General features: G+C 43.8%; 3 protein-coding genes across 3 annotated transcripts; 2 read left to right on the forward strand and 1 right to left on the reverse strand.

Annotated features, from left to right (window-relative positions):
* Positions 1-26563: 26563 nt before the first annotated feature.
* LOC133885341 (BEL1-like homeodomain protein 9) lies at positions 26564-31719 on the forward strand. The gene is made up of 4 exons (XM_062325038.1): positions 26564-27674; positions 28456-28826; positions 30613-30673; positions 30857-31719. Exons 1-4 carry the CDS (start codon positions 27012-27014, stop codon positions 31448-31450), a joined length of 1689 nt encoding a protein of 562 aa, XP_062181022.1. The 5' UTR covers positions 26564-27011; the 3' UTR covers positions 31451-31719.
* Positions 31720-42490: 10771 nt separating this feature from the next.
* Positions 42491-44476, forward strand: LOC133884440 (transcription factor ILR3-like). Its single transcript, XM_062323858.1, has 5 exons — positions 42491-42892; positions 42989-43057; positions 43487-43564; positions 43689-43851; positions 43944-44476. Exons 1-5 carry the CDS (start codon positions 42783-42785, stop codon positions 44226-44228), a joined length of 705 nt encoding a protein of 234 aa, XP_062179842.1. The 5' UTR covers positions 42491-42782; the 3' UTR covers positions 44229-44476.
* A 638-nt stretch (positions 44477-45114) lies between these two features.
* Positions 45115-53048, reverse strand: LOC133884439 (delta-1-pyrroline-5-carboxylate synthase 1). Its single transcript, XM_062323857.1, has 20 exons — positions 52796-53048; positions 52046-52117; positions 51749-51955; positions 51499-51660; positions 51008-51285; positions 50303-50453; positions 50030-50194; positions 49792-49869; positions 49591-49680; positions 49393-49479; positions 49221-49307; positions 49056-49152; positions 48854-48957; positions 48325-48400; positions 47642-47792; positions 47473-47541; positions 47245-47311; positions 47021-47091; positions 45654-45733; positions 45115-45407 (listed from the first exon to the last, which is right to left on the reverse strand). The coding sequence occupies exons 1-19, from the start codon at positions 52853-52855 to the stop codon at positions 45655-45657; spliced, it is 2151 nt and encodes a 716-aa protein (XP_062179841.1). The 5' UTR covers positions 52856-53048; the 3' UTR covers positions 45115-45407; position 45654.
* Between the last annotated feature and the right edge of the window lie 18846 nt (positions 53049-71894).

Here is a 71894-nt window from a genome sequence, read left to right on the forward strand (position 1 = left end):
TGAAAATAGAGATATGCCCGGTAATTTCGAGAAACCCTAGGGTAACCAGATATCATAACTATTCATCATCAATCTTCCCGTCATTGCATGAAATGAGGCTTCAACGAGTTAAATATATGGCTAGCAAAGATAAGTTTTTTGTCCAACCACGTCATCGAGTAGGACTCGAGTCCCCGGTAAGGATGAAGCATCTAACCGGGTTTTCTGATCTTCTACTCGGGATCCTGAACTCCTCCCCCAAGAGAATCTTTCGAGAAGATGTTCCATCAAAGTAGGATTTCTATTCGCTTTTCCTTTTGGACTGAAGGAAGTTTATCACTGGTTGATTTCAAAAATTGAAATTTCACAGCGAAGATTTTGGGTAGTGGTGAGAATCATTTTCCCGTTAGAGTACCATGATTACAGTAGTAGCGCGAGGAGCCAAACTCCACAGGGTACGGCGCTAACTGCCCCACATGTGTCAGTCATTAAATGTGACGTGACGATACAGTGGGAGATCACGGCCTCAAGTCATGTCACATTGTTAGCTGAAGCACAGTTTCTGAGTGCCTTTGTTCTGCATCAAGGCAAAGGGAGAGCCCACCTCAGTATCCATTCTTCCATCATCGATTGCTTTCCGTCACATTCATCGTCCTCCTTGCGTCCTTGCTCCCATAAACCCCCCTAAAACCCCTCTTCCCTCAACCCTCCATGGGTAGGAAGAAGATCAAAAAAGAGAGCTCTTCTGCCAACGAGATGGTGAGCGCAATCCCGGAATGGCAAGAATCAGATATCAAAGAGGAGTTTCTAGAGAAGGGTTCTGATCCCTTGCACACCAGCGGTGGGGCAGATGATCCTGAGCCTGAACAACCACAACACAGTGGTCTTCCTTGATTTCTTTCGTTGCGGCTTTGGTATCCCTCCTTCCAATTTTTGCTCAAGGTGCTTGCTTTCTATGGTCTGAAACTCATTCACCTCAATCCCAACTCCATCATCATGCTAAGCGTATTTGTACATTTATACGAGGCCTTTCTTGGTTTCTGTTCATCCCTCGATCTCTTATGGTACTTCTATCTCCTAAAGAGACTTCAAAATAAGGTCGCTGGTGGCGCTAAATTTTGGCTCCGGGAAGGCAAGTCGGTAGAGTACATTTACTTCACCGCCAAGTCCTCTTGGTCGGGTTGGCACAAGAAGTGGTTCTACTACCAACCAGGCCTGCAAGGGCTTATTTACCATGGTTTACGACCGTTGTCGAGGCTCCCCTGGATGGAAGAGCTAGTGATGACCTCCCTTTGTCAGAACCTTATCAGAGAGATCCAACACCTAAAGGAGAGGAATCTGAAGGCTTACAACATTGCTAGAGACTTCATCAAGCATCGCCTAATTCCTTTAAAGTCAAGGATTACTGGCGCTTGGCCATTTCCAGCTGGATTGGATCCGACCCGAGAAGGTGAGATAGGTACTTTTCGATCCCAAGTACTCATACTTAAGGGATCTGCAAGATCAATTATCACGTTATGTTTCTTCTTCTCACAGTGTTTGCATCGGAGGTTGCCAATAAGAGGGTCAAGGTTCTTTTTGAGGTTATGCCCTCTCCTGGTCTCAAAAATGTCCCAGCTCCCATCTTGGAGATGAACTCCAAAGCTCGAGCGAGAATCATGTCGGTAAGTGCCTCTTACCTTCTTGGTTCTTGTTTTCTTTTGGATTAGGTGTACCTGTGGTGACGACTATCACGGGTTTGGATAGCTTTTTGAACGAGGAGGGCCCAATCTGGAGGTCAAAAACACAGGAGCCCCTGCCGAAGACCCGACTGAAGTCGCCATCACAGGGAGCATGGGTCCGAGAAGGAGCGACGATGGCGTGCTGCAAATCGCATCCTTTGTCAATGGCATGGTGCTGGAGGGTGGCGACCTTGCGAGAGTTGATTCACTGTCAGGAGGTGTTAGGCCGCCTATGCCAATTGCTCCAGCTTCCTCCGCTTCTGTCGACCCTATGGTGACTTCAACGGCAACCTCGTCTCTAGTAAGTTGAATTTTTAGTCAGATCTTTTGTGGTTGTGCTTGTTCTTAACTTTTTGTGCATGCTCTAGTCTTCTGCCCAGGACCACGGGAAAATGATTATTCATGTGAGTTCTTCGGGAAGCAAAGGAGACGTCGCTAGGAAGACACTCAAGAGAATAACGCCCCTCCTAATCCCGGTGAAACCTTCATCAGCCAAGAAATGGCTCAGGTATACCGAGAATTAGTTCATGCGATGATTGGAATGTGTGGTTTGAATTCATCTTTCCCGCAAGTTAACCGGAATTCCACCGACAACCCCCAAGCCCCAATCTCCCCAACCTCCAACCCCTACCACCTCTAAAGGAGATGGAAGCAAGCTTGACAAGTCCCTGACATCAGTGGCCACTGGTCAAGGATTGGACATAGCTAGCCCAGAGGTCGCCACAACCCTTCCACAGAAGAGGTACGAGATCTCGCTAGATGCAACTTAGGAGGACATGATCGAAGGGAGGGTAGGCGTTCAACTCCTTCTTTGCGATAAGCGTCTACCTACAGGTTAATAGTCTAATATGTGAATAACTAGTACTGACCTTGATGTTCTTTGTAGTTCATCATGCATCACTTTAACAATACCCGCTACAATGCCAAGAAGGCCAGTGTCTGAGTAGCCAAGGTCGAGATGGAGGCTATCGAGCTACGCCACCAGCTCTCTCAAGTGGTGGCCGAAAAGGAGAAGGTTGACGCTACGCTAGACCACCGGGTGAAGGGTAAGCTCCTAGGATCCCGACAATTTACTCATTCATTTTGCCTTCTTAACATGTCGTCCTGCAGAACTCTCCATGATCCGAGAGGCTATTGTCCAAGAAGGGGCCCAGATGTCAGTCACCCGCCAACAACTCATCATCGTGCTCAATGACTTCCAGTAGGTGCTTGCCGAGGTTAGGATCCAATCAATGGCTTTCGTGGTGAGGATGCTCTTAGGCTTGCTACCTGGGCCACCAAGTTTGTCGAGGCGTTCGGTGGGTTCCAAGGGAAGGTCACTGAACATGTCTTGAGTTAGTCATGGCGAACTCGCCTTTGTGTTGGCCATCCTGAAGATCCACCAAGCGAAATTCAACAAAGCATCCTCCTGGAAGGCTTTGGGAATGAGCCGGAAGAGTCATCAACAGAGGAGGTTGAGGAGGCGATTGGGATAGCTAAGGCCTTCATGGACGAGATGGACCTCTTGCACTCATTGTAGTTTTTATTTTTCCTTTACTTGCAGTATGTGATAAAACACTTGGTAGATTTTGTCATTTTAATTGAGAACTTAAACGCTTTTCACACTCGATGAAAGTACTTCATGTTGTGTTTTCCTACGCTTAATATAAACGATCATTCCTGTAGTTTTTTTTGTGTTTTTCCATTCAAGAGGATTAAAGATGTTTGTGCATTCCAATCCTACATTTTTCCTTTTCATTTGTTTTGAGAATCATGTGTTCAAAAGAAGCCCTAAAATTGGCTTCACAGATTTACAACTCAAAGGTTAACGCTGTCGACGATTTGTGAATCGTTGATCTAACGAACTGTCGGTGTATTAGGAACCAGGGGTCCCTGAATCCCGAGACCGGGCCGGCCATCCGCCACATGTCACCATCCCGCGAGGTCCACCCAGCAGGATAAGAGAAAACTAAGTCCCGGGGGAAGGTGCTCGGGGCCGTAGCCTCTAGGTTCCCGAGCACCCCAGTTCCCCGATGATCCGCAGAGTCCAAGTACCGGGAAGGAAGTGCTCGGGAGGTTTCTCACTTATCCCCGAGTACTGTAGTCCCCCGATGATCCAAACACCGAAGTGCTCGGGAGAGAGTGCTCGGGGCTGCACGTGGCAGCCCCCGAGGACTCGGTTCCCCGAAGGTCTCACCTAAGTGCTCGGGAGAGAGTGCTCGGGGCTGCACGTGGCAGCCCCCGAGGACTCGGTTCCCCGAAGGTTCACGCAAGATCGTCCGACGACCCGAAGGGTCCCATCGTCGGGGTGTCAGCCAGTCAAAGGCCCAATGCCGCATTTAATAGGCACGCGCGGTCTGACATCCTGACATTCTCAGCTGCCCACGCCCCAGTGTCAGACCCTGCCATGCACTGGCAGGGGGGCGTGGGTCCATTAAATGCACGGGTCCCGTCCCGTTTCATCCGGGTGCCTCGGGATAACGTTGCCAGAATCGAAGCGCTCCGCCTGCCACCCTGCCCTGGCAGAAGAACAAGACAGGGTGGGCGCACCGGGCACCTCTGAGGCTGCCCGGTGGGCCCCCTGAATGGCGCCCGATGGCATCCACAGTGGCGGGTGGTCGGATGCGCGCCGCATTTTTCCACCGCCCCTGTCACTTCGCCAAGACGGAATGATGACGCCTTTCTCCGTGGCACCTTGGCACTGGCACCCCCTCTTTCCCATTCAGGATATGTCGAGTTCGGCGCGCCTATAAAAGGAAAGGATGGAGAACACGTAAAAGGGGAGACCATAAGAAGAAAAAGAAAGAGGATGCAGACGCTCGAACCAGCTCAAACCAAGCTAGAACACGAGAGCCTCAAGCTCTCAGTAAGTGGCTCTCTCTTGTAACCAGATACATCCTTGAAGAATTCCCTTCAAGGATAGATATAGCACTCACACAGGAGTAGGGTGTTACGCCCCCGTGCGGCCCGAACCTGTCTAAACTCCGATGCACCCATCTTTCTCGCACTAGGACGATCATCTCCCACCAGCCACTGCATTTATTTCCGTTTCCCGCTTATTTCCCAAAACAAGCTCGTTTAGGATCATCCCCCCGGCCGAATCTCTGAAAGGGGGTCTCTCAGGATCCCTGCGATAGGAGTTCACCCTCCGACAGCTGGTGCGCCAGTTAGGGGAGACTCCGTTCTTCCTCGTCTATGGCGCCGAAGCAGTCCTCCCCTCTGAGCTCACTCTGGGCTCCCCTCGAGTGCATGCATACTCTGAAGGTGAGCAGGAGCGGAGAAGACGCGACGACGTGGACTACCTGGAAGAGCGCCGGCGGCGTGCCGCTGTCCGGGCGGCTCGGTATCAGCAGAGTCTACGGCGGTATCATCTGCGCCATGTCCGGGCCCGGTCTCTCGAGGTGGGGGACCTAGTTCTCCGACGCGTCCAGTCGCGCGAAGGAATGAATAAGCTATCCCCTGTGTGGGAAGGTCCTTTCACCGTGATCGCGGTCCCGCGGGCAGGTTCTTTCAGGTTGGCGATGGAGGAAGGACAGCCACTCCCAAATCCGTGGAACATCGAGCATCTCCGACGCTTCTACCCGTAGATGGTCGTGCTCGCGGCTCAGGTCAGCAAGGCCGGGGGCTTCTCCCCGCCCAAGCAGTCCGAGGGCTTCGCCCCTTGGGTAAGTCGCTGTCGCCCAACCTTGTAAATATTGCACATTCAGTATTTCGATAAGCAATCACTATGTCAACATATTTTTTCTGGATTCCGTATGTTTAATCTGTCTGGTGAGGTGCTCGGTTGTGCGAGAAAAAGTTCGCTCTCTCATTTTCCCCGCTGATAAAAGAATCCCAATCGGTATGCATGCGAGCAGTCGCCGCTGACTTACGTCCGGCATGGTAGGCTGTGGTGTTCGGTGTCGTGGCAGGCTCCCAGGCACTACCAAGTTTCGGGGCGCTCTGGGTAATCCCATCGCTCGAGCCGCTCGAGTAGTCCGGAGCTCGGGCCCCCGGAGCGGGCTGTTGGTGTTCGGTCTGGTCTGTCATGCCCGGGCGCCATCAAACCATAGGACCTCTGGGTTATGCCTCTGCCCGCTCTTGTCCGTTGGTTTGGGTGTTCGAGAGGTCTCGGGTCGAAAACGAGAGCAGTCTATAGCAAGTACCGCACTAACAGAGCGCACCAGACAAAGAAATTCTATATTCTCTCTTAAGTCACAGGCTGGCAATCGCGAGCAGTTCGGCCGCGAGGGCTTCGATGCCTCGGTCTCTGGTCGGCCCCAAGGGTCCTCGGGTGATCCTACCACTTATGCATGGGTGGTCGAGATCACCCGACCCCAGGAGCCTCGTATGCCTCTGGGCACTCGGGCGCTCCGTTGAAAGAATCAAGTCCCCGGGCACCCGAGCTCGGAAGCACACCCCTCCTGGATCGGTTGGCCGGAAGACCGACAGCTGTCCGGTGAGTGGTTATATTCAGACAAGTCTGCTTTAAGTAAATTTATGTCCTCGAGTCACTCTCGGGGGCTCTCGCGCTTTAATCTGTTCGGCGAGGTGGTCTCCTCGCACGCAAAAACCCTACCACGTGTCTACTTTTTTTTCAGAACGACAGAGCGGTTTGTAGAAAGGAGTAGCGCGCGTGCGGTAATGTCTAACCGAAGCCCTTCGTGGTGGTCGTGGTGTTCGGTCCGCTTTTAAGGACCCCGAGCACTACCGAGTCCTCGGGTACCCTGGGTAATCCTATCACTTGAGCTGCTCGAGTAGTCCGGAGCTCAGGCCTCGGGGGCGGGCTGTCAGTGCTCGGTCCGGCCCGTTTTAAAGCCCGGGCACCACCGGACCACGAGGACTCTTGGTCACATTCTCGCCCGCACGCGTCTCCCTTCTACTAACTGAGTGGTCGCAAAGTGAAAAAGTGTTCACTAGGTATGGCGTGTTCCGAGCGGGATCGATCTATCTCCCGGGCAAGGAAGTCTGTGTCTTTGTTTCTTAACTTAGGCAAATGCGGACTCGCGAGAGCTCGAAGACCGCCAACACCACCACAGAGTTGGGGCTTAGGTGCACCAGCTGAATGCCGTACGTCTCCAGCACTTGCAGGAAGAAGGTGGAGAACGGCGGCACCAACCCCGCCGCCACAAAGGAGGTGAAGAGGACGATCCGCCCCGGGACGGTCGTCGCCGGCGTCAGGCTTGCCGGCGTCACCACCACAGCACCTTCTTGCCCCTCCGGCACCAGCAGTTTCCTGATTTTGTCCGCCGCCTCCTCGTTCCTCAGACGAGACTCCGGCAAGATGCTGTCCGAAGCCTTGTCCCGGCATCCTCCTCCAACCCTCGTCATCTCGACAAGATGAAAGGTGTTTTGGTGGTGGAGAGAGAGAGAAGGAAGAATGCTCCGATCGCCTGAGAATTTCCTAAGGGCTTCGGAGCACAAAGAAGGCAGGAGCACAAGTGCGAGAGAGCGTAAAGAGGGGAACGGACCGATCCATTCCCCCTTTTATATCTCAAAGTTCAAAAACTGCCGCCCAAACGGTTCGCTCGGCGAAGCGTCGCCTCGATCGACGCAACTGCCAGGCGAATCTCCCGCCGATCGCGCGATGTCAGCGGCTGCCAGGCGTATTTTCCTCGATCTGCGCGGCGACCGCGCATGCCGCCCGTATGGTCATCATACCCTTCGGAAGTTGTGTGGACACGCGTCCACTCATTTTCCCGTTGGGGCATACTTGAGGTCTGGGTCCGCAAGGGCCACCTCTCGAAAGCTTGCCACATGGCGTCTGCGCCAGCCTCTGCCTCGGCCGCGACGAAGGGCCCATTCGCAGTCTCCGTCCCGTCGCCTACCAATGGACCCGGGGGCTACTGTCGGTGTATTAGGAACCAGGGGTCCCTGAATCCCGAGACCGGGCCGGCCATCCGCCACATGTCACCATCCCGCGAGGTCCACCCTGCAGGATAAGAGAAAACTAAGTCTCGGGGGAAGGTGCTCGGGGCCGTAGCCTCTAGGTTCCCGAGCACCCCAGTTCCCCGATGATCCGCAGAGTCCAAGTACCGGGAAGGAAGTGCTCGGGAGGTTTCTCACTTATCCCCGAGTAGTGTAGTCCCCCGATGATCCAAACACCGAAGTGCTCAGGAGAGAGTGCTCGGAGCTGCACGTGGCAGCCCCCGAGGACTCGGTTCCCCGAAGGTCCCACCGAAGTGCTCGGAAGAGAGTGCTCGGGGCTGCACGTGGCAGCCCCCGAGGACTCGGTTCCCCGAAGGTCTCACCCAAGTGCTCGGGAGAGAGTGCTCGGGGCTGCACGTGGCAGCCCCCGAGGACTCGGTTCCCCGAAGGTCCCACCGAAGTGCTCGGGAGAGAGTGCTCGGGGCTGCACGTGGCAGCCCCCGAGGACTCGGTTACCCGAAGGTCTCACCGAAGTGCTCGGGAGAGAGTGCTCGGGGCTGCACGTGGCAGCCCCCGAGGACTCGGTTCCCCGAAGGTCTCACTGAAGTGCTCGGGAGAGAGGGCTCGGGGCTGCACGTGGCAGCCCCCGAGGACTCGGTTCCCCGAAGGTTCACGCAAGATCGTCCGACGACCCGAAGGGTCCCATCGTCGGGGTGTCAGCCAGTCAAAGGCCCAATGCCGCATTTAATAGGCACGCGCGGTCTGACATCCTGACATTCTCAGCTGCCCACGCCCCAGTGTCAGACCCTGCCATGCACTGGCAGGGGGGCGTGGGTCCATTAAATGCACGGGTCCCGTCCCGTTTCATCCGGGTGCCTCTGGATAACGTTGCCAGAATCGAAGCGCTCCGCCTGCCACCCTGCCCTGGCAGAAGAACAAGACAGGGTGGGAGCACCGGGCACCTCTGAGGCTGCCCGGTGGGCCCCCTTAATGGCGCCCGAGGGCATCCACAGTGGCCGGTGGTCGGATGCGCGCCGCATTTTTTCACCGCCCCTATCACTTCGCCAAGACGGAATGATGACGCCTTTCTCCGTGGCACCTTGGCACTGGCACCCCCACTTTCCCATTCAGGATATGTCGAGGTCGGCGCGCCTATAAAAGGAAAGGATGGAGAACACGTAAAAGGGGAGACCATAAGAAGAAAAAGAAAGAGGACGCAGACGCTCGAACCAGCTCAAGCCAAGCTAGAACACGAGAGCCTCAAGCTCTCAGTAAGTGGCTCTCTCTTGTAACCAGATACATCCTTGAAGAATTCCCTTCAAGGATAGATATAGCACTCACACAGGAGTAGGGTGTTACGCCCCCGTGCGGCCCGAACCTGTCTAAACTCCGGTGCACCCATCTTTCTCGCACTAGGACGATCATCTCCCACCAGCCACTGCATTTATTTCCGTTTCCCGCTTATTTCCCAAAACAAGCTCGTTCAGGATCATCTCCCCGGCCGAATCTCTAAAAGGGGTCTCTCGGGATCCCTGCGATAGGAGTTCACCCTCCGACACGAACTTATTGAGAAAATAGAGAATGCTTTGAGTAAACAAATTGCAGGAGAACACACGGGGAGTTTTTATATATCTGAACATGTTATAAGGGATATATGTATAGTCTAGATGGATCTAAATCGAGTCGCCGAATTTCTTGTTTGGCTTCTATTGGCTTGTATTAGACTTGTTTGGGCTTTTGTCTCTTCGGTTTGGCATGTGCTCCACAGGGTCTCTTGGCTCCGTATATATATATATGGGGTTATCGTATATTCTCTGGTCTTCTCCTTCTTATTTCTTAAAGATAAATATCCCAGTTACGGGACGTCTTGGCTACCTACGAATAGTTTCCTTTCATACAGTGACGTCCTTCCTAAAACTAGAAATATACTTTAGAAATTATGATAAATAATGGGATACCAAATATATTAATTATCTATTATTATGTATCTGGTCTCATCCCAAGCCACGTGAGAAGATGGTTTTGCCCCCCTGCCCTTCGAGACAACCACTTGGCTGGGTCCAACCGACTGGACCGAAACAAAATTGACCGACACCTTCGTTCTCTTCTCTCGCTCCCGTTATCTCGTCTTGTCTCGCCTGTTCAAGACGACAAAGGAGGTGACGGCAGAAGGCAGATGGGGGCGCTGGCGACTTTAGAGCCAACGGTGGAGCTCCAAAAAAGGACGACATAGAAGGCAGCCCAGACCAACAGACTGGCGGTGAAGACATAAATAAAGTGTTTAAGCATTAACAATATTTGTGTCTTTATTTTTTATCTACAATATGAAACATTTACAATTTGTCTCCAGCTCCAGCTATAAAAATTTCTAAAGATGAAGCTTTATCAAATAAGTCTGGCAATAATCCAAATGTCTCTCATTTCCATTTTAATGCTGCTAGACTTTTTGTTAGGCCTATAGTAGGCAGGGAGCTAATCGCAAAAGGAAAAAGATTAGGCAGGCAGATACGCACGATGAACCTTTTTTGTTCGACATCAAATCAAGTTAAAAAAATCAAAAAATCAAATTCTTGTCTAAGGCATGAAGGGGCACGAGGAGAGTGATGGGAAAAGAGCAAAGACGTAGGAGAACCATGAAAGGTTAGTAAGTTCCTCTGGCACGTTATACCTTTTAAAACACATTGGCATGCCGGTAACGGTGGACGTAACTAATAAATTAGTAGAGGGCATTGCCTTTTGTAATTGACGAATTACCATTTCCTTGAAATTTCAAGATGCAGCCTAGCTCGGCATCGCTGATCGTTGGCATGACATACGCACAACAAAGTTTTAGTGATATCATAAGCGCGCAATTCAAGTCTATCTATCCATAAGGCTGGGTCAAAGAAAATTAAATGAATTTACGACATAGCTACCCAAAAGCTATGGAAAGAAAGTTTCAATATGATATGTACCCTACCCATGCAAACTAGGCACGGAATGTATTAATAGATTGCTATAAAATATCTGACTATCAAAAGGCAGCAGAGAATCAAGCCATATCTTGAATGATTAGTGGATGTGGTTGTACTTTTGTTAAAGTAGATAGATGACTTGGTCTTGTAACTAATTAGCTAGCTAATCTCTCCATTACTCCCATTTTTACTACCCACGCTTGTAATTCCTGAATGTGGTTCGCTCTCGATCCGCTATTGTCGGACGAGACTGCTGTAGCTTCGGCAATATAAAGAACAACAAGTTATGATGTGATTGTGTGCAAGAAACAATTATTCTCTTTTGTTTTCTCTTTCATGGCATCAGAGCCATCCTTCACCCACATGTCTAGCTCCCCCAAAACTCCACAAGAGACCACAGCGACACCAAGCATCTATGTCCTCCTCCCGACACTATCATTTGGTCATCTAATAAACATCAAGTTGACCATGGAAAATTACCTGCTCTAGCAGGCACAAATAATTCCCTATCTCTGCAACCAACAACTGTTGAGCTACGCCGATGGCACGAATCACATGCCGTTCAGGATCATCATCGACAAAGATGAGCACAAGCCCAATCTTGAGTACCAGATCTGGGTCCAACACGATCAGCTCGTACTGAGCACTTTGCTATCAACACTTGCGCCTGACGTACTGTCTCAGGTTCTGCTCCTCTACATCCCATGAGGTGTGGAACTACCTTCAACGCATGTACGCGTCTACATCCAAGGCCAAGGTAATGCCGATTCTCAGTCAGCTCTCTACTGTGCAGAAGCAAGATCAGTCCATGGCGAAATATATTCACAAGGTGAAGGGTCTTGCCGATTCCATGGCGGTGGCTGGACAACCAATCAAGGATGATGAACTCTTCTCCTACCTGTTCATAGGGCTCAACTCCGGTTATGACTCGATTGTGACCCCGCACACAACTCGAGTCTACGACCTCACCTTAAATGATGTGTACGCTCATCTCATGGCATTTGAGATGCGCACTGAGCAACACAATGTAGCTACACAGATTGAAGTGTCTGCAAACTCGACCATGATCAGCAGCAGCAGCAACAACAACAACAGAGGTGGTTGTGGACGTGGTGGTAGCGATTGAGGCCGTGAATGATTGAACACAAACTACAACAACAACACTAGTGGCAGCTCCAACAACAACAAGCAGACGTGCCAGATCTGCACACCACTGCCAACTGTTATTACAGGTTTGATCATGCCTACCAGGTTGATGAATCATATGTTGCTGCTACTGCCGCTACATGCTACCATAATGACACCAATTGGTATACGTACACGGGTGCAAAGTGTAGCGAGCATGACCCTTTTAAGGTATGTATGTAAAAGATATTAATGACAATATAATCAACGAAACTAACATGTTTGTCAAGTATATGCTTTAGCAAGTCTTATAGATGCAATACATGAAGAAACCACCGAAGCCTAACTCAAGAAAGATTAAATTGGATGAGTTCAGATAAATTTGCGCTGCTTACTCACCCTACTCCCTTAGACAATGCAATGCTCTGAACTCACTGGATGGTCTGATGCTCAAATTGTTATACACACCAGAGTGTTCTTGGCTCAGAAGAAGCTTTTCAGAAACAACACACTAGATGGTCCGATGTTAAAGTGATATGCATACTGAAGTGTTTAACAGGAGAAGTGCAATTTTTAGAAGAAGAATGATGAACTCACCAGATGGTCCAGTGATCACTAAGATAGCCTCACCGAAGTATTTTGCGGGAGGAATATTTTAGTGCAAAAGATCTGTACACACCGGATGGTCCAATGCTAGGAGGTGTGCATGCCGAATGGTTGCACCGGAGAATTTTCCAGGAGAAGGTCTCAATGGCTAGTTTGGCATGGTTGTACAAGCTAGATGGTCTGGTGTCCTCAAGATCTACACACCGAACAATGAATAGTGTAGAAGAAGTAGCTCTGTTGGCTCAAGTATACATACTGAATAGTTTAGTGATGAAATTCAATGTTAAACCCGTATATCCGGTGTTCATAATGAGTTTGAGTGGAGTTCTAACGACTAGTTCTCTACTGTTATACACACTAGATGATTCGATATTTGTACTATTATTAACGTCTGATCATCCAGTATTCACAGTCTCTTATAATCGTTGGAGCAACGGCTAATGTGCGGGTTTGAGGCTATAAATACCCATCCCCACTCGATCATTTGAGCATGCTGGAATCTAGGGAAGCTCATAGACACTTAAGAAGACATCCAAGCCACTAAAGTGCTTAAAGTGATCATCCAAAACAATTAAGCATATGATTAGGGAGTGATTAGTGCTAATAGGCCTAGAGAGAATTGTTGCTAGGTGTTGCTACCTAGAGAATAGATTAAGGAGTGATCTTATATTGTACTAAATGGTACACTGGCACCTTGAAATCTTGATGACTCGCTGACACCTTAGGCCTTGGTGACTTAAGTTTGTTGATCCTCTGAATTGGTGTGGAGCGGTGGTAAGACTCTTGTATGGAGACGCGGAGACCCTCGCCTTGGTGACTCAAGCTTTAAAGTGAAGACGGTTGCAAGTGACCGGAAGAAAGACTTGTGGTGAGGCTTTGCATTGGTAGCTTGGTAGCCTAACCTACTTGAGGCCTAGGTTGCTAAAGGGCTATGACCGGGTACCGTCCGGGGGCTATAGCCTAGATGGTTGCTCCAACGTGGATCATGGGTGGTGTTTATGCCATCGATACCATGAGACAAAAATTTCATGTGCCGAGTTTGTTCTCCCTATCATATTTACGTTTTCGCATTTAGTTCTTGCAATTTATCATTACATGTTTACCTTCATAGATAGTTTGCTATGATTGGTTATAGGTTATAAACATTTAAACGGTAAAGTAGATACACTAGATAAATCTATAACATATTTAGATAGAAATTGATAGAGGTTGATCTTGTAAAATTTTTGGAGCCGATTAGTTTGAAGTGTCCTAATTTACCATCTCCCTCTCTTAGAACGTTATCGATCCCTTTCACAAATGACCATATCACCAGTGACCCTAATCGTCTCACTGTACGCGAGAAATACACAAACAAGATCAAGTTCAGACTGCAAATGGTTTAGTATGCCCATTGTTCACATTGGTCGCTCTAGCATTTCTACTCCACACAAAGTTCTACATCTAAATAATGTTCTTCATGTACCTAACGTCACAAAAAATCTTCTATTTATCCGCAAATTTGCCACTGACAATAAATGTCGTCTTTGAATTCTATCCCAAATTTTATATTGTCAAGAATTTGGTCAAGAGGACAGTGCACCTTAGAGGCATATGTGAAGGTGGCCTTTATTCCGTGCCAATACAAGCTGTCACTCAATCAAGAACTGCCCTGTCAGAAGTAAGAACAACTACCGAGCAATTGCGTTGCATTCTGGGACATCCATCCTCTCCAATAGTTCACAAAATTTTGTAGCTCAATAGCCTTCCCATTTCTACTTCCACTAACAATAATCTAGTCTGTAGTGCTTGTCAATTTAGAAAGATTCATCAGCTATATTTTTCTTTATCCAATAATTGTAACACCCAAATTTTCAACTTTTTTAAATAATAAAAAATATTCTTTTCTTTAGTTCAGGATGTTAATCTTTGTCTCAGAACCCTAGGTGTAACTTTATTTTATAAATTAAATAATTAGTTTAGGCTATATATATTTTAATGTCGCATTCATGCAGGAATAGAAACATTAGGGTTTTATTGTGTGAAAAATGAATTTTTGAAAATATCGAGGTGCGACGTTTAAAGTTGTGGCAAAGTTTGAAAATTGATTTCATAAAAGAAAAAAAATCTTTTTTCTCCTTTGGGCTGAATCTCTCTTCTTTTCTCTTTTTCCTTGTGGCTCGTTTCTTTCTCCTTCTTGGGCCAAGCCAGCGCCACCCCCCTCCCCCCCCCCCCGCCTCCCACCTAGATTGTGCACGCGCTCCAGCCTAGCTCCGCTCAGCCCGCTCATTCGCCTTAGCCGATTTCCTCCTCTACCGTCGCTTGCGAGCCGCGCCTTCGCCTTCCTTGCACCGACTCTGAGCCGGTCACGTCGCCACCACCTCTCAGAGGCAAAACACAACAAACCCAACCGAACTCAATCTCCCCACACATTTTGCTCCCATATATAAGTCTGCCCCCTGTTTGTTTCCCCGAACCAATCCATCGATCCCATCTAATCCTAGCCATCATCGTCTTTGCCATTGTTGTCCTCACCAAAGATCACGCCACCGCCGCTCCGGAGCTTCCCTGCTCACATCGACTGGTCCTTCGGCTTTGCAAGCTCAAGGGGTTGACCCCTCCTTGTTGCCCACTGGCCACCGGAAAACCACCTTCACCGCTCACCAAGCTTCTCCACCGCCGCATGTCGTCACAAGGCCTCAGTGAGCCTCCTCGTCCTCCAGATCCATCTCAAATGAGTTAACCTTTCGCCCTGCTCTGTTTTCCCCTACTCGTCATCATGCCTCATGCCCAACGACGAGCTTTGCCCGTGCATCGGTGAATCTGCCGTCGTGCCTGACCTCGGCTCCACCGAGAACATCATCTTCGGCGCCCCTAAACCTTCTCAGTCATCCAATCTGAATCAAACGACCGAGATTAGATCTGGGAGATACCCTTTCGCCAACCAATCTAGAGCCGCCACATGTCATGTGTAATCCCAGTCAACCTTGCCACTTCGTCCACCACGTCGGTCGCCACATCATCACCACCTCAACCTTTTCGCCGACATGTCAAACCATATCAGCAACCCATTTACCCAGTCATCTCCTATTTTATTTTAATTCGTGAAAATAGGCAATTTTGCACTTAAGCCCCTAAACTTTTCCATATTTACTAAAAAGCCCCTATCTTTTTAGAGTTTAGTCCCTAAATGTTTCTATATTTATAGAAGGTCCCTCTATTTCTACAAAAAAGGTACCTGACCTTTCTGTTTTATTCAAAATAAGTACTTTTATTTTTCAGATTTTAACCCTAAACTTGTTTTTAGCGTAACTTTCTAGTTCTAGCTCTTATTTAGACGGTTTTCGCGCTCTCGTGTTTGTAGCAGTGTGTACTATCTTTTAGTACATTTTCCATATATGTTAGCTATTGTTTGGTGTACTGTTCTTAAATAGTTTTGTTGTGTGTTTCCTGGTGTGTATCGAGAGCATACGAGGAGCACTTCGAGAATCTCCAGAACCAAGTCTTTGAAGAGTCTGAGCAGCAAGTTGGAAGAGGCAAGTGTCCTTGAATATTTTGATCCCAGTTTCTCAAATACGTTATTTATTTCAAATATGCATGCTGTTAATTCTGAATTCCATTTACTTATAGTATCATGTTCCATATATCCCTTGTTTCCCTAGTTGTCAGTAGTAGCTATATTGGGTAGCTTATACTTAGCTTTGCACAAGGGTATGGTTGGGTTGTTGGTTAAACATGACTAATAAACTATTCAACTAAGAGTTAAGAATTCTGATAATTGTTGTAGCAACATGGAACATAGGGATGCCGAGCAGAAAGTTGGTTGACGATGGTGCGTGAAGCACTATGGATGGTAGTAGTGACTACTCGGTATCTTAATGACCGGTTCATAGAACGAGTAACCCTGATTAGTAGTTCTACCACGAGGATTATATAGATATGGTCTGGCCAATTAATTAGCAGATCCTCAACATAGAATGAGCCAATGGTGGTGTAGTGAAAGGGAAGAGTGATGCTTCTGGAACTACAAGGCGCAAGAGAGAGCTTCTGGGTGGTGTGACTTCACTTTGACTGTGGTGAAAGCTTAACGGGGTTATTCTTGTTGGGAGAATGCTTTGTAATGGTCTTGTAGTGATCTCCAGGCGGCACACCACGGAAGTGTGTTAAGTGTCTTGCAAACACGATAACATGAAAATCAGAACTCGTGAGTAAAGTTGGACGACCTCTGCAGAGTATAAAACTGATATATCAGCCGTGCTCAAGGTTAAGAGCGGCTTGGTCTCTTCACATGATTAATTGGTTTGGTTTGGGGTGGTTTGGTTGGTGAGTTGTTACCTGTGATGGGTAGCATTTGATGGGTTCTTACCTGTGATGGGTAATAGTGGATGTTTCTTGGTTACCTACGATGGGTATCAAGTTGGTTGGTTTAGGAACCTGATGTGGATTTCAGGTGATTGGGAAACATGTGTAGATGTTTCTAGAAATTGTACCTGTAATAGCATAGTTGGTATTTATGCAAATTGTACCTGCAATAGCATGTTCCTTTATTCAAGCTTTCATGTCATTTATTTCCCACACTTGCAGAGTATGAAATGTACTCACACTTGCTATTTTCGTATAAATGTACTTCAAATAGCCACTCAGACAATGAAGGAGAACCAGACTCCTTCACGAACGAAGATAGGGACTTCTAGGCTGGTGGACCCCCAGACGATTGCCTGTGGAAGATGGGAGCTTCGCTGTGTTTGGCTAGTGTGCTTATTTGGTTAAGATCTTGAGGTCCTTTCTATTTATTTAAGTTAAACATTGTAATAATGACACTGTGTATGATACACTGATGAAGTCACAACATGTATGAAACATGATCCGGGTGTGACAAAGGTAGTATCAGAGCCATGTCGATCGTAAGACGCGAGCCTAGCTAGAATGGTCTAGTTTTAAGGTTATCTTGGTCGATAAAATTATTTTCGAATACCTTGTCTTGGCTTTTTAGTGCTTTTCTCTGTTGTTTCTGTTTAAACCCTATTACTAACTTCTTCATGTCCCATTCAAAATTTTGTAAATGGATCGCACCTGTCAAAATGCACGCAAGAGCATTGGTGGTCATCACCCTACTCGACCGTTGACCCCGACCCATGCTATGGCTTTCGCAAGATGGCAGTCGCCTCATGTTCCACGTAGGACTCGTGTCTACCACTATGATGGACGTCATGTTGGATGGTTCCCCGCCAAACTTTGAGAGATACTTCACATTCTAGGATGCGAAAAGGATCCAGACTACACATGATTGAAGATTGAGTACATCGACGCTCCTCCTGAATGGAAAGTCGAAGTAAGGATCCTGAATGGTGATGAGCATCCACCACGACATCTCACCAAGAGCTACTTTTGAGGCTAGAATCCATAACGCCACACGCCAAGCCCTTCTGGTCCTCTGCTACCATCACAGCGACAACCTGATCTTCACTTAGTTCATCCACTACCCTTAGCGTATCAGTGGATACACCACCGTCACCGCTCTTCCCTTCATCGTAGAAGGCACTACCAAGATTGGAGAGAAGAGTACCCTGGCTTTAGAGCTGAGTCGTGAGCTGGACCGTACCGCTGAGGAGTTGTAGTACGTTAGAAGCAAGCTAGCTCAGGCACAGAGTGAGCTACGCAACAAGTGTCACCACCCGGAGTGTTGGGAATCTTCTTCTCCTGACTCCGAGTCTGAGGTGCAGACTTCGTGTTCTCCCCCCTGCCACCTGGCACGTCGCTCCCCAGCATCAGCACCCTAATGCATCTACAGAGTTGTTCATTTAGGAGGTTACTATCGGTGATATGGAAAACTGGGGGTTCCCGAGTCCCGAGGCCAGGACAGCGCAGTGCCACATGGCGTCCTTCCTCGGGGACCATCTAACCGTGGGCCCGAGAAGAGCCAGATCCGGGAGGGGGTGCTCAGGGCCAAGAACAGTTGGTCCCTGAATACCCAGAGCTCCCCAAGGGCTCGAGAAGAGCCAGCTCCGGGAGGAGGTGCTCGGGGCCAAGAATAGTTGGTCCCCGAGTACCCAGAGTTCCCCGAGGACCCGAGAAGAGCCAAATCGGGGAGGGGGTGCTCGGGGCCAAGAACTGTTGGTCCCCGAACACTCAGAGTTCCCCGAGGACCTGAGAAGCCCCTTGCCGGTGGACCCCATAAGGGCTCAACAATGAAGTGTCGATCGGTGGGAGGCCCGATGCTGCATTTAAGGAGGAGCATGACCGATCATATCCAACCACTCCCCCCCACACCTGTCGTACTGAGTACGTCAGTCCCTGCCACCACCTGGCAAGAGGGTGTGGGAACAATTAATGCGATGGGTCCCATCGCATGTCCCCTCGCGGGACCCACAAAGGAAGACGGCTTGGAGATATCTTCGATGGGTTCGAGGCGTATCGCCTATCACCCCATTGCCTCAGACCGTGTCAGACCTACTCTGACCAGACGGGCATGAGAGGATACTCAGTGGCTGGCCGGTGGGCCCCCCTGCACCTGCTAAAGTTGGGGCGTAAAGACCGATGGGACTGTCCGAGGAGCGTATTTTCAACCCCTTGTAACATCAAACTATAGACACATGATGGTTATTTTCTATTTATTGTTTACGAGAACTTGTGCCCTCATTCTGGGCACACTCCCTGGAGGGCCTGCCCCCGGTAGATGAAAGGGGGGGAGCACTTCGTAGAAGAGAGACCGGCACTTGAAGGTGAAGCTAACAAGCTCTCAAGACGACCAAAGTTCAAGACTTGATAGATAGACCAAAAAACCTTGTAACACAGAGATCCAGAGAAAGGCATTCCAAGAGCATTAATAACACACCAGACACACAGGAGTAGGATATTACGCCTCTGTGCGGTCCGAACCTGTCTAAATCTCTTGTGTATTTACTCCTACTAGCCGACGATCTTTCATCCCGCCTAAGTCCCATACGCACGCATTAACCCCACGTACGAGGTAGATCCAGAATCAGCCCCCCGGCTGAATCTCAAAGGGGGTCCCTCAGAATCCCCGCTTGCGGTGTTCATCCACCGACAGTTACCATATAGTTGTTATGAGTCATTATAATCATGTGCTAGTTAGTGAGTTGGTTGCGTTTGGTGGTGTGCTATATGATGATTTGGATCTTTGTCTAAGTGTGTGATGTATTATGAAGATCTCCTTCACGAATGCATCCTTTTAATAGTATTAATATATTAGTTAGTTAGTTTGGAAATTTATCTCTGTCTATCTCTATCTGTTCTTGCTACTGTTGTTCTACTTGTTTCCTTTTTCCCTCATCTTCTCACACCTATGATAGATGGTGAACCCAAGGAATGCAAATCATGTTGGTCGCACCAATGCCAATGCTGATGATGGACAAGGCAACAACAATCCACATCCACCACCGCAGCTTTCCCTTGAGCAGCTTCTAGCAGTACAAACCCAGATTCTACAAGGAGTGTGCTAGATAATGGCCCAAATGCAGCAGAATCCCTCCGTCGCCGCTCCTACACCACCACAACAATCCAGAGATAAGCTTGGAGAATTCCAAAGGACTAAGCCACCAACCTTCTCTTACGCTATTAAACCTATGGATGCTAATGATTGGCTCAAGGTCATTGAGAAGAAGCTTTCAGTTGCCCAGTGCAACAACATGGAGAAAGTCTTATTTGCTTCACACCAACTGATGGGGCCTGTCGCAGACTGGTGGGATGCATGTATCTCTGCTCATGAAGAACCCGATAGCATCAACTAGCAAGAGTTCAAGAATGCCTTTAGTGCTCATCATGTTCCCCAAGGAGCTATCAAGATCAAGAGAAAGGAATTTCTAGCACTCAACCAAGGAGGAATGACCGTGTGTGAGTATGTCACTAGATTCACTCAGCTGTCCAGGTATGCCCCAAAAAATTTGGATACCAAACATTATTTCTTAAAAGGATTAAATGATGGAATGCAGTATTCTCTAGCTTCTCGTGATTTCAAGAGCTTCGAAGCCATTGTAGATCGTGCTCTCATCCTGGAGCACAAGAGAAACAAGATTGAGCGCAAGCACAAGATGGACCACCTAAGACAGTCGAGCAGCAACACCAGGCCCCATTATGACTCATCACACTCTCAATCTATGAATCATTCTTGTCAGTATTACAATCATCCCATGATACAATCAACAAATCAAAGCTCCTCTAGGAATGCAGGATAGTACTAGCACTCCAATTTTTAAGCGCCCCGCACTTCAAATTATCCTCTCAAAGGAGTAACAACACTGGTAACAACACTCGAGTTTCCACCAAGGGAAAAGCCTATTTTTAATGTGGAATGGAGGGATACTTTGCCTACCAATGCCCTCAAAAGTGTCTAAGTCACCCACCCACCGAAGGTGCAAATCAGTAGCAGAATCGCAATGGGAATCAGCCCTAGAGTCAAGCAAAGCAGAATGTTGCTAGAGGCCATGTGAACCATGTGGTAGTTGAGAAAGCATGAGCAGAACTACCCAACACATGATTTAGAGTTAGCTATCGTAGTATATGCACTCAAGATATAGAGACACTACTTGATTGAAAAAAGGTGTGAGATTTATTTAGATCATAAGAGTTTGAAGTATATCTTTACTCAGCCTGATCTCAACCTTAGGCGGCATAGATGGTTAGAGCTTATCAAGGATTATGACTTGGAAATCAATTATCATCCTGTAAAGGCAAATGTACTAGCCAATGCCTTAAGTAGAAAGGTTCATCTCAGTAGGATGTCCGTGCAAGACAGTCAACTCGAGTTATAGAAAGAGTTTGAAAAGCTCAATCTCGGATTAGTAAACAATGCAGAAGCCATGATAATGGAAGTTGATTCAACTCTAGAACAACATATTCTTAAAGGACAACTCAAGGATGAGAAGATTTCAGAAATCAAGCAACATATTAAGGATGGCAAAGCCCTAGGATTTACCGAGGATGAGAATGGTATTGTATGGTTTGAGAAGCGTATCTGTGTCCTAGATATGAAACCCATCAAGGAGACTATACTTCGAGAAGCGCATGAGTCTGCATATTCTATTCACACCGGAAGCACCAAGATGTATAAAGATCTTAAAAATCGATATTGGTGGTACGACATGAAGAGAGATATTGCAGAGTATGTAGCAGTATGTGATATATGTCAGCGAGTCAAAGCCAAACACCAGAGACCCGCTGGATTGCTTCAACCTTTGAAAGTAACAGAGTGAAAATAGGAAAAAATCAGTATGGATTTTATCGTTAGATTGCCCCCAAACTCAATCTAGTTATGATTCTATTTGGGTTATAGTGGATCGATTGATGAAGGCTGCTCATTTCATCCCGGTCAAGACCACATACACAGGACCTAGACTTGCCGAGTTGTGCATCATTTGAAGAGTCTAAACAAGAAGTTGGAAGAGGAAAGTGTCCTTGAATATTTTGATCCCATTTTCTCAAATGCGTTATTTATTTCAAACATGCATGCTGTTAATTCTGAATCTCATTTACTTATAGTATCATGTTCCATATAGCCCTTGTTGCCCTAGTTGTCAATAATGGTTATGTTGGGTAGCTTATGCTTAGCTTTTCACAAGGGTGTGGTTGGGTTGTTGGTTAGACATGACTAATGAACTGTTCAACTAAGAGTTAGGAATTCCGGTAATTGTGTAGCAACATGGAACATAGGGATGTCGAGTAGAAGATTGGTTGATGATGGTGCGTGAAACACTATGGATGGTGGTAGTGACTTCTCGGTATCTTAAGGACCGGTTCGTAAAACAAGTAACCCCGATTAACAGTTCAACCACGAGGCTTATATGGTACGGTCTGGCCAATTATCCTCAACATAGAATGAGTCAATGGTGGTGTAGTAGAACAGAAGAGTGATTCTTTATGGAGCTACAAGCCGCAAGAGGGGGCTTTTGGGCGGTGTGACTCCACTTTGACTGCGGTGAAATTTTAGTAGGCTTAATCTTGTTGGGAGAATGCTTTGTAACAGCCTTGTAGTGATCTCTGGGTGGCACACCATGAAAGTGTGTTAAGTGTCTTGTAAACACTACAACATGGAAATCACAACTCGTGGTAAAGTTGGACGACCTCTGTAGAGTGTAAAACTAATATATATCAGTCGTGCTCAAGGTTAAGAGCAGCGTGGTCCCTTCACATGATTAATTGGTTTTGTTTAGGGTGGTTTTGTTGGTTTTGTTGGTGAGTTGTTACCTATGATGGGTAACATTTGATGGGTCGTTACCTGTGATGGGTAGTAGTGGATGTTTTTTGTTACTTACGATGGGTATTAAGTTAGTTGGTTTGGGAACCTGATGTGAATTTCAGATGATTGGGAAACATGTGTAGATGTTTCTAAAAGTGAAAGTTTAATGATGAATCACCTAGTTAAATAGGATGTATAACTCTTGCGTTAGCATAGTTGGTATTTATGCAAATTGTACCTGTAATAGCATGTTCCTTTATTCAAGCTTGTATGTCATTTATTTTTCACACTTGCGGAGTACAACATGTACTCACACTTGTTATTTCTATACAAATATACTTCAAATCGTTGCTCAGACAATGAAGGAGAACTAGACTACTTCACGGACGAAGATGGGGACTTCTAGGATGGTAGACCCTCGGACGATTGCATATGGAAGATGGGAGATTCGCTGTGTTTTGCTAGTGTGCTTTGGTTAAGACCTTGAGGTCCTTTATATTTATTTAAGTTAAACGTTGTAATAATGACACTGTATATGATACACTAATGAATTTGTTATACGTATGAAACTTGATCATGATATATATGTAGTTTACATATGGTTTTGTTCCGTTTTAAAATCGGGTGTGATAATAATGCATCATCTTCTCCACTGGAACTTGTACATTCAAATTTTTGGGGGCCAGCACATACCTTTGTCAATGGGTTCAAGTAATATGTTAGTTTTGTAGATGATTACGGTAAATTTACGTGGCTTTGTTTGTTAAAGTGCAAAGCTCATGTAGCAAGAATTATCGTTGAATTCCAAAAGCATGTTGAGTTGAAAGTTGGCAAAAGAATTTGTGCTTATAGTCTGATTGGGGTGGAGAATACCAAAAAATGCATGCTCTTCTTGTTGAAAAGGGTATATCTCATAGAGTATCATGTCCACATACATCAGCAAAATGGCTTAGCTGAGAGAGCAAAATGGATTAGCTGAGAGAAAACAAAGACACATAATTGAAGTTGCACTCTCACTCCTTGCTCAAGCCCATATGCCGCTAAAGTTTTGGGATGAGACATTCCAATATGCATAATATATCATAAATAGTTGCCTAGCAAGGTTGCACAATATGCCATCCTAGGAGCTTTTGTTCAAAAATAAACTTGATTACACTCTACTAAAAACCTTTGGATGTGCTTGTTTTTCTAACCTTGGACCCTGCAACCAGCACAAGTTTTAGTTCAGAACAAAACAGTGTGTGTTTATAGGGTATAGAAATCTTCATAAGGGGTATATGTGCCTTGACAGTAAAATAGGCAGAGTGCACATATCCAAAGATGCAATCTTTGATGAATCTCTATTTCCCTTTTCTACCAAAATTTCTTCTGTCTTTGTTAAATTTGAAGAGCAAATTCTCTTGCCAACATATAATCCTATTAGGAGTGACCTTGTGACTAATGACTATGAGTCTATTCAGTCTAACCTTGATTTTTAGCCTGAGTCAAGTCCTATGTAGGATCATGAAGGTGTCGACAACAGTGAGATAACGGCGTGTTAGTCAACTGAATATTCTTTACCTAGTGTTTCTAATACCACTGGACCAGAAATTGGTGATGCATCTGGTGATTGCAATTCTTCATCAGCCCCTACAGATGACTCTTCATCAGTCACTGCTATGGAAGGACAACATCCCATGCACACCAGGCTCAGAAACAATATTATGGTTCCCAAAAGATACATTGATGGCACAATGAGGTATGCAGCTATTGCAACCACTAAAGAACCTGATGATTATAGGGCTACACTGCAGGACAAAAATTGGAAACATGCCATGGATACATGGATATTGAGTATCAGTCATTGCTCAAGAATAGTAATTGGGAACTGTAGCACCAAAGAGAGGTATGAATGTGGTAGACTGCAAGTGAGTGTATAAAGTCAAGAGAAAACCAAATGGATTAGTTGATAGGTTCAAGGCCAGATTAGTGGCAAAGGGGTTCAAATAAAGGTTTGGCATTGACTATGAAAGACCTTTAGCCTTGTGGTCAAATCATCAACAATGAGACTCATATTGTCAATTGGAGTGACAAGGGGATAGACTCTCAAGCAGCTAGATATGCATAATGCATTTTTGCATGGCATTCTTGAGGAGAAAGTGTTCATGAAGCAGCTACCTGGGTATGAAGATTTGAACTATCATAGTCATATTTGCAGATTGAAGAAGGCTATATATGGGCTAAAACAAGCACCAAGGGCATGACACTCTAAACTTAGTAGCTGGCTGCAAGAGCTCGGATTCAAGTCCTCACAGGCAGATACATCTCTGTTCATTTTCAAAAAAGGGACAGTGATTGTATGTGCTCATGTATATGTTAATGATATTATCATTATAGGCTCATCAGATCAGATTGTTGCAAATCTTCTTTATCAGCTGAAACAAGAATTTGCAATCAAAGATCTGGGAAATGTACACTATTTCTTGGGAATTGAAGTGAAACACTCCACCAATGGCATCACACTAACACAGTTCAAATATGCATCTGATCTTCTAAAGAAATATAATATGCAACATTGCAAACCAATGGCCAGTCCTTGTGATATTAGAAAAACCAAGCAGAACAGATGGGGAAGCATTATCACCTGAAGATGCATTCAAGTATTGAAGTATAGTAAAAGCACTTTAGTATCTCACCCTAACTCAACCTGACATAGCATTTACAGTAAATCGAGTCTGTAAGTTCTTGCATTCACCAACTTCAACCCACTAGAGTGCTGTCAAAAGAATTCTAAGGCACATCAAATTCACACTTTCAATTGGTTTGAACCCTAAACATCACCGGGTCTTCATCCGAGCTGGTCAGTGCACTTTCGAATGTTGATTGGGCTGGTTGCCCAGACAACAAAAGGTCCACCAGTGGATTTGCAATGTATTTTGGGAGTAATCTCATGTCATGGAGCTCAAGAAAATAATAGGCGATCTCACGGTCTAGCACTGAGGCAGAGTACAAAAGTCTAGCTCATTGCTAAGGTCATCTGGGTTCAATTGCTTCTAGGTGAACTCAAAATTTTTTCAAAGCCGACCTCATGTTCTTTGGTGCGAAAATTTTGGAGCTGCATACTTTTCAGTCAACCCTATGTTCCACCGATAAAACAAACACATCGAAATCGATTTTCATTTTGTCAGGGAAAGAGTCGCACGCAAAGCCTTGGAGATCATGTTTATCCCGAGTCAAGATCAAGTTCTCGGTTAAAAGACTGAAGAACAATCTCAATCTCGTGGATGTCAGTTGAGATTGTGGGGGCGTGTTAAAATAGATAGATGACTTGGTCTTGTAACTAGTTAGCTAGCTAATCTCTCCACTACTCCCTTTTTACTGCCCACGCTTGTAACGCCTGAACATGGCTTGCTCTTGATCCGCTATTGTTGAATGAGACTGTTGTAGCTTCGGCAATATAAAGAATTGTAAGTTCTGTTGTGATGGTGTGCGGAAAATAATTCTTCTTTTTCATTCTCTCTCTATCCACCACGGGTCAAACCATATGTTTGCTCTATGTATGTCTCAGGCAAGACGGTTTTTTTAGTGGTAGATAATGTACATGTAGACAACAAAGTGTCTGTGGTGATTTTGTCAACCTTTGAGCTTCTTATTTTTCTTTTCAATATGTGCATGTGTGAGTTGATGGTGAAATGTTTATGGTGACTTTGTTAATCTTCAAATTTTCACATTACTGGTCTTTAGTAGACAATGTGTATAGTGATGTAAATGTATACATATACTTACAAGTTTTACCGATATTTTAAAAAACAAAAGACACTATTATGCTAAGAGTACTTTAGTGAAACATGATCGTGTCAACTCAGGTTAATTGTATATAAATACTACATTTTTTACCGTAAATAAACGAACGCATATTATATCCCTATTATACATTGCATTAGAGTTATATATACCAAGTATAACTGTATTACTGAAAATTAGCCTCGAAATCTACCGGGTGACTCGGTGAGTTTGTCCAGTTCCCTGACCAAATCGGGAGAACAGCCGTCGAAAAGCAGCACAGCCACCCAGAACGCCAAGTCCCCGCTATCGGCCAACCCAGCGGCCATAAAACCTGGCGAAGTTGGAGTTTACCCGGCGCCGAAGTACAAAACCCCCTCTCCCTGGTCTCGGCCGCACGCACAGGCACAACCGCGCCCCGCCCCGCCCCCCTCTCGCAGGCTCGCACCACAATCACACGAGCAGACAGGCACCAGGTCCCTTTCTGCCTTTCGCTTTCACTGCTCACCATTTCCCGTCCTTGCGAGCCCTCTCGCCGTCGCGCGCCTCTTTTTCACCTCCCCCCCCCCCTCTCTCTGCCACGAACCTTTGCAGAAAGAAAGGCACACCCCGACCCCGAGAGCCGAACGCCTCCACCACCAACGCCATCACCAGAGCCGCACAAAAGCGCGCGGCCGGGACGCGGGACAAAGCAACGCGGCAGCCTGTACTGCCGACTGCAGTTCCCCTCCCAGCCCCCGGCCAGTGCGGAGCCGCCCGTCGCTCGTGCTCTATTATCTGTCTCTCTCTTTCTCTCCGCCCTTACTCGCTGCGTGTAAGTCGCGCCAGTACGCGTACGGGCGCGACGCTCGTGCGCGGACAGACATGTCCTCAGCGGCGGGCGGCGGATACGGGGGCGGCGGCGAGCACCAGCACCTGCTGCTCGGGCAGGGCGCGGGGCAGCTCTACCACGTGCCGCAGCACAGCCGGCGCGAGAAGCTGCGGTTTCCGCCCGACCCGGCTGACTCGCCCCCGCCCGGCTCGTGGCCACTGCCCCCGCCGTTCTACTCCTACGCGTCCTCGTCGACATCGTCCTACTCGCCACACAGCCCGACGCTGGCGCACCCGCACGCGCAGCTGGTCGCACACGCGCTGCCGGGCGGCGTGGCCCAGATCCCGAGCCAGAACTTCGCGCTCTCGCTGTCCTCGGCGTGCTCGAACCCTCCGCCCGCGCCGCGGAGGCAGCTCGCCGCCGGTGCCGTCACGGGGCCGTACGGCCCCTTCACGGGGTACGCGGCGGTGTTAGGCCGGTCCAGGTTCCTCGGGCCCGCGCAGAAGCTGCTCGAGGAGATCTGCGACGTCGGCGGAGGGCCCGCGCAGGTGGACCGGCGCTGCGACGAGGGGTTGCTCGACATGGATGCTATGGACGCGGTGGAGGACGTGGACCATGACATGGATGGCGGTGATCGAGCACCCGCCGAGGCGGTCACTGTCTCCGGCACCGAGCAGCAGTGGAGGAAGACCAGGCTCATCTCCCTCATGGAAGACGTGAGTTAATTACTAGGATCTCTATTTTGCCTCTTGGTTTCACCATCTTTTGAACAAAACACTTCTTTCGCTTATGTTTCATGTCGTAATTATTTCTTCGTCGTTGAGAAGAATCTAACGAACAACTCATGGTCACATCATGGATGCTACAGCCTGTGTGAATCTTTATTTACTGTGCTTGCACAGCTTATTTCTTGTGCCTGTGATTTGATGATAATAGATATGGATTGTGATTTGAGTTGTTTTGGATATGTTTCTTTGATTATTATATGTATAAAATCAATGTTTGGCACTGTTGATGTTGAGCTGTTGCTGTTATTTTTTTTCACTTGTAAAACTAGCTACTGGTTGAGAAGTACTGGTTTTTTATCAAAGAATAGCACATCAGTTCATGAACATGAAACTGAATGATCTAAATTCCTCAGGATGCTCTAACGTTGTCCCATATAAATTTTCGAAGTAGCTACTTGATAAGATTCCTAGAGTTTTGTCTTCTTTTCAAAGGATGCTATATGTATCAGTGTAAGCTGCTAAAAGATTCTGTTTATCTGGTCACTATTTTTTGTTAGAAAATTTTCTATTGTCCAACGGTTGTAATTTAGCCAAACAAAATATGTAATAACGTCTTTTATTCCTAATTCCTTGATTAGGATGACACATGCTTTGGTGAAGTTTTGTCTATTAAGGGAGAACAAAAATCTTCATACATGTCCTACCCTGAATTTCCTGGGTTATTGGCTGCACTCACTAGTTAGGATTAAATTCTTTCTCGGTCATGCAGGTTTGCAAGCGATACAAACAGTACTACCAGCAGCTACAAGCTGTGATCTCCTCGTTTGAGGCCGTTGCGGGGCTGAGCAATGCGGCCCCGTTTGCTTCTATGGCCCTTCGGACAATGTCGAAGCATTTCAAGTGTCTGAAGAGCATGATTCTAAGCCAACTACGCAACACGAGTAAGATCGCCGCCAATGATGGTATCCGCAAGGAGGATATGGCGAACTTTGCTCTTATGGGAGGTGGCGCAGGCCTCCTTAGGGGAAACAACGCCAATGCGTTCAACCAACCTCACAACATTTGGAGGCCGCAAAGGGGCCTTCCTGAGCGCGCGGTGTCCGTTCTTCGTGCATGGCTGTTCGAACACTTCTTGCATCCGTAAGTATATATATGATACCTTCTGATCTTGTTGTGTCCGAATTAATTCCTAGTCGAGGGAACTGATCTTTCTAAGAATTGTTAGTTTGTGCACACAGTACTGGGTTTGGGTGCTGAGCAGTGAGCACAAATATTACGGTTGTGCAATTTCGAAATTGCTATGTTATGGTGCGTAGGTGCATTTGGCAAGTGTATATATTGGGTAACTTGACATGACATGTTATGATGATATGCTGCTTGCGCAACGTGATCATGATTCCTGTTAGTGAGAGAATCATGCATATATCCGAGATATACGATAAATGCCTAGATAGTTCCAACCAAACCAACGGCTAAAATTCATTTGCTTTATTGAAAGCTTCTATTATTTTCATGTGCATGTACTATGGTTGTGTTTTTGCTTGCGATAAGTGCACAATAGCCACTACTTTCCATGCATATGTCTAACAGATAAAAAGTGTGTTCAGAAATTCTTTTCATGGAGTTATCAACAGTGAATAAATTTTATTCCACCTCATCGAACACTGTTGCTGATTGATTACTGTCTTATTGCTTACATTTCTGTCAGTTATGAACTACTTTGAACTATCATTAGATGCCTTTTGTTTCGGATTTACACTTGGGGCCCACTTGACATTAGTTCATCCTTACTCATCCTTTGCTGTACAACTTGGAAAATGGAAAAAAGAAAGAAACTTAGGTACCAAATCCTAATGTACAGTGGTCATTATATAGCCGCCTTTTGTGATTGGTATGGTGGTAATGGTTGATTGTAATATCAGTTGGAATTAAACTGCCACAGCACCTAGTCTGTTACGAGGTCCCTCTTATCAAAGTTCCTTCTATAGTGAATGCAAGCAAACTATTATAAGTTTGACCAATCGGAACCACTATGATCATTTGGATCAGGCATGCGAGAATGTTGATACAAGTCTAAAAGTTTTTAAAGGTTTAATAATGTTATTGTTTACTAGGTTTTACAAATATATCACAATAGAAAGTCGGTGACCAAAGTCTTGCTTAAGAGACTGCCAATGTGAGACGATCAGACGATCACTTGTTTGCATGAATAAAGGGAGTAGGTCTCATACCACAAACTTTGTTTATTTTGCCATGTAATTTTTTTCTCCCAATCCTTATCTTAGGGCATCTATGCAAAAAAAAGAGTTGTAAGCCAAAAAGGTGGTCTTAAGACCCGATTTTATATATTACAAAAGGGAACCTTAAGGTTCATATTGCTATGTCCGATCTTTAACCTTGAGGGCCTCAAGCAATAAAATATTGTTTCTATATTGATTCTCCTTCTCTCCACCACCTGCCATTACCACCAATTGGAGCCGCATGAAGATTTTTTTTTTTTTTGAGTGGGACCTACCTTACAGAGGTTAAAGTAAAACAATCAGGCCTTAAGCCAAACCAGCACATGTAGGATTTATCTTAAGACTTGTTGAGACCTAAAATTTGTGATGCCTTTATGCTGGCCCTTGGCCTCAACTCATATTATATGGTTCCAATACTTAATATTGAAAATTTTATCACAGTATCGACTTATATACGTGGCATCAAAGTTTGGTTGATAAGGCTGACGAGAATTTTTCATGATCAATACTATGTACCTTTTTTCCCTTTTTATTTTTTTGGAAACGAAAGACACTATGTGCATAAAAGTGATGACGTGATGTGCTATTATTTTTTAATTGGAATAAATCCTTGTATTAGAATTGGAGTTCAGTTTTGCTGCATTATTCATTCACAATCTCATGTTTGATGGGCGCTTGCTTTCCAGGTACCCAACTGATAGTGATAAACATATGCTGGCTAAACAAACGGGGTTAACAAGGAACCAGGTAAGTAACATTGTCTCAAATTTTTTGCGTTGAAGAACCAATAATAGTGCCGGAAGTTTGGCCATTAGCAACGGCTGTGAACAGTTAAAACAAAGTATTGCATTGTCATTTCACCATCTCTCTGTGAAATCAAAATACTATTGAACATTGTGTCCCTGAAAAGTTTAGAAATTCGATGAGCAGGTGTCAAACTGGTTTATCAACGCAAGGGTGAGGCTCTGGAAGCCAATGGTCGAAGAAATTCACAACCTGGAGATGCGGCAGCTGCAGAACAACTCATCTCTCGACAAGAACCAGCTCGGGATGCAACAAACCCAACATTCATCAGACAGCAGCGGGAAGCCTTCTGATCCTTCAAGCTCGCATTGGGGGCAAAGCAGCGGCGTGCCGAGGAACCTCAGCTCCCCGGCCACCCGGCACATCCAAGACGATCTAGCCCAGATGCACCACGACATGCAAGGCCAGGTGAGTTTTGCATACAACGGGCTGGCCGCGCACCACAGCAACCTTGCATTGTCATACCCCCGGCAAGCTGAAGGTGTCGGCGTTGGCGTTGGTGGCGCCGCCAACGGCGGTGTGTCCCTCACCCTCGGCCTTCACCAGAACAACCGGACCTACATCGCCGAGCCCCTTCCAGCTGCGCTTCCGCTCAACCTCGCGCACCGTTTCGGACTGGAGGACGTCAGCGACGCCTACGTGATGGGGTCATTCGGAGGCCCGGACCGGCATTTCACCAAGGAGATTGGTGGCCATTTGGTCCATGACTTTGTTGGTTGATCAAGGATATGAGCCGCGGCACAATATGCAAATGTGATCCAGATGTATTGTACTAGAGGTAGGATGGTTGAAGAAAAAGGGGCGCCCGTGTGCCTCCCATGTAGATCCAGGAATCAATGTTGTCAATATTTGACACTGTAGGGGCTATAGAGGGCATGACTATACCTTCCAAGATCTGTTGTAGTGATGTACCCTATTTGTTCTAATCCCAGATTATTAAGCTTTGAACATGTACTATTCCTTTGACATGCAATTGAGGTGATTCTAGATTCCCATGGCAAATGAAGGGTTCATGCTCCATCATCCCCAACAAGCTGAAATGTTTGTCACAATAATTTACAGCTGTAGCTTCAATGTGTAGCCCTAAAATATGACTGGATCGGGTAGCCTTATCTTCACGCATGCTGTATAGTTAGCCTTTACATGTCCTCCATTAAACTAATAAAGCAGCTGGTGGCAGTATTAATCTGTGCCAGATCTTGCATCCTTAGATGGAGTAGCCTCCTAAAGTTTGGACAGGCCATGATTTGTCCATCTGCTATAACCTAGCTTCCACTGGCTTTGTCATCACCCTAACACCACCTGTTAGGGCTGAGCTGTGCCTATCATAGCCCATCTGCTAACCTAGCTTCCACTGGTTTTTGCCTTGAACAACACACTAAACAACTGGCCAATTAGCCAGCAGTGAATGGGCAATGTCATGATCAACCTGTCCTTGTGGGTTGTTTTTTTTCTCACTTTTCCCCAGGGTAAAAAGCCCATGTTACCTGGGATCAGTTGGCCCACGGTCTTGCAGCACCTGATTTGATGTACGCTTTAGCGAGGAGTAGAATAACAGCTGGGGGGGCTCCATGCACTCTCTTTTTTGCGTGGAGGGAATCCATGCACGTCAGTGACTACTGCTGCTGCAACTTCTCTCCAGAAAGTTAGACCATCTCCAACCATATTCCCTTCATTTCGTTCCCTTCCCGATTCCCTTCCCCGTTCTCATTCCCTTTATTTCCTCTCATCTCCAACAGCTTCCCCTCGAGGGGAATCGCGAAGGGAATGGAGAGAGAATCCCGTTCTGAAGGGAATGACCCTGGGAATCCCGTCGTGACGGGAACCGTGAAGGGAAACCGTTGGAGCGCTGAAGGGAACGAAAATCCCGTCGTGAAGGGATTTTGGCCCCTGAAAGGAAACCGTTAGAGATGGTCTTACTAGCGCTTGTTTAAAACGGGCACTGTTGCAAGCTTTCTTTTCCAGGCTCTAGTCTAGTGGTGCATGGCCGCATGGGCAGATTATTGCTCTCTGATTCTGCATGCCTACTGAATAAGATGAGTACGTATGAAGTATGATGTGCTGCTGCCTTTCTCCTTCGTGGATAAAGCAGGGTTATCATTGCCACTCATGGAAGGGAAGGGGAACTGGAGTTTGTGATAAAGCACAGAGCTTCATCTCTTCTGTGCATGCGTGGCATATTGGCATGAGACTTGAGGAGAGGAAAGGCTGCCAAGACATTCCAGTTCCTTGCTTTTGTAGACCTATGGTTTTTGACGTGAAAATGAGAACACGCTCTTGTCGAATCGGTATCACATTAACTCATATCAACACTGCGCGAGCTGTAACCTGTAAACATCTTTCAGCAAGACGCGTTGTGTGTTCGATCAGTACAGTACTGCTGTACTGCTACTGGTAACGTAGCTGTAGTGTATTCCATTTTGGGGAGGAGAAAACGTAGTCTACCTTACGATGGCACCAAGAGGGCCAATTTATAGGTGCTTCGTTCCTTTTTGTCGTCGAATTTTCTTCGGTCAAGAATCAACAGCTTAAATTACTAGCATTCCATAAATCTTTTCAATCATTATGCAAGAGACTAGAGAGAGATGGTCTCTTGCACAGTACTAGTTACTAGACATCTTTTCACTCTGGCAGTGAGCAACTGCAAATACTGGTAAACCTTTGCCTGCTTCAGTGTTTCCTTCTCTGATCAGTGGTGCCAGCTTCTTCTTTAACGCAAAGACCTTTCCTCATTTGCTTCTCCATGTAATTTATCAATCATGGGATAGGAGCACAGCAGGTGCATGCATTTCATATCTGCATTCATGGGCCACAGCACCATGGAAGTGCCAGAGCGCCCAAAGCTAAAGGCCAATGGCCTTTTCTTTAACTAGCTAATCCACGCCGCTGTAGTGGGTTCTCGTTAAGCATATGTTCTTTCCACTCTTAAGATATGGCCGATCGATCTGACGGATCCGTCTCTGGATTTGCCTTGCCACTTTCGACGAGATGCTCCTCACTCATGGCCGGCCCCTCTTGGCTTTTGTTTGTCTAATCCGAGTGGCCATCTCCTCTCCTCCGCCTGCTCCTGCCGCGGCTGTCACCACCACCTCCCACAGTGGCAGGGGCGCAACGTGCTTTCGCCTCGGAAATGACATGCACCACTGCTCCCGCATAGAATAATTACTTTTCTTGGGAAACGCGGGTGGCAGAAGGCGGGCATCGGGCAGGCGGGCAGGCAGGGACACACTGAGCTGAGCGGAGCCGAACTGGAGTGCAAGTAAACGTCGAGGGCAGGAAGTGGATTGGACGGATAGCGGAGGCCCGGCTTTTGCATCATGCATGTACCGTCCTCGCCCCCTTGCCCTGGCTTGTAGCCTTGCACTGACACAGTCTGCAGTAGCCAGCCTGCATGGATAGATAAACAAGTCATCGGTACTCATAGCCATCTTTTTTAAAGAGAAATTATTTGGTTTGTTGGGCTTGTTCGGTCTTCGCTGCTGACTCGTTTGGTTCTCGTTTCTAGTAGTTTTTTTAGACCATGAGACGTACACAGTCTGGTTTGTTATTATATTATATCATCACACACTTACTATAATAAACAAATAGTATATCACATAATGTTAATATATCATCTAACACGCAAACTATTGTTAAACCGCTTCCATTATTCCTGAAGAAATTTATAGCGACAACCTCTAATGCCTAGCACATCATACTTATGTCCTCTCTTTCTCTCCTTCTATGACAACCTCCAGTATCTCATCCAGTAGTTACATTAGAAGATTGTTTGCTTAAAAGATGTAATTGTTGTTCTCTTAAACATAATATCACTACAGCATAGCATATAGTCTAACATCAAGCAGTCATCCCGACTAAGATCATTCTCTTATATGCAAGACCAACATGCCCAAGCCACCCCCCTCATATGGGAAATGCCCTTGGGTGTATTTATACCTAGAGCAATCCTCACAACTGGTCAAATTGATCTAGCAATGTGGCAATAAAAAAAGTGTTGAATGCTTTTGTTGTGATTGCAAAAGCTGTATTTTTTTACTTCGTCCTAATGTCCTTTTACTAGGTTATCTTTAATCAATATTACACATTTTTTCAATATACCATAAGAATATTTTTATCTTTAGAAGGAGCTTTAAACTTCAAACGATTTTATGAGAAAAGGATTTGGTCTGACTTATCATTTGTTGATACATGGATGGAACTGAAAATTACTATTCGTATGTAGTTTCCACTTTCAAATGTCCTTTTCTTGAGATAAACTCACGTCAGCTAATTTACACACCAATGAGTGCCAAACAATTAGCTTATCTCCTATGATCTGTCTATCGAAGAATATAGAGTGGAATGGTATTTATCACTTTCGCAACGGTGACACGTTTATTCCTCACCATATTAAATAGAGAAGGTTTTTTTTCTTAATCGTATGTTGTCAAGCTATGTGTCTTCCTAAAATTTTATTTAGGTACCATTATCACTACCATAAAATAAGTGTAGACGAAGTATTATAGATAATTTCTTAAAACTCGTCACTAATAAAATACCCTCAGACGATTGCTAAGACAGATATATCTATAACAATACTGCCATCTAAGCGTGCCTCAACTCACATATGATTTTAGAAATCTGTTTATTTCTATCATACAGACACAAACGGCTTTCAAAAAAACATGTCTCAGATATTATCACAGACACTTTTTTATCAGATTTGTTTGTGTCTGTATGATAGACATAGGGAAACTTAAAAAAAAAAGTCTATATTTAAAGGCAGGGGAACTATTTTAAATTTGATCGCTTATCTCTTTTGGTCTTTTTTATTTCCCACACACACAATCCGCTCGTCTCCCCTAACTCTTTGGCTTCCCGCACATATAACTCGCTCGTCTCCCCTCAATATAAAGCGATGAGAAGTGTTCATCCTCGCTCTATTCGTTAACTTCCTAATGTTCATATCTTCCGCATACACATAGCTATAGATTTTTCCACATAAGAGAAGCAAGATCTAGGGGTCGAATCCCTTTTACTACACTGAGGTGAGTATCATAGGGTTTTTATCGCAGTTTATTTATGGTTTGTTAGGTTTTGCTTTGATCTGTGTAGCTGAGGGCAATGCGTTGTTTCCATCGCGGATCTACAATAGCTCAGCTCATGGCAATCATGAGGTGGCAGGATAGGGTTGTCCCTATGACTGCTTCCATGGTGTGGATGCTTGGTGTTGACTTCGGACGGGTGAATTTTGTGTTCTTTGTTGCTATGAAGGGCACCTACGTGGATCCTATTTTTGTTGTGAATCGTGTGCTCCATTCTGTTCTTGCGAATAAAATTTTCTCCATTGTTGTTTGTCACAATGGAGATATTTTGTGAACTGCAAGACTCGTTTGAACACTTATTTCTTGCTTAACCATAGCTACCTGTTTAGCAGCAACGTATTCTGGTTCTAGCTCATGTGTTAGGTAATCAAGATGGAGCTCGATCTGAATGATTATGATATGCTCATTAAAGATTATGCCTAGGTTAACGTTGTGCTGAAATGTAGGGGGATGGATTTCATCTTTTTGGAAGACAACGTCGACCAATGGTGTTGATCATTTCATTCTTCCAGAAGATGATGTCACCATGATGTTTATCATCTCGTCCTTTTGAAAGATATTATCGTCAATGATTTATAGCTAGGGATTATGTATATCTAGCTAGATTTATTTGTTCTAAACAATGTGTGATGTGCATCTACGTGATTTTCTTAACGTTTGTAATATATAAATATGTGTGTTTTATGTTCTGAACAATATGTGATCGTTATTATGAATAATATGTGATTGATGTTATAAATAATGTGTCAATATGTTGTTTAATTTATGAATTATAAAGTGTATATGCCATATCATGAGGGCAGCCAAGAAGCAAAATTGCTTATAAGGGAAACAGTCACACATACGATTTTTTTTTTAAAAAAACTCCGTTTATGACAATTAACACAAATGTGTTTCAACAAAACCATCTGTGACGCTTATTACTCACAGACGGGTTTCTACGATCCTTATTACGCACAGACGATTTTTCAGAAAATTCATTTACAAATAGAGTTATAACCGTTTGTAACAAGATTGGTATCATAAATTTTGTAGAGATAGAAACTATAACCATCTATGATATAGTTTAAAATCTATCTATAATAACCGGTTCTGAGGTAATGCTTGTATCTGTAATGTTTCCTACTTTAGGAATTCATTTTTGATTGTCGTGAGACTTCTCTTCCATGGGACTTGACCACAAATGTGAATCTCGTGGCTTGCCTTCTACTCGTGTGAGGGTTTGCTTGTAAGATATTTGTTTTTGCATAGCTTTTGCCACATTCCTTCCTCATTTCTATGGTGATGGCTACTCACTACAACAAAACAGGTCATCGGAGTCGGGTCATAAGTACCGGCTAGACTAGAACCGGCATTGATGAAGTATTAGTATCAGTTCGTAACTTTTCGTGCTCAATCAGTGATTAGTGCTAGTTCGTAACTCGATATCAGTGTTGACTTGAATTATAAATCAGCACTGATAGTACCAGTATCAATTTATAATTTGAACCAACAATGATACTCTCAGTGGATCCAAAATTTTAATACATCGTGATTTTTGCTCGTGCTTAAGTCTAGTTTATCTCCTTTCTCTCTCCATTATCTCTTCACCGGCACTTCTCTCCCCTCAGTCCCACACTAGTCTCTCTCTCTCTCCCCTCACCAGCCTCTCTTTCCCACCTCTCTCCCCTCACCGGCCCCTCTCTCCCCTCACCAGCCTCCCCCACCGGCCTCTCACTGTGTTGCACAAGCCCCATGGGCACGTGAGCATGGACGGGGCGATGGGTGGGCGCGCAGGCGAAGGATGGGTGGGCAGGTGGGCATGGAGGCCACCACTACGTGCACTGGTTGCAATTCTGATCGGTGGGGCTGCCTGGGACGACGTAGGGGTCGGAGCTGAAGGCACGAATCGAGAATGTCATCTATGCTTGCCACTTCTCGACGTTCCTCACCATTGGTGGCTCGCTCGTCAGCTCCATCCCATGCTTCCTCAAGGTGCTTGCTTGCTTCATCACCACATGTTCAAATTTGCAGTAATAGCTTTCATTTTGCATTACTTGTTTCAGACATGTTTCTGGTTGAAACGGTCATGTTTATCTTCAATACGGGCTTGGAAGGAGATTCATGGACCCGTCGGTGCATGTCTTCCTGTTCATAGTCGCCTATAGATCAACCGAGATGTAGAGCCATATAACTCTAAAACAGAACATCGAGCGGCAAATTCTTAAAAGATGGACGGGATGGAAAATCACAAAAAGGATAGTTTATACATTCTAGATTTTGTACTCACCATTCATCCGATGGGTCACGCTTGTCAACAGACGCTCTAAAATTTGGATGAACATGAGCGTGACATATTTGCTCTTAGTTTCTAGTACTTTGATAAAAAAATATATTATCTCCTATCATTATAATAAAAAGATACAACTAGTTCATTTTCAGTCTCTGCACCACCATGATACACATAGATTGAAAGACAAATATAAATATCACAAACAAAATCAAAATCATAACTCATTTGATAGGGCAACTTGAAGCTGGCAGTATAAGAGGCTAAAAGTTCTGCAACAACACGTTGGATCAGACGCTACTTTAGACTTTTATTTTTTTAAGAGGAATCAGACTTTTATTTTTTAGAGGAAATTAGACTATTAGCTGGATCAGTTTCGGGCGTGATGAGCCACACTCCTTTTTTTTCTTTGGAGAGGATGACGATGGACCTCTGTGAGAAATGAGAAAACGGAAGATTGCACGGACGCTCAACTCAGAGCAGCCCTCACGGCCCACAACCCAATAGTACGCCTACTGCCTGCACGTTCCAACAAAAAATAGTGCCAGCCCATACCCAATCTGACACCCTACAAACCACCTGCCGAAGGCCTGACGCCGAACATATGACACGGTCGACCGCACTGCGTCCGCGTCAGGCAGCCCAACACCCGGACCAAAGAGGGGCCAGTACTTGCACGATGGGCTCCGCGCTCCCGCCTCCGCTAAGTGTCGCGCGCAAGGGTTAACAAAATTGTTTGGAGCACGAAATTCAAGATCTGACGGTAACCGAAAAATCGCTGTTACAATGATAAATGCGCGAAATTTGACGAGAATTTATTTGAATTCACTAGATCAAATTTGAAATTCGTCGAGAATTCGAACCGAATCGACCAAACGGTAACCGCTCGGTTTGCACCAGTTACCGAGCGGTTTCACCGATTTATCGAGCGCATTTTTTGTATTTTTCGTATTGTCGGTAACCACTCGATTTTATCAGTAACCGTTCGGTTTTAACGGTTTATCAAACGGTTTTCTTTAATTTCAATGATGTTAAAAAATAAAAAATGGTTTAACCTTGTAAAATTAATAACTAATTTATCTGAGCTTTAAATCAAGTGAAACAAATTTTGTTGGTTTTATATAACATGATATACATGATAAAAGTATTTATACTCATAAAAAGTTGAATATTTTCTGTAAAAAAATCTATTTGCTAAACCAAATTAAATGCGTAGTTTACTCTTTGTTAATCCAAAAATCACGAAACTAATTTTATTAGCTTTCTTACATGATCTTATGTCTTTTAAAAATACATGAATTTATGAAATAGTTATTGTAACATACATGATTGTATAAATACGTTGCAGCTAGATTAATTCATAACTAACCAATCACATCTCTAAAATTAGTGAAGTTATTTTTATTAGTTTACTTATACTATTCTTTATGTAGGAAAAATAATGGTAGACATGAAAAGTTAATTACAGTGTTTTTTCTTAATATATTCACACTTTGTAAAAATTATGGAGAAATTAATAAAACTCTAACTGAAGTGAAACTAATTTTAAAAATCCTGTTAAGATGCACCCTAAAAAAAATATGTGTTTGCATGTTAAGATTTTTCTTAACATGAGTTAATAAATGAGCTGCGCGCTTCAAGTTTTTTCTTTTTTTCTTAAACTTTCTCCCTATAGAATATGATGAAAACAACATTATTTTTGAAAAAAATTTCACAAAAGTTTTTAAATTGTCTCTAGTATATTTTAGATTTTTTTCTGATTTTTTAATTTAATTTTTTGACTTCAAATTTGGTAACCAATCGGTTTATATTATCGAAGCGAATTTCGACCCATAACCGACGAATTTGTAACCTGTCGTGTGGCCCGGGCACCGCACTGGGCACGGCTACGCGCCCCATGCCGCTGTTGCCTTTCACAGCGGAGCAATCGACCTCCCGCGCCATCACCCCTCCCACCTCCGCCCTCCGGTACGTGCATCGATGACAGTTTCGTCATAGCGTTCCCATCCATGGATCTCGTCATGGTATTCACTAAGCAAGAAGGCAGCATCACACCATGAGAAGCCGGCAGCGGCCTAGAGATGATCCACCATAATATGGTATATATGTCTTCTCGCATAGCAAAATAGTAATTTGAAATTTCCTCGAGCTCCTTGCACAGAAACTTATGGGCTTCGCATGCCACAAAATCACTAAAAAGGTGATCATGGTTACTGTTCATACATTGGGGGCTTATCGCCCTTTCAGAGGGTTGTAAGGCCTACCCGTTTTATGAAAGAGCGGTAAGAGTATGTGGCTGCGGATGGACTGCTTACCGCCCTTTCAAGGGGTGATAAGGGTCTAACCGTTTTATAAGAGAGTGGTAGCCTATTTTTACAAATCTTTCATCTGGGATATATTTAAATAAATTTTTGTGTTAAAAAATATAAAAATATAAAAACTCAGAATCTTCCATCATTTGATGGGCCATCATCTCAGTTGGGCGGGCCGCGTGCTAAGAGCCGATACGACAAGCGAGCCTCAGTTTCGAACCCGCTTGTACTACATAAATAAGGAACAACAGAGGATAAAGGCATCGATGAACAGAATAGTCACACCGGCTTCTCCTACCTCTGTCTTTATTCCTCTTCCTCCTCCTCTCCTCTAGATTCTCCATTCTTTAACCTCTGCTTTCTCTATAAGCCCCTTATTCTTTTTACCCTAATAATTTTCTACAATAGATGAGGGACAGGAAGAAAAAGGAACAGAGAGGAAAAAGAAGAGAAAGAGGAAGAGAGGTGACGAGCCCCTACTTAGCTTGTTTGCATTTGCTACCGTCTATATTAGAGTTTCTTCTGTACCTCTACTCTACTTTCTAAACTACATGTTCTTTTTCCACCCCCAATTCTCATATTGTATCCCGAATCGTGTCGTTACTTGAATCGATCACGGAAGTGGACGCTAACATCACCCAACACCCAATTGCACTGTTGGGTGGAACTGTAGAAGGCAGCCTAGCCTCCCAACAGGCCACGCGCGCACAGTCGATGATAAGCCCCTTTCTCCCTCTAACCCATCACGCTTCTGCAAGAATGATGGATAAACAATACACTATACTCCTAGTCCTTTCTAGTATCCGTCCCTCTCACAGGCCTTGACAAGTTGGCTGGACAACGGCCTTTCCCGTTCTCCAAGAGCTCACAAACACTGTGGCGGACAAGGTCTCGGTTTGTGACTATATATCTTAATCGGATTCTGGAAGCTAAGTAGATGGAATATGTTAATCGATGTTCGGGATCTTTGCGGCTTGCGTGCTCCTGCCACAGGCCTAAAGATATGCTAGCATTTCTTGGAAGGCGTTGGATGTGAACTCGAAAAGAGATTTTTTTTAAAAAAATAATATTTTAATGAAAGATTACAAAAATAATATCGATTTTTGAAAAATTACCAAAATATCATCTAGTACTCTGTCGGCAGCAACCAAAAAGCCAAAAAGTCTAATAATTGATAGTCATCGGTAAGAGATCTTACTTAGGAGACTCATCAGCATCTAGAGGAAAAGGATAAGGAATCTATATCAATCATAGACTATCATCAGAGAGGGAGATGAAAGGTGAAATTATCACGAGTTATGTATATAAACGATATAAATATTATAGAAGAGTGCTTGTACAGTTATAAAAAATATAAAATAGATAAATTATTCAAAATGGTGTTTGGATGCTCCGCAATCCACATTCGACAAAAGAAGGTTCATACAAGGCACAATTAATATTCTCATGAGTTGTAACCTCATTCAACCAAATCCGCTACGAATTGAGGCATGTTCTGCAGTGGCGTGCATCTCTGAATCTTCTCACGCAACACTGCAGGTCTACAGCATCGCCGTGATGGCGTGGTGACCGTGTAAAGTGGCTGCCGCCACACGTTGAAAGCAAAGTGTAACCGAAGGAGATGGGCAAGACGGGGTCGGTCCAACCGTCCAAGAGGTTCTGCCGAAAGGCCTCCGAATCTCGACCCCCGTGCGCGCGGCCGCTCGGTTGCTCCGAGTGGACCCGTGCCGATGATACGTCCCCGGCGTGATGTGAGCTTGATGATACGTCCCCGGCGTGATGTGAGCTTGCGTAGCTACACGGAAAATAATCTTAAAAGACTTGATCTCAAATATTTAATGTTTAAACCTATTTTATAGCATGATTTATGATAAAAAAAATCCATAAATTCATTATGAAATCAGGAAAAAATATAAAAAATTTTATCATATGTAACACTATAAATTGAGTTCAGTCTGTAAATACGTGATACCAGCTCCAGACGGCTCAAACGCTGGGCCAGCCCCACTGAACACTGAAATCCCATTTTCTGAAGCGACCAGCTCGACACGCACCGCGCCTCCCCACCCCTGATTAAAATAGCGACTCCGCCGGAACCATCCGTCCGCCGGGGCCAACCAGCGACGCGACCGCGTTGGCCCCGTCTCGCCCGCACCCGCACCGTATTTTATTCGCGAAAAGGCACCCCTGGGGCAGGGAGGGAGGCCATCCATGTTGCGTGTTGTTTAGACGCGCCAAAAGGCAGAAAGGCCGCGGCAGCGGAGGTAGGCCGTAGGCACAAGCACAACACACGATCCCCCCACCCGGCAAGGAAGGCGATCTCCGCTCCCAAGGCTCTTGCCCGCCCCGCGGCCCCCGAAAGATCTTCTCCGGGCTAGCTGGTAGCGATGAGCTGCGGGGGGCAGGCCGGCGGGTGGCTGCTGGACTACGGGCTCGTGGAGGAGGAGATCCAGGGGTCGGAGTTCATCTACATGGTGGACGACCCGGCCGTCTCCAGGTGAGCTTCTTCATCATCGGCTCTGCTGCTTGGATGGACGGTGGTTTCTTGATGGGTTGCTTGCTTACTGTTGGCGGTTGATTGGTTGGTTTGCAGCGTCATACTGGGGTTCGATGCTCCCAGGAAGGAGGACGGCGTCCAGGACAACTCCGGCCCCAAGAAAAGGCAATCTTTTATCTCTTTAATTTGCTTCAACTGGTTAATTTATCCTATAGTCAAGCCCAGTGATTTGCATGTCGAGGAGTAGCCGTGCCACGATCATGGTATGTTTGGGGATTGCTTGTTTGTTGCTACTAGTATTGTACTTCTGTTTGAGTTATGTGGCCTAATAATTGCAGTTCGATTTGGTTGAGAAGAAAGGTAGAAGTACTGGCAGCAGTGGTTCAGGAAAGGGCAAGTGTTCGATTACAAGATATGATGCCAATTCATAGTATTGCTTGCAGACACTTCCAAGTTTACTCCACTTTGGCAACTATGAGTCTTGCCGATTTTCATTGATGCAAGGAGCATCACAAACTTTAGGACCAATTCTATTGACCTAGAATTCACGAGCGTAATTTGACGGGTTTTTTTCTTCTCCTTTCCTCTTAGCAGATCCCGGCCAGAGTCCAGCGCACCACCCGGCACCAAGGCTTGCCGTGAAAAGCTCCGGCGAGACAAGCTCAACGAAAGGTAAATTTCGGAGTTCAGACTTTGATTCGCCCATCAATCTCACACTGCTTCAGTACTGGATATGTTCAGACTTTGCCGCACCGAGTATTATAATCTCTGACCCATTTCCTGTGATCCACTCCAGGTTCAATGAGCTTTGTGCCGTCTTGGAGCCCGGGAAGCCACCAAAGGCTGACAAAGTCGCCATTCTAAGCGATGCTGCGCGCCTCCTGAGCCAGCTGCGTGCCGAGGCTCAGAAGCTCAAGAAATCAAACGAATCACTCCAGGACTCCATCAAGAGCCTCAAGGTAGACCAACATCTATTACCCTGCTGACCGCCTTTAAACCATTCGTATGAAGAAACAAAGTTCAGAGATCGTATGTTTCAATGTGAATGCAGGCTGAGAAGTCTGAACTGCGAGACGAGAAGACGAGGCTGAAGGCCGAGAGGGAGAGGCTGGAGCAGATGCTCAAGGGCGTCAGCGCCGCAGCCGCCGCTCCGGCGCAGTTCGTCACTCACCCCGCCGCAGCTGCTGCCCCGTCGTTCCACCCGGCGGCGTTTGCTCACGCTGGCAAGTTCGTCCCGTACACCAGCTACCCGCCGCCTGCCGCATTCTGGCAGTGGATACCGCCGACGTCCCTTGACACGTCCAAGGACCCGGCGCACTGGCCGCCCGTCGCGTAATCAACTGGTCATGGCATCATTGATCGGTGATGCATTGCCTCGTGTATTGAGCTTGCTCGTGGTGTAGAATTTGACCAAAGCATGCCTGAAGAAAAACTTCAGGTGCTGATTGTGTAGAAGTTTTTATGATTGTGCCTTGGATAATGATCAAAAGTAACCAGATATAATAGTCCGGTGATCATTGCCAATTGGAGCAGTCTATGTAACAGCCCCAATGTTAAAGTAATGGAGGTGATATCATTAAACCAGGATGATGTTTTCAGAAAATGTTGATAATGGTGTGATTTGGACCCAGACCATGGCCTAAAAGAATGTAGGTTGGGACACGATGCTACGAGTTCATGACATCCTGGCCTCCTGTGATAGATGTACAAGTAACAAAACGAACGGCGATGCCACCGAGCTTGCACGAGTCATGAGCTCATGACCCGTACTGGTACCGGGATCGAATAATACGATCGATCGTAAGACCAGGTAGCACCACGGTACTAACAAACAACTTAATCAAATACTCCAACCCATAAAATTTAATCAAATACTCTAATTCGTTTGCTGTACACCATGTATCTAGATAAAACATCGACTCAACCTAGGTTTGCAAAGGCAACAACCGTAGCTTACCACCTCAAGTCGCAAATAAATGTTTAATTGGATTTTTTCACAAAAGAGAAGGAGAAAACGAACACCAGTTCCTACTGCAATATATTTGTGAATCCTAATAGAATTACAATATTGATGAAGCGTTTTCAGAGAAAAATCTACACAGACCAATTTAATGCTGTCAATCTAGGTATTCATAAAGATACCGTAGTCGGGGTAGAATGTAGAATAAAATATAATTAAACTGCATGTATTTTAGGACAAGAGATACCCTTGCAGGGGCAGATACCATCCAATCACTGGTTTCGATCAACGCATTGTTTCGGTACATCAATGTCTCGCTGACTCTCAGCGCTGCTTTACTTTATTGTAACATTGGGGAGGTTTGGACTCCAAGCTCATACAAAACGACATAATAAAACGCTGCAATAAGATGGTTTGTACACAATGAAAAACAATGCAATTAATGGATTCACCGTCCTCAATCTTGAAAAGATTCACCATTCTTTGCTTCTTGTCTGATGAAACTATCAGACTTCACAGGCTATCTGAATCCTGATCAAGCGAAAAAGCAAAAACCTGCATAGTTGGTTGCGATGAGTACACTTTTCTCCCTTCTACCACATAACAGAACCATATAGCATCATACAACATCCAAGAGTAACCGAACTAGAGTCAAAAAAAGAGTAACCGAACTTGCAGAATGACAGTTCGGTTGATTGAAGTTGAACAGTTTTATGGCAAATGCGTAAGTAAAAAATCACAGGTACAAAAAATCTTAAAAATGAATATAGAAGTTCAGAAGCAAATTAATTCATTACTTGCCTCACTGCAAAGGAAGATTCTTATGGGTGTATTCAACGTCCTTGTCACCATTCACCACTTGCCCGCTCCCCCGTAAGATCCTACAGAACAATATTGACCATAAAAAAAAATATTAATAATGTGACTATGATAGAAACAGGCACAAATCATGTACTAGCAGGGGCAGTTTCGAGATAAAGCTCCTACCACATACGAAGGTGTTTATTTTATTGAAAAGTTAATTTTTAGTTGTTCAGTCATTGATTACAGTCCTTAGTTGATGGTACATGAGTATTCAAGATGGTGGTTCTTGTTGTACTTTGCCTAAGAATTGCAATATGACTGAAACTGATATGTCAAAAGAGTTGAGATGATAAGCCATCTTGATACTAGACAATGGCCCTGTTTGACACAGCTTATTGCCGACTTCTGCTTCTCAGAAGCTATAAGCTGAAACAAACAGGTTGGTTTATTGTTGGCTTTTGAAAAACTGATAAGCTGAAGCTGATGTGTTGAGAACTTAAAATTTTCTCAAAAAGCCATAAGCCATATGCAGATTTCAGCAAAAGCCATTTTTTAGCAAAAGCTCATAAGTTTCAACTGTGCCAACTAAGGCCAATAGCTAGGAGGGTGTGCCACATATCGATGTTTTCAATAATTCATTTAGGATATCTACGAAAATGGAATTATCAGTGTGACCTCTCGGTGGGAAACAGACTAGCCAGTCTATAAAACAGCACCAAGAATAAGACAAGAAGGATGGGTGAGATGGGACTACAACGAGTACAACCTGTAAACATCAAATGTAAGTTGACTCCCGCACCAAGATGATTCTATTTCTACTAGCCATTCTAATCAGCAAGAATTTTCTGTCTACAGTCCCCCAACTTCCTACCAGACTATGCAATTTAGAAATCCAGCAATTCAAATGGACATATCCTTATATTGTTTCTTAAATTATTGTATAACCTGATAACAACATACACCTCTTCAAAGCTAAGTCCTCGACCTTTACTGTCCAGTAGACAAGAATTGTCACTTTGGTATGTTGAGCATTCAAATGCTTATAAGCGAGCGGATATCATATACATAGCAAAAATGTGGGCCGTTTTGCAATATAGGGAACTTTAATAAATACCCTGCACGTCATAACTGAGGGACTCTCGTTATCAAAGTTATGAAGTGCAAGATATTTAATAGTGACAGCATCAATACAGTGGAATAGCCAGTCAATACACAAGCCTGCATTTTCAACAGAACTTTACTAACCACACATCTCATTTTGCACCTTCGATAATGCACCAATAACATGATTGTGTAGTTATGAATAGGGGATAAGGGCACAGAAGAATAATTGAAGGGCATCGATTGAATGAAAAGCCACATACCATCGTGTCGTTAAAAGACCTTCAACACCCACTGGTCCACGGGCATGTATGCGCCCTGTGCTTATGCCAACCTATTCGAGATATTCCAAAGGTTAAATATAATACAATAATGGTAAATGATCACCAGAACATATAAACTAACTTATGCCAACCTACTAATGATATTCCCAATGGTTCAAAAGATGGTAAATAATCACTAAAATGGCATAAAATATTAGAAGTACCTCAGCACCCAATCCAAAACGAGCCCCATCAGAGAATCGTGTACTCGCATTATGAAATACAGCAGCACTGTTGTAATTGTAGAAGTAAAGCATAACATTCGTTAGATACCTAATCACCACTGAATTCAGAAAGAAAAACTTGTACAGAGCAATATCACATATAAAACATCTGTTACCGCTAATTGCACAAGAGCAAAAAATGAAAAAGGTGCTGATGTTAAAAAATACCTATCAACTCGACGCAGAAAGGTTTCTGCTACTTTATCATCTGTAGTGACAATGCAATCTGTATGTGCACTGAAAAGAGAAGACAGATAAAACTACGTTATACTGAATCTCAGTTTTCCTAGCTTTCTAACTGAAGACGGAGAGAGACTACAGAACAACTCGTAGGTACCTTCCATAACGATGTATATGGTCAATTGCTGACTGTACATCGTCAACAAACTCAATAGTGCAGGCCATAGAGCTATACTCGTGATGGAATGAATCTGCTTTTGGAATGCCCAGTACTTCATGCGCAACAGGCCCTCCATAAATAACAACTCCTGCAGTACAGCATATATTCCTTTTCAAGCACAATGAGACAAAAAAAAAAAAGCAATGGCCACATCATAGCCACTTCATAACAATCCGTAAGTTCCTAGATCTTTGATGAATGTGAACTGGACAAGCCTTTATATGCCTTAAGTGCAAAGATAGGGTTACCAGAGCTCAATATAACATGGCATATCCAAAATGTCAAACATTTGCCCAGATACAAGAGATCTAGACATCTGCTACAACAATACTAATAGCTAAAGAGTCCTCAATGTACTTTTTTTATGTACTAACTAATTGGCAACTTATTCTTTGTGCAATCTTAACAGAAGTATATTACGAGAATCGGTAAAGATTCTCTACAGCAGTACAGCTAACTTGATTCCACATCAGAAAACAATTTAGAACAAAGATGCCAAAGCAGTAAAAAACAGTAATTAGTCTCTCCTGATTCAGGATACACATTAGGTGTATCAAGCAACAAGAAGCCATAAGCCATTATATTCTATACATTTAGCGTGAATACAGTGAAAGGCAAACCTTCTGTTTTGAGTGATAAAAGTATGTCATCAAGACCTGGAGACTTCAAAAGATCTTTATGAACAAGTAGTGTCTCCTGCAGAAAATAACGGCAAAGTATGCTATTTATTTAAAATATATAATGGTGTCTAAGAATCTAGATTTTTGAAAAATAAGTAGCAATATCACGGGAATTATGCTGAAAATATCATAACTACCATGATGTTTTGTATGTAAATTCTTGAAAAGAAAAGGGCGAGTAACATGGAATCAACATCATAATATGGAAATTTTAGTTATATGTCAAGTTAATTTGAAAGAGAAAAGGTTAACACTAAGGATGGCATATTTTTTTAAAAAAAAGAATACTATGAATATTGGATAGACAATGACCGGCTCAAGTCCCAGAACACTCTTAAGTTGTCTATATGCGTATAAAGGTTATTTACTAGGTTGTCTTGAATGAAAGAAGTACCAAAAAGTTATTTACAATTGAAGCTGAAAGGGAGATATATCAACTACAATACAATGAACCAAATTAGACAAATACCATTGCATTGCAGGCTGCTGGGTAATCAATTTTGGCATCCATCACAATACGTTTTGCCATATTCATGTCAGCTGATTTGTCAATGTATACATGGCAGACACCATCTGCAGAGGAATAGTATGCAAATCAAACAACAATTAACATATTTTAACATTGTAGTTGAACTGTTGGTACCAAAGAATAATGTTGAAAGATAACTTACCTGCATGGCCAAGAACAGGGATCTTAGTTGATGCCTTGATTTGTGAAACCAGTTTATTGCTGCCTCTTGGAATGACAAGATCAATGACATCATCAAGCTGTACAGTGTATTATGAGTTTAGGCATATATGTAGAATCATTATTTTCCTAGTATTATAACACTCACCTTTAGTAAATCAGCAATCTCATCTCTACTTGTAACAAGGCCAATTAGTTTTTGACCAACGTTGTCATGAATGGCATCAGTTATAACCTAAAAGAAAAAATCCATTGAGGACACCAAGCTAAAAACATTTAATGCTAATAGTAAGCTACTAGCACACAGCATAAGGATATACCTTATGCAATACTCTGTTTGATCTCATGGCTTCTTTTCCACCTTTGAGGAGAAGACCATTGCCACTTCGAATTGCTAAAGACGCAATCTACACAATGACATCCAAGCTTAAAGTTAGTTTCTTAATATGCCTAAGTACTAAGCATGCGCAAGACACACGAGGAAAAAGTAACTGTATTAAACTATCATGAAAAAATACCTGGACCAAGGCGTCAGGCCGGGACTCAAAAACAATCAAGAGCACACCCAAAGGGCAAGATGTTTTCTCGAGAACTAAATCTTCAGCAACCTGAAAAGGCACTGTTTTTGTTAAAATAATTGCAGATGTAATTATTATTGTTTTGACAAAAATAGCATGTTTTTTTTTTCAAGAGTTTAAAAGTGTAGTATGAGCAATCACCTCCATTTTTTTGAGTATCTGGTTAATAGGGTCTTCCATATTTGCAAGAGTGCGGATGGATTTCGCAAGGCTTGCTATCTAAACAATGATGAAACATAAAGCTGAATCATACGAAATACAATATTGAGAAAGGAAAAAGAATGTGAACAAATAAAACAGACAAAAGTAGTTCATAAGGAATATGAGATTACTATCCAACTACAGTTAAAATATATGCTGAAACATGTACTGGGCCTACCTTTCCTGGTTTCAGTGTCAATCTAGCAACCAAAGGCTTCTCATATCCAGCATCTTGTGCTGCAGCTACATCAGCTTCATTTTCAGTTCTAATTAAATCCTCATTTTCCTCTAAAGCATCTGCAACGTCTAACAATATTTTTTTGCGCTCATCCGATGACAAATTCTGTTCAGATGCCCATATAGTAAGTATATATATCCAGCTATTCCAGCAAAAATAGTGGATTAAAAGTACAGTATACCTTCCAGCGAGCATTATGTTGGGATAACATACCTGCAGACGCCTGGAACATTCTCTTGCGGCAACAGCCATCTCACGTGCAGTAACATCCTTGGATGGTTCCCACAAACTTGCATCCTTATGAAAGAGAGTACCAATTTTCTCTCCTTGGAGAACTTTAATAATGCTCTGGGATTCAAATCCACTTCAAGGATAAAAACAAAGTTAAACCTCCATCTTTGTGGAGACAAACATAGCTGCAACATATAGACTTTACTTGGTTCTATCAATGTGACAAATGAACTCTACTATCACACGCTTACTATCTGGGTTTGAACTACGGAGCATTTTACAGGTATCAAACAAAATGTACATCGATGCTTCCTTTCCTAAAAAATCCACACATGTTGGAGCATTGAACATCACAAGCAAAGATTCAGCATAAATATGAGGTGCATGGAATGTCTGAAAAGTGAGGCTTCTATCTGAATATTGGACTTCACATCATTTCTGATGTAGCGACACAAGAGTCATATTGTAGACTTAACACAAATACAATAAGGCGAACAATTTTAGCATTAGCAATAAAATCTGAAAGCATGACAGCATTCTTTCAAATCACCTCCTGTCAGATGTTTTACCTATTACTAATTGCATGTGACAGGGAAATTTGATAGTATCGATACTGGGGGAGTATATAAATGAGCAATGATGGACAGTCGTAATTTTCTTGCTACGAGAAGAAAATGCTTTCCTTACCTTGTAATAACAACAGGTGTGCCACTGCTTGAAGCCACGATAGCAGCCTTAACTTTAGCTGTCATGCCTCCTCTACCTACACGAGACTTGTCCCCAAAAGTAATTTCATTGTGATGTTTCTCTTTAATGTAGGTATGTATGATCTTTGATCGAGGATCACTTGGTGGACCGTTGTAGAGGCCATCCACATCACTGAGTAGAACAAGGAGATCAGCTTTGAGTTCTATCGCTAGTAGGCCTGCTAAACTGTCATTATCCCAAAATATACCAGATGAATCCTGTATAAAATTTGTTGGTGAGAATCACAATGAAAATGATTAAACTCTTGAAATTAGGAAGTCATAATTGTTTCTTTATACAATAGTTAACCTCCAAATGCAAAATTATTAACACAATGTCAGAATAGAAAGCAACACCACACACACTCACACACCAACAGAAAAGGAAATTATAGTTCAAATATTCAAGGTAACACATGGTACAACACGCACCTCATATGGAGCCTTTCTAGTACTGATAGCGTCATTTTCATTAAATACTGGTACAACTTTAAGATCTAACAATGACTCAACAGTTTCATGGAGCCGCTCCCGGAAATTTGGATTATCGAAATCATTGTCTGTCACAAGAAGTTGAGATGACGACACATCAAGCTGCATAAAGAGAAGTTAAACATTAGAAACAGATGCACAAGGTAACATTATTTTTCAATAAAATTGAGTGCCAGGCTAATAAACACACTTGGGTAAATAGCATATCATAAAGGGCCATCAGCCCACTCTGACCAACAGCAGCGCAAGCCTTTCCATCCAGCTCCATCTGTGGCTTTTGCAGATCAGCGAAGCTGCTATTGACAAGCTTCCGGTACTTGAGCCGCTGTCTTCCCACGCCAACAGCGCCTGAGGTGACCATAATCACCTCGTATCCTAGAGTGTTCAGTTCCTTCACCTACGATTGCCACATATATTTGGCTTAGCATTTTGTCAGACTTAACACTGCTTGTAAGAACATTCTGAAAGTTAGGACTAGAATTGGTACCTGCTCGCACAGAGCTCCAAGCCTGCCCAAAGCCAATCGCCCGTCGTGCCTGGTGACAACTGCAGTGCCCACCTGCCATGCAAGGTAACAATCAGTTGCAAACAAACCAAATACGATGGTCCGGGTTGATTCCTCAGACAGATCGGTAGTTGCCAAAAGTTGTCAGCTTTGAGATAAGACTGCACACGAGTGCTCGGCTTTTAAAAATACTTAACACCATATTTCCTCCCTTTGCACGTTCAATTTCACAGACTAATCTCCCCACAATTCCCCCCCAAAACGAAAAATTCTCGGGATTTGAACAAGATGTAACGTACGAAAAACCATTCATGAACTCGCGAGAGCACAGTTTTCCTGTACTTATTTCACATCTGATAGAGAAAAGGTCACAAACAAAATGCAACTTCTAAACATATAAAAGCATCAACAAATGACCCCATGGAGATATGTATGAAGCTCGCAACTTCGACATCAACCCGACACCTCGAGTAGAAGTCATAAGCGAAAACAAAAAACCCCAAACAAAACCCTCCTGCCTCGCCATTCGTCCTGACGAAGAGAACCAAATCAAACACGACTACTCCAAAATCACTCGCGGCGCGATTCGAAGCCACGCTTGAGGAATGCAGCGAAAGTGCGAAACACAAACAGCGCAGTGCAAACAGCACCGCGCAGAAACGCGCAGTGAACCCACGCTACTTAGATCTAAACAAGTCAACCGCGCGGCGCCAATCGGACGATTCGTATCACCTTGATGATGATGCGCTTCACGTCCTTCATGAAGCTCCGGGCCGGGCCCGCGGGCGCCATGGCCGCCAGCGACGCTTCTCGACTCGCCGCCTGGTCTAGCTGTCTGCCTCTCCCTCACTTATCCGCTATTTTTTTAGGGAGAGAGACAGAGAGTTTTCGCCTCGTCGCCGCAAGGGAGGGGAGGGGAAGGGAGATGTCAGATGAGAGGGTTTTGAAGTGTTGGGATGGGTGGCGCAAACCACTGACGACCCCATCGGGATCCTCTGCGGCGCCGCCTTTATCTGACCTCTCCCCGACGGATGGGCTCACGGGCGAGAGGCGGCAGCCCGCGGATCCTGAACCAACCTCGCCCGTCTGATCCACGCGGCGCGGCGAGCACGCGTGCAACGCACAGACCCTCCAGCTGTTAGCCAGGTTGTTATGCGCTAAGATTGGGATGGAGTTGAGTTGGATACTTGGATTTGATCAACTACGTGTATCAAGTCTATAATCTTTATTTATACTACCTACATTCTTAAATCGGAAATGCGCCTACATATTTTTAGAGCGATAGGACGTTTTGCTAGATCGGCCCATATATTTGAGCAAAAAATATAATCTATCTGAGTTAATTTCTATGTCCTCGCATTTTTAATATTTCATACATTCAAGTTTAATATTCCAGTTGTTATGAAAATTTGTTGTCATTGTTATTTTCGTAGGTTGTATTCCGAAATCTCTTGCGTACAGATCCAGATAAAAAAAATATTCATTCGAATTAATTCTTATATTTTCGCATCTCAATGTTTCAGACGTTATGAAAATTTATTGTCATAGTTATTTTTATATTACATCCCGGAATCTCTTGTGTACAGATTTGGATTCGAAAAATTATCCATTCGAGTTAATTACTATATTTTCGCATTTTCAATGTTTCAAACGTTCAAATTTAATATTTCAGACGTTATGGAAATTTGTTGTAGAAATTCTTCGAGAATGTTTCACACATCGTCCGACGAAATTAACTCAAATGGATAATGTTTCAGGACCGCTGATTACTTTTTCGGTGTATGTATTTCAATGTTGCAAAATTTGATTTTCGATGTTGCAGAAGTATCTTTTAGATGTTGCAGATGTTCTTTGATAATGTTTCAAGGAATTGTCCAACGATGTACCCGAATCAGACGTCCAAGCGCTAGCAGCCCCGTTCTTAAATAGATGTCGTTTTAAGAATTTGATTTTATTTTCAAATAGATGTTGTTTTAGTCTTTTTAAGGTGATATTTTACTAGAGTACTTATATTAAAAACTATTAAAAAGTGAAGTTCCAAGTTAATGATATGGTGGATTGGTGGTTTATGTACTATTGATTGAATGTTAGAGAAATTGAGAGAAGTAAACATGTCATGTGTGAACAAATTTATTGCAACCTTGTTTTGTGTACCAAAGGCTAAAACGATATCTAAAAGAGAACAGATATAGTACTACTATAAAATAGATGAGCTATAGCAAATATGAACGATCTTCGATGTATATCTTACATGATCAACAGTTTACAATCAAAGTTAGTCTCTCCCCTATCAATTTTTGAAAACCTCCGATCAATAAACAATATCAACATTAAAAAGTATTAATACACCATTATTTTCTTTTATCTATATCCAATAACTAGAATCAATTTATATTTTTTATAATAATTAGATATAGAATACAAAAGTTATGTATGAGATTTTGATATCTACCGTCCACGAGTCTTAATCACATAGCTCAAATTCATATTTAAACTCTACTAATTACGGAACGTAATTAAATTCTTTGATCTCCTCCCTCATGCAACAATTAATCACCTCTCATGCCTCGTATGATCGTATCCAACTTCGAGCCCACCATGTTATTGAGGTTAGCTCGACCTCTTGCTCTTTTCTTTCATTTCCTTTCTTTTACGTGTTATTTTTTTTTCCATGTGTCTAGATAGGTATGTTTTTGTTATCGTAAGTTAAGAAATTTTACAAATACATCATTAGTTTTTTTATTTTCAATTTATTTTTTCACATGAATTTTTTTGACATCCGTCACAATATATTGATTTCACGTATGTAACACATGCGTGGTTGCTAGTAATCTAAAACGCGTCGGTTTCTCACCCTGGTGTTGAACCACCTCAGCAAAATAAGTTGGACCATCAAATCAAGCCAGCAAAGAAGGATAGTCGTCTGATCTTGAATTGTGAACGTCGGTGTCCAGAGTCTTCACGAATTCTCCCAGAGCGCCACTCATCATTCTTTCTTCCCCGATGTGGTCAACACCTTCTCATTCCCCGCACGAGATGGCAATCTCTGGTGCCAGCTTTTTCTTCCCCGCACACGATGGCCGTCTTTGGTGCCGCAGGCTTCTTCTCCCCCCATATGCGCGCCGCCCGGGTCCCTCCGCTTCCCCTGGCTCGCCCCACGCAGCGCCCACTTGACTCAGGGTTGCTTCTGGAAGATATACTTTGTGTTGCTGCATTCTAAGCTCAAGAAGGAGGATGTTGAGATTTTGTCGATTCCGCAGGTAATTTTTCCTTGATATAATATGCGGTAGCCATATAAGTACACTAAGTTAACTGAGGATTTTCCCTTGATATAAGTTCACTAAGTTAGCTGCTGTCAATGATTCACTAAGTTCACTTGTAGAAATAACAACATAAAATTTATTAGCTGATGTGTGCTATGTTGCATAAAATTTTAAATGATTGGCATTTTTTCTTTTTAAGGGGTTAAGTTTTTTTAATTATTTTCTCTTCCATGAGGGATTTACTTATTTTGGTAATGAACACCATGTGAGGACGAAGCCATTCTTGCCAAATCAGAAGCTACAGCTCGTGGAATCAGATTGGTTTCAAAGGCAATGACAAGTAAACGTAGTACTGAGGTAATGTGGTCTCTTGACTATCAATTATGTCGTACCTTTGTAATTAAGTTATGCATCAAAATGGTGCTTGCTACAAAATTTGTTCCCTTTTAAATGCTAACAATTTATATTTCTCTGTTAGGCTGCGAACTTGAGAGTTGCTGAGCAATACATCAAAGCATTTGGTAATCCGGCAGAAACAGTTAGATCATGAAGTTCAATTACCCTGTTTTATGTTCCGCCCCTAGTGTGAATTTCAAATCAAGACGAATACAATTCTCCTTCCAAGTGACGTTGACAGCCTAGCATCTTTTGTAGCCTAGGCTCTGGAAGTTGAAATCAACTCTGAATTTAATCCAATCAAGTAGTGTCTGTTTGTTTTTTATTGTGATTTTAAAATTTTGATTCTGAATTGTGGATTTAAAAAGGTAGATTGTAAAAAGTTGGATTATAAAATGTTGAGTGCTATTTAGTAACTCTGGGTTTTGGATATCTTGGATGAATACTTTTTGTGTGTCATGTCTATAATACTTTTAGCTGTTGGATTGAGATTTAGAACATAGTTAGACCTCAATCCTAGATTCTTTTCTTGGTGCAATGCAATTACTGAGATTCTCTTTTAAAAAAATTGTGTGATGCATTCCTTCTGCGTGACTTATTGATTAGCATCACTTTCAACTTGGTTGAGGTGGGTGGTGAGTTGCACATCATCTTTGCTTTGTTTTGCTTCCCAACAAAAATAGACTAGTTATCGTTGTGCATCTATCTCGACATGAGTTGAGCACCATGGGCAATGTCGTGCAAGATTAAAGGATCAATGATAGGCAGATAACAGAAATAATAGTTCCACAATGGAGAGATTAGACTAGACCAATACGAGTCTCCCAGAACCAACATTAGTTCCACAGTGGAGAGATTGTACTTTTGTCCCTAGAACATATTCTCTAATGAACATCAAGAATAGTAACAATCTACTCTCTCATATAAAATAAAGCGTTAGCAAGATTATCATGAAAGATATTCATATCTTCATCTTTGTCTTCTAATCCATTGTCGCCACTTCTTTGAGATGAAGATGATTGACCCTCAGTTGGGATATAATTTACGTGTTGATCACACCTCTCAAAGTTTTCATCTATCAAAGCGCTTTCTCGAATGAAATTGTGAAGAGCCATACATGCAATAATTATTTTTATTTGCTTAACCATAGGATAACTATATACTCTACTTCATCTTCAGAACTCCAAATGACCGTTCGATCATATTGCAAAGAGATGAATGCAAATAGTTAAACCTTTCCTTCTTACCACTAGGACGCTGGCCTTATCAAAATTATGATAAATGGTACTTCACTCCTTTGAATGGAGCTGGATACCCCACTCGATTAGGATAACTGGAGTCAACGAGATAATATTTTCCTAAAAAACAGCATGTAACATGACAAATACTTATGAAAATGCTATAGTGAAATGAGAGTGGATAATATGCAAATATTCCTTGTGGGGGATGTGAAAACTTATCGTCATATTTGCATAAAGCATCATTGAATACCCTCATATCATGTACCAAATCCGATCATCCAACAACAATAAAAGTGAACCTCATGTCAAAATCACATACGGCCAATACATTCCACGTTGAATATCCATGGCGGCTGTCGGAGGATGAACTCCTCAAGCGGGGATCCTGGGGGACCCCCTTTGAGATTCGGCCAGGGGGATGATTCTGAATCTACCCCGTACGTGAATTTAATGCGAGTATGTGAGATGTAGGCTGGACGGATGATCGGATGCTAGAGGGAGTAAATGCTTAGGGGATTTTTAGACAGGTTCGGGCCGCACGGAGCGTAATACCCTACCCCTGTGTGTATGCTATTAATGCTTTAGGAATGCCTTTCTCTGGATCTCTTGTGTTATAAGGATTTTTGTCTAAGTCTAGAGCTTCGGTCTTCAAGCGCCGATCTCTCTGAGCTTCTGCTCGGCTTCGTGCTTCGTGTGTCTTCACTTTGTTGCCCGTTTCTCAGACTTGTTCTTCTCCGGGGTGTACTCCCCCTTTTATCCCGTCGGGGAGGCTTGGCGTGCCCAGAAAGGAGGCCACGAGTCCCCATGAGCCATAAATGAAAAGCAACTATCATGGGGCTGCAGTTTGATGTTACGGGGGTTGAAAACGCGTCCCCGACCGGTCCTGTTGCCCATCATGCCACCTTTTAGCGGGTGCAGCAGGGGGGTCCACCGGGCAGCCACCGAGCAACCCCGCATGCCCGCCCGGTCAGAGCAGGCCTGACACAGTAGGGCGGCAGGCGATATGCCTCGAGCCCAGCGACGATATCTCCAAGCCGCGTCGGATGACGCGCGATGGGATCCGTCGCATTAAATATCCCCACGCCTCCCTGGCAGGCGGTAGTAGGGGCTGATAACAGGTGTGGGGGGTGGTTGGAAGTGACATGCCATGCTCCCTCTTAAATGCAGCATCGGGCCTCTCACCAGTTGACACCTCACCGCTGAGCCCTTGTGGGGTCCACCGGCAAGGGGCTTCTCGGGTCCTCGGGGAACTTCTGGGTGCTCGGGGACTACTGTTCATAACCCCGAGCGCCCTCTCCCGGAAACGTCTCTTCTCGGTCCTCGAGGAACTACGAGTTCTCGGGGACCACTGTTCATGGCTCCGAGCGCCCTCTTCCGGAACTATGTTTTCTCAGATCCTCAGGGAACTCGGGTACTCGAGGACCACTGTTCATGGCCCCGAGCGCCCTCTCCCGGAACTGCCTTCTCGGACCCTCGGGGAACTCGGGTACTCAGGGACCACTGTTCATGGCCCCGAGCACCCCTCCCGGAACTGGGCCTTCTTGGGCCTCGGGGAGGTAGTCCCCGAGGGATGACGCCACGTGGCATTCTGTTATCCTACCCTCGGGATTCGAGGACCCCTGGTTCCCATGTCACCGACAGCGGCCCACATGTGCAACCACCCTAGAGAAAGGCACAACAACAGATACATATGTGTCATCTATTGTACCTATGCAATTATTGAAATGTGGCGAGAAACAGGGATCTTCAAGTATAGGATGCAAGCTCTTGAACTCTGGATCTCTTTGTTTGATAAAATCTACAGCAAGGAGGTTGATACTATCCAACACTTAATGGAATTTCCTACTAATAGTTTCAGTTGACCTCTCAAACCTGTTTTTAACTTGGCTACATGATTGTGGTGCCACAATAGACCATAAAAAACATGCCTGAAGATTTAATAGAACTCATGGCTTTAGTTGACTTCAAATCATAATTTGACACCAACAAGTCATGTAGTCTATCAAACAATGGTCTACTCATCCTAAACATATTGTAGCACTCCGTTGGATTGTTCAAGGTGTTCATAACTCGATCAAAACCTGAAAGAATAGACTCTCTACTCTTCCTTTTATTTAAGAACTTGTCACCATAGTAGATACCAAAAACACATGATATTGCTACATATTGTTCAAGACGACATTGTTGACTAATTGCAATCTCAAATATTGCATCATCATCATTACTACCACTTGAACTCATCTACAAACAAATATAAAGGCAAGGTTACACGCATAGCTCAAGTAGTAGCAAGGTTGAAACTAATATTACATATAGATGGTTCAAATAACAATAATATATAAAAATAGTTCAAATAACAACAATACATATAGATAGTTGGTTCAAATAGCACAAATAAAGATAGTTGGTTCAAATGGCACTAATAAAGATCGATGGTTCAAATAACCATAATAAAAATAGATAGTTCAAATAACTACTTCTTATTTTTCTCGCACCACCTCTTCAACCAATTGAACCTTCTTTCATTGGTGGTTAAAGTGAGAAACATATCATGATTTTCAGCTTTAATAAAAAGTTTGCTAGCTATGAAATGCTTTTCACTTCCTTCAATTGCTCCACACTCCACAACCAAACCCATCACCTCCTTAATGGATTCTGACCTCAGTGAACCTTGCAACAACTTGTTAGATACAACACTAGAAGCCGCATATTTTCTAAAATGCTTTTCATTATCTTAACCATAGGGTTCTTCCTATGCTTTTTAGGACTATCAGTATTGAGAGATGCACTTCGCTTCAATTTATTGGCACCCTTCCTATTGATGCTGCTTTCCTCAAAGCCGTCATCATTATCCAATTGTTACCTGTCGACATCTTTACTAGCATCTTCTACCACTTCTTCACCCAGAACACAATAAGAAGAACCATCAACATGACTATTCTTAAACATCCTTTCAAGTTTTGTGAGATTTTCAGTGACTCATTCCGAAGCTTTTTCCATTCTGCATGTCACTGAAAATCATGGAGTATTAAGCATGTCAAACTTGGCTACAATACAAAGAAATAGAACAAAGGATATAGAAAAGTGGTTACCCTAGTGTGCTCTTTCCACCAGCTATCACTTGGTACACTGTTTCTTTTGTATTATCCCATCCTATTCCTATTGCTTTATTAATAGTTAATTAAAAGTTGTACAAACCCCTCAATGCATCCCATCGGTTTTTAATTTGTAGCTTTGTGTGTCTCTTTCCCGTACTAGCAAATAACTTGTCATGCAGATTCTTATATCCTTTGCTATTCAAATTTTCAAGAGACCTATTTTCAGCATCTATTTCATCTACAAAATTTCACAAAACACCATATTATGAAAGGTGTCCTAATTTGCCTTATCCACAACAAATTTCTTAGCTTCTATTTCCTCCATCTTGAAATAGAAGTTTGAAACAACAACAAACAATCATCAAAGCATGAACCTAGATGAAATAGATGTCCATCCTAATAGCGTGACACAATGAATCAAAATAGGGTATATACTTTTGCTACCAACATTTCATAGATCAGCAACATTGGCTATTAGGCAAAGCTTACAAGATACCCACAACATGTAACAAAACATAACATGTGAAACGACCCAAATGATTTTTTTAAAAACAAGGCTATGTTGCTATGACTCTAAAAAATTCAGGAAACAGGAAATTGGTGTATCATGGCCAACAAGCAATTAATAGCAAAACCTACAACTCTAGTAACTTGCAACACCAACCTCCATGTTGATCACATGAGTTTATAATCAAGAGCAATGGTAATAGTTAATAACTACATATTTCTTAATGATCACCATAGCAAAAATATTTCACACAACCTACCAAAAATCAGGATCAAACAAGGGCTATAAAGCTATATGCAAATATCAGTAAGAAACAATCTATCAAAATCATGCCATCCAGAACATACAAGACGCCATAAAACTAGGCTCAGAACTCTACAAGCAGCAGAGTTACCCACCTCGCTAAGCACATATCTGGGACCCGAAGCAGCACCTGTGCTTATCTAAAGAACTGTTCTTGTAGAGTTCTAAAGAATTATTCTTGTAGAGTTCTATCAGTATTATTCCCAACACAAAATCATGCCAACACAAGCTAAGCATAGATATGAGATGACCTCGCTAACCACCTAAATCATGCCAAAATCATGCCGAACGGGCAGAGTTATCTAAAGAATTGTTCTTGTAGAGTTCTAAACAATTGTTCCTAACACAATCTAAGCACAAATCTAGGACCTTTGTGTATGTCACGGATTTGATAATGTTTACGAGACCAGCTATCTCGAGGAAAATTTAGTTGGGGAGTGAGCTGATGGCAACAAGAAGCAGTAGAAGAAAAACTCTACCACTGAGCACTAAGACTCACCACAGATAGGTGGTGTCGGAGACAAAATAAGAACTCGAATTCTTATCGATACTGGAACTCAGAGCATAGGAAGGAAAGTTCCAGGCGGAGACGGCTTACCAGCGGGGAATGCTTGTCGGCGGAGAACGCTTGCTGTGGGGGACGGATTGCCGAATCGCATGGGGACGCCGAGGGAAGACTTGCCAGCGGGGAGACTTATCGGTTGGGCGACTGGAAGGTGGCAGTAGGGATGACTAGCGATGGGAACCCTATATCGCCCAGCAGGGAGGCGACAGGATTCGACCGAGAGCCGAATGAGCAGAGGGTCGTGGGTGGTTCGGGAGTGAGGTGGGGCACGAGGTATATCCAATGGTATTTGTGGGTAATTTTGCTACAATTGTATGGCCACTGATAAGCTTGAACTTTGCATATATGCTTGTATGCGTCTTGTTGCATGCGCGTTCATGATTTGTGAATACGATACTAGTGATGATAAGTCCATGGTGGGAACAGGGTTCATAATATCGTTTGAGGTATGAAAATCGGTCCCCGGTGGTAACAAAAAATTCACGGTTATCGTGAAAACCGATCAAAATTCACTCGATCAAATTTGTAATTTAGAGGAAAAATCGACTGAATCGACATTCGGTAACCGTTCGAATTGGACCGGTTACTGAATGAATTTACCGATTTATCGATCGGTTTTTTCGCATTGATCGTATTTCTCAATAAATGTTCGATTTTCTTGACTTATCAAGTGGTTTTATCGAATTTAAGTGAAGTAAAAAAACAGAAAATAGCTTAACCTTGTAAAATTAATAACTAATTCATCTGAGCTTCAAATCAAGTGAAAAAAATATTTGTTGGTTTCCTTGTAACATGGTCTACAAGACAAAAGTATTTATACTCATAATAAAGTTAAACATTTGCTAAACCTAGTTGAATGTATAGTTAACTCTTTGCTAATCTAGAAATCATGAAACCAATTTTGTTAGTCTCTTTATATGATCCTATATCTTTTAAAAATACATGAATTCATGAAAAAGTTATTGTGACATGTAGGATTGTATAAATGTGTTGCAACTGGATTAATTCATAACTAACTCATCACACCTCCAAAATTAGTGAAAAAAACCACTTTTATTAGTTTACTTAAATTATGCCTTATATAGAAAAAATAATGGTAGACATGAAAAAGTTAATTAGAGTGTTGTTTCTTAACATTTGTAAAAATCATAGAGAAATTAATAAAACTCCAAATGTAGTGAAACCAATTTTAAAAATCCTCTTAAGATATGCTCTATATTAAAAAAATGTGTTTGCATGTTAAGCTTTTCATTAACATGAATTAATAAATGAGCTGCACGCTTTAACTTTTTTTAAAACTTTCTCCTATAGAATATGATGCAAACGACACTATTTTTGAATTTTTTTCACAGAATGTATTAGAACTGTCTCTAGTTTTTTTAATTCAAATTTGAAAACCGCTCGCATTATGAATTCAGTGCGGCCGGTAAGCTCGGTAATTGTGGTTTTTGACTGGTTACCAAAGATAAGTTGAACCCTGGGTGGGAACGGATGGCTGACGAAAAATCACTCCACAGCTCAACATTCATCTTAACTAGCTAAGTATACGTGTATTAAAACAAAAATACAAATATTGAATATGGTAACATTAAACACAAACTTAAGGTATGAAGATATGAATGTGATATGAGAGCACCGTTGGACGAATATATCAAGAGCAATATTATAGTTTGATTTCATGTGGGATCCTAAAAAGATGAGAAAATTATCTAGCAATTTTTCTCCTATTTTTTTATTTTTATTACTAAAGAGGGTTTCATATTCATGGCTAGTAACGAGGCGGGGAGGTTGGAAAACGAGGATGGATGATAAAAGAGGATAAATTATTTAAATTTTAGGGATTTTTATTAGATAAAAGGAGAGTTAGGAGAAGATATAACGTATGAAGCAACTCGTACTTTATATAGTAGATATTCAGATGCGACACTATCAAAGTATCAACAAAAATTTAGAATAATCAGCCGATGTACTATACTATACTCATGAATTTTAATTTCCTAAATGGAATTTTTTTAGTCCACAACCGACCCACTAAATGGTACAAAATGAAATGCTCTAGGATGTGTTTGTTTTTCTGATGGAGTTTTGTAGAACTGTATTATATAGTTGGCTAAGTCGAAAAAGATTGATTGATTGATTATATCTGTTTAGATAAGTTATATTAAATTTCTGTTTAATTGATCGAATTTATGATGATATAAGTAAATGTAACAATTAAGATGTAAATTCGAACCATCAAACATACTCCTATTTGTTAGTGGCGGCCTGCACGGCTGCATCCTGCATTGTTCACGCGCCACGCACGAGGGAGTGATCAAACGCCAGAATATATATCCAGATGGATGGTGCGGGTGCCACCATGATTGGTCACGATCGACCAAGATCCGTCCCGTCTTGGTTTTCGCGTACCGTGGCGAGTTGAGACGAGCTGCTCGTGGCCCGTGGCTGCTGCTCCGTGGAAATTAGGCGCATACGACGAACGTCTCCCGGACCCGGAGCCTGATCTGAGGGGACGTGGAATCTGGTCTGCGCACGCGACGACGCCGTCCCCTGATAGCGCCAGAAGAGACGCACGAGGGCTGCGCAGCGGCGTTTGGCGTTTCTCGGTAAATCACGACAGGACAGACAGGTCATGAGGTCACAGGAGTCGATCCGGTTGGAACACTTGGCGGCGATAGCGGGTTGCTAGGCGAGACCTTTGACTTTACTGTGCATGTCATGTCAGAGTCTCGGCTTAGGACAGCTCTAACAGTAAGCTCTAATCACTATAGCATGTTTCTTAAAATTTGTGTGAATCTTATTATCTATAATTTTCTATACTTATAAAAAAAGAGATTGAGATAGAATCCGTTTCATGTTTAAAGCTAACTTTCAAATTTTAGAGCTAACAGAGCTATCTCTAAATGTGGTTAAAGCATGACTCATCTTAACACCTCTCTTTTCTATAGGTACAAGGAATTTTAAACAGCAGGACTAATATAAATTTTAAAAAGTATGTTTTAATAGTCAGCATCAGAGCTTCCCAGAGTTCATGCAGGCTTAGAAGTCTAGGGGACCGGGTCCAATGGCTCTGACTCGGTCGCGAGGATTGTTCACCGGTTCTGAAAGCCTGGCCGGGTCAATAATGTTGCAGTGTTTCTGCACCGTGCACGCACACACTTGGTTTGGGTACCATTCAAGCCACGCATCCATCTTCGATGGCTTCTTTGGAAACCAGGTGCTTCCATCGGTTTGGTAAATGGTAAACTTGTCCAAAATAATCATCTAAAAAAAGCTTGTTCAAAAGAAGTAGCTACAAAATCTCGCCAAAACGGCACATGGTTGTTGCCGAGGGTTTAAGCCATTTTATCGCACTAGTTATATACCCGTACGTTATAATAAAAACTAAATATTTTTTTAAAAAGGATGGTATGAGATTTGCCGATTTTATTATTGAAGGAAAAAAGTCAGGGACAAAAAAAAAGTTAAAAGCAGACAACCAACAGAAAGCCCCCGCTATATCAAGACGTTACAACATCGGCAGCAAGATGACAGACCCCTCTATTACAACAAAAGAAAGAGAGGAAATCAACCGAGGAGGGCCACTTGGAAAAGCTCAAGCTGCTGCTTGATCTTTTTAGCAACCTCCATGACATCACATTCTACGTTCAGAAAATTCTAGTGTCCCTTTCTTTCCACATGTTCTACCAAAAAAACGATTACCAGTCCATCAAACGATCTTTAATGCTCTTTGTCGATTCGGCGTGATGTTGCGGACCATCAGGCCTTTGTGGTTTGGAAGGAAGTTAGTTGCGGCAAAGTAGGAAGATGCAACCATTGAGATAACTAAGTTCAAACCTGTCATGTAAAAACACAATCTTAGCATAAGTGTATAGGTGTTTTATCTTCTTGATCACATAGGTGACAAGTTTGATGTGTAGGCCAACCTCTTTTAGTAAGATTGTTTGTGGTTAGGATCTTATTTTGTAGGAGTACCCAGGAGAATAATTTGCTTTTCGGTTCCACCTTTGCCTTCCAGATAGATAGCATATTTAGTTTAGCAATTTGTTCCACAAATTGTATTTTGTACGCACTTTTTGCTGAGTATATTCTATTATTGATCCAGCACCATGTTATCTGGTCTTGCATCCCTGATTGGAGGTGTTGGCCAGCTAGTAAGCTTCAAAGATGTGAGATTTGTGACAATTCCTGCTCGGATTCGATTTGGCTAATGTAGCGAAGCCATTTGTGCTCTAAAAGCCCTTATTTGACCGTGAATTTTTTCCTCGAGGAAGTTGCATAGATGAGAGGTGTAATATTCTTGGGAGCCTGACCATTTAGCCAACTTGAATGCCAGAAAGAAGATTTCTTGCCATTGCCAATTTCGATCGTTGTCGAGGCATTGAAAAGGTCAATGTCCACTTGATCACAAGGTATTGGGAAGCCATTCCATGGCCTGTCATCTTACCATTGGAACCATAACCATCAGAGTCTAAGAGCTCGCGTGAAAAACTACAGTTCCAGGATATCAAGTCCGCCCAAATCTTTTGGCTTTGCTACGGTTGTCTAATTGATAAGGTAATGTCCTCCCGATACTTTATGTGGGTCTTCCCCTCTCCAGAGGAAGCTTCTCCAAAATCTGTCAATCCTTTTTAGGAGCCATTTTTGTAGAGGGAGGACAGTTAAGTGATATGTAGGCTGGGAGGACATCACCGGCTTGACGAGCATTTCTCTACCGACCATAGAGAGGAAGTTTCCTTCCCATCATGGGAGTCTGTCACCAATTTTGTTAATGAGCGGTTGGACGTCAACTCTTCTTATCCATTTAGTGTGTAGGGGAAGCCCCAAGTATTTGCATGGAAAAGAGCCAACTTTTCTGGGAAAACCATTTAGAATTTGTGCCAAAGGGAGATCATCGCATCGGATCTTGTAGATTTCTGTTTTGGAGAGATTCATGACAAGGCCTGAGCGGTCTCCAAAGATCTTAAGCACTACTTGTAGAGCAAGAAGCTCATCTCTATCCAGGTTGGTGAAAAAAGTTGCGTCGTACGCATATAGGGAGCATCTGAATTTTACCGATCGTGGAAGGATTGGTTTAAGGATACCTTGTTGTGCAGCCAAGGAGATCATCCTCTGCAAAGGATCAATTGCAAGAATGAAAAGCATTGGTGATAACAGGTCACCCTGACGAAGACCTTTTGCATGCTTGAAAGGTGGGCCGGTAGACCATTTAGTAGGACCTGAGAAGATGATGTCGCAAGGATGGCAGCAATCCAATCCCTCCATTTCTGATCAAAGCCAAGAATTTCTATAACCGCTAGAAGGTACAGCCAACTTACTGAATCACAAGCTTTGGAGATGTCCACTTTAATGAAGAGTGCAGGACGCTTGCTTTTGTGCAGGCATCGGACCACGCTCTGAACATAGAGAAAGTTATCATGAATACTTCGGTTCTTGATGAAAGCACTTTGGCCTTTCGAGGTAAGGTCATCTAGATATGGCTCAAGTCTATTAGCAAATAGCTTAGTGATAATCTTGGAGAGGCTGGAGATTTTACTTATTGGTCTATAATCTGACACCATTTGTGTATTAGGTTTTTGAGTAAAATAATGATGTTGGCATTATTTGCGAGATGTAACTTGTCGGAGCAAAGCCTTGAGAAATCATTAACAGCATCAAGAAGATCCTATTTAATTGTTGACCAGCAATGCTTGAAAAACAATCCAATGTACCCATCTAGTACAGACGCCTTTTCATAGTGCATTGAATTGATTGTGTCTTGAAGCTCTTGCTCATCAAAAGGGAGTTCAAGGCATGACAAGTCCTTTGATTGGTAACCAAGAGCCGCTTAATTGAGCCGCATCTGGCGCGGCAAGGATGTGCCCAGTTGCTTCACAAAATGAGAATAGATCTCAGCCTCTTTCTCTTGGTGAGTTGTGGCAAGGCCAACCTCGGTACAAAGGCATTGGATGAATTTGTTTCTTCTCCTTGCGTTTGCTTTGATATGGAAAAACTTTGTGTTTGTATCTGATTTCCTTAGCCAAGTATGTCTGGAGTGTTGATGCGCAAGGCATTTCTCAAGGGCCGCAAGGCCAGAGAGCCTCCTTTTCAAAAAATCTCCAAAGGTCAAGCTCATCAATGGAGAGAGGTCTTGATTCTTGGTCGATGTCCAGCCCGAGAATGACTTCTCTTGCAATGGCAATGCAGAGTTTGAGATTGTCGATATTGGCTCTTTTCCAAAACTTAATGGTCTTTGCCATTATGTTGACCTTTACGTGAAACCGTAGTATAGCGTCAGACACGTATACAAGCTGGGCCTAGGCTTCCTGGACGATCTCAAGGAAACTAGGCACTTTGGTCCAGAAGGACTCAAAATGGAAGGAAATCAGAGGCTACAACATCGCCTCTCCAGTTAGAAGCAAATGTGCATGGTCTGAGTCATTGGAGGATGAAGCTTATAGATGGGCTGCTGGGAAAAGCAAGTCCTAGCAAGCGGTGCTTAGAAGTCTGTCGATCTTGGTCATAGTCTATTGGTCTTACTCGTTGCTCCAAGTGAATCTTCGACCATTGGGTTCTAGGTCTTTTAGCTGGAGATTGTCGATCATGTTCCTAAAGAGCCGCATGAGACGTAAGTTGAGTCTTTGGTTGTTTTTGTCTGCTACCGAGTAAATAATGTTGAAATCTTCCGCAATCAGCCACTCATCCATCATGTGCGGCTTCAAGTCACTTATCTCACAAAGGAACTCAAATTTCTCATTATCTGTTTGGGGAACATAAACTGACATTAAAGACCATGAAATGTTGTTAGCAAGCATCGTTAGAGAGATTGAGATAGAGTGATTCATGGAAAAGGGGTCAGAGATATGGAAAAATTTCTGATTGCGACAATGAGGATGCCACCACTAGCACCTATCGTCGGCAGGTATGCGAAATTCTCAACAAAAGCAGGTCCTAAGTTTTCAATAATTAGTCTGCTGTTCCAATCTTGAATTTTGGTTTCTTGAAAGCACACAATTGTTGTTGCAAAGGATAAAATGAGATTACAAACGCTGGAGCGTTTGGCCGACGAGTTTAGCCCACGAACATTCCAACAAACAGCTTTGTAGATATGTTGCGACATAGGGATCTGGGAAGGAACAAGATGTAGAGTGACAAAGGAGGAGCGCTAATACTGAATTGTAGACCATTGTTGCTTTAGAAGGCTCGATAGAGAGAAAGGCATGGCGGTGATTCGCGTCGCCAGGCCCTTCGCTAGGCAAAAGCACCTGACAGGCTTAACAAAAAAGGGTGGCGACGAAACATAACAACCCAATGGACAACAGACCCACTTGACATACAAAGCTGCCTTGCTAAACATAGCTCGAACACAAACACATTCCGGGGTTGATGACACGACATAGTAGCTGCAGCTGGCACTGGAGGAGCCGTCACGCCATGGAGGGAACTAGCGACGACCTGGTTGTTGGCTAGGGACGCATCACACCGTGGTTACCACCGATGTGCCCGACTCCGCAGGCGTGACCTTCGACGATCCTTTCTTCTTCGGGAGCTGCTTTCCTTGGTCGACAAGGACTTTGATAACCTCTTGGTGAGAGGCTGTTTAAAGTGCTGCAAATAAGAGTTCATGAGGTTAGTTTCAGTGGGTGCTGAGGGTTCCAGAGATCCTAGTTTTTTTGCTAGAATCTCTTGCGCTAACTACAGGTGACCTTTTCCCGGTGCGATCTTTTTGGCAAGCCTATCATTGTGACTGGGGGTGCTTGAGGTTCCCGACTCTTGGAAGATGGTGGAGGCAGAGCTAACAATAGGAGTTGAATTGATGATAAAGGGCTATAAGGGTGTAGTGATTGAGTCTATGAAAGCATCAACGATAGATGCCTTAGTTGGTATAACTTGATGTATGTTGTGATCTGGCGTGCATACCAGCAGCTCCACCCCTTCTAAAGTTGTTGTTGCTCCCACATGGTCGACAAAGTTAGCGCATGCTCCATCGGAGCTGGTCATGACTTCAAAGTGAGTAGCTAGAGTCGAGGAGCATGTCGGGGGGGGGGGATCAGTGGGAGGAGCAAGGAAGTTGGCTGATTAAGGAGCCATATCACTACGGAAGAAGAAACCAACTCAACAAGCATAGGATCAAAAGACGAGGGAGAAGTGTTGGGCGCCGTGTTGGGCGAGAGGTCAAGCGGTGCTATATCACCTCTTGGGGGCAGAGGGTGGTAAGGTGGGCATCGTGGCTTGCACACTGTGGTGACTGGCGACACGAAGGAGACCTTCTTGCGCCACTATTTCTTCTGGACTCCATGATGGTGATGACGAACCGGGCTCCTTGGAGGCAAGGTCGATTACAGGACCGTAACACCATCTCTACAGCGACCGTACCATCCATGGTCGGCCCTGCTCTAGACAACGTTGCCCTCATCACAACAAGGGCGAGAGAGGCATGACCAGAAGGAGCGGCTATGGTGTTGGCGAGGGCTGCGCTGATGTCGATCATCTTCTGCGTCCTCATCATGCACTCCTCCATCTGTAGAACCATACTGCCAATCCAAGATACACTCCCAACGCCTGTTGCTATGGTGAGGGTCTGGGGGTGCTAGTGAGGAAAACCAAGTCGTGGATGACTTCTAAGTGAATGAAGAGCCTGTAGGACTGCCCACCCTTGACATCAGAAGGCCTATCATGGTGAACTTCAACTTGAGGCAGAGGTATGGAGGAAGGAAGCATCTCTCGATCTACTCTGGTAATGGTTAGTCAAACCACCTTGATGAGGTTGGGATTGTTGCACTAGGCCCATAAATCATAGGTCCTCATGTGCTCCCTTCTTTTGGATTGTTCCTCAACATAGTGCAGCGAGCATCTTCTTCTAATCACCAGCACCGCCACCTCCTCAAACCAAGCATGAGTAGGGAGGCCTTCAATGCGCAGCTGAACATGGAAGCTCCAGTTGACAGGATCTGCATATCTACTTTCACTCCACGGCGCGACACAGAAATCCCGGCCTTGATAAGGAAAGCTATGAGTGCTAACAACCACATCTCTGATGCGTCTGTTAGCGAAGATGATGAGGAAATTTTCGGGGTGATGCTTCACCAACTGGCACTCATGGACTGCATCACTGAAGACTGTCATCAGGGCATCAAACAGAACATATGGCTCAATCTCCGGCTGGGTCCCCACCAGCTAGCAAATAGTAGCCCTACCAAGGAGCATATCTTTGCGCCGCTCTATGTTGCCTGTGGCAGCCACTACTGTAAACTCCTCGAGCGGCCTAGGAACCAGATCTCTAGGAAAGTTGGCCATCGCAAAGGTAACGGACAAGGGTAGCTGGTGGAGCATTGGCGGAAGGAGGTGGCTGGTGGTGAGTGTGTTCTGTGAAAGGAGGTTAGCTAACATGAAGGTGGTGGTGAAACTGTGAGCTCTCAGATTGCAGTCACTAGAGTGATGACTGAAACAGTTGCAGAGCTAGCACTTTGTTGGGTCTCGACAGGAGGCGACCTTGTGGTCTGGAGCAAGGCAATTGAAGCATCTCCCTTGCAATCTTCTCAAGTAAAGGGCCAACCTGGAGTGTTGCACTGTCTTTACTCTAGAGCTTTCAATAGGAGAAAGCCTTGAATGCAGGTTCTCTTTTTGCCACCAGTACCTTGGCTTCACCAAGTTCCAGTCACAGCAGCAAATGCACTTCCTCGAGCCCTACGCTCTGCCGCTGAGGAGGATTCTACGTACGAGAGATCTTGCGTGCTTCCGCTGTCTCTGACCGAGGAGGGATTGCAAAACCGCTTGTCCATCTGCTTTCCGCTGCGCCATGAGGCTCGCAGCATGCCACCATGAGTGCAGGCCGTGGGCAGGGGATGTGAGGGCCGGTGGAGCTGAGTAAAGATTGGATTCTTTGCCAGAGATGCCGAGGATGTGAGAGATTTGTCCGCAAAGTCAAACAAACACTCTTTGGTAGCCATAGGCGCCTCGACTGGAGGGAGCTGGTCCGCGACGGCGAAGCCAGTGTCACAACGAGAGGTGAGGGATGGTGATGTCGCATCCACTAGCAAAACCAAACTTGAAAGCGACACCGGATTGGAGGATAGAGTGTTAATAGCTAGAGCAGCTATCAGGCGAGGCCCCGCCTTGATGACCTCTGCATAGGTACACTGCAAACTGGTCCCATCCACGCCTAGACGCTAGAAGACACTTTGAACCTGATGGATCTGGCCGGAGGGGATGTGTAGGGAAAATGGGTCTATTAGGTCATGGTTACGATTTTAGTGATTAATGATAACATAATCATTAAAACTAACATGTTTGTCAAGAATATATGTTAGTAGGTCTCATGGATCCAATACATCAAGAAGCCATCGCAGCTGGGACAAGATTGATTGAATTAGAAAAATCACAGGAAAATTTACCCCACCGGAAGATCTGGTTTAGAGGAGTTTGCAATCACTGGAATATTGTACACAGACGCTGATAGCCTCACCAGATAGTCTGGT

This window comes from Phragmites australis, chromosome 11 (genome assembly GCF_958298935.1).
Source record: "Phragmites australis chromosome 11, lpPhrAust1.1, whole genome shotgun sequence".
NCBI lineage: Eukaryota > Viridiplantae > Streptophyta > Magnoliopsida > Poales > Poaceae > Phragmites > Phragmites australis.

What these genes read in the sequence shown, in the direction of transcription:
- LOC133885341 (XM_062325038.1), top strand. Translation starts at nt 27,012, where the DNA reads ATGTCCTCAGCGGCGGGCGGCGGATACGGGGGCGGCGGCGAGCACCAG. An exon ending in TCATCTCCCTCATGGAAGAC is followed by an intron (nt 27,675 to 28,455) that starts GTGAGTTAATTA and finishes TCGGTCATGCAG; the next exon opens with GTTTGCAAGCGATACAAACA. An exon ending in TTCGAACACTTCTTGCATCC is followed by an intron (nt 28,827 to 30,612) that starts GTAAGTATATAT and finishes CTTGCTTTCCAG; the next exon opens with GTACCCAACTGATAGTGATA.
- LOC133884440 (XM_062323858.1), top strand. Translation starts at nt 42,783, where the DNA reads ATGAGCTGCGGGGGGCAGGCCGGCGGGTGGCTGCTGGACTACGGGCTC. An exon ending in AACTCCGGCCCCAAGAAAAG is followed by an intron (nt 43,058 to 43,486) that starts GCAATCTTTTAT and finishes TCCTCTTAGCAG; the next exon opens with ATCCCGGCCAGAGTCCAGCG. An exon ending in ACTCCATCAAGAGCCTCAAG is followed by an intron (nt 43,852 to 43,943) that starts GTAGACCAACAT and finishes ATGTGAATGCAG; the next exon opens with GCTGAGAAGTCTGAACTGCG.
- LOC133884439 (XM_062323857.1), bottom strand. Translation starts at nt 52,855, where the DNA reads ATGGCGCCCGCGGGCCCGGCCCGGAGCTTCATGAAGGACGTGAAGCGC. An exon ending in TTTATCACTCAAAACAGAAG is followed by an intron (nt 47,793 to 48,324) that starts GTTTGCCTTTCA and finishes GCTGTACTGCAG; the next exon opens with GAGTTGTTATTTATGGAGGG. An exon ending in GGTCTTTTAACGACACGATG is followed by an intron (nt 45,734 to 47,020) that starts GTATGTGGCTTT and finishes ATTGTTCTGTAG; the next exon opens with GATCTTACGGGGGAGCGGGC.